The sequence below is a fragment of the Lolium perenne genome, chromosome 4 (assembly GCF_019359855.2).
Source record: "Lolium perenne isolate Kyuss_39 chromosome 4, Kyuss_2.0, whole genome shotgun sequence".
Classification (NCBI taxonomy): domain Eukaryota; kingdom Viridiplantae; phylum Streptophyta; class Magnoliopsida; order Poales; family Poaceae; genus Lolium; species Lolium perenne.
Genome location: NC_067247.2, coordinates 162304568 through 162375641, shown reverse-complemented (window position 1 = coordinate 162375641; position 71074 = coordinate 162304568). Strand labels below are relative to the sequence as shown.

At 45.9% G+C, this 71074-nt stretch overlaps 4 protein-coding genes across 6 annotated transcripts in view; all 4 read right to left on the bottom strand.

Moving 5' to 3' along the window:
• LOC127294368 (MACPF domain-containing protein CAD1) overlaps positions 1–5177 on the bottom strand; it is a 5386-nt gene extending 209 nt beyond the window's left edge. Inside the window, exons 1-7 of the mRNA XM_051324170.2 lie at positions 4412–5177; positions 3437–3675; positions 3181–3376; positions 3024–3101; positions 2153–2339; positions 1592–1755; positions 1–680 (exon numbers count right to left, since the gene is read on the bottom strand). The exon at positions 1–680 is cut by the window's left edge and continues 209 nt beyond it. Coding sequence (XP_051180130.1) covers positions 45–680; positions 1592–1755; positions 2153–2339; positions 3024–3101; positions 3181–3376; positions 3437–3675; positions 4412–4675 — 1764 coding nt within the window. The 5' untranslated portion in view covers positions 4676–5177 and the 3' untranslated portion in view covers positions 1–44. The remainder of the gene's footprint in view (positions 681–1591; positions 1756–2152; positions 2340–3023; positions 3102–3180; positions 3377–3436; positions 3676–4411) is intronic.
• A 25354-nt stretch (positions 5178–30531) lies between these two features.
• Positions 30532–33195, bottom strand: LOC139839187 (protein FAR1-RELATED SEQUENCE 5-like). Its single transcript, XM_071829234.1, has 4 exons — positions 32363–33195; positions 31471–32143; positions 30747–31331; positions 30532–30540 (listed from the first exon to the last, which is right to left on the bottom strand). Exons 1-4 carry the CDS (start codon positions 33193–33195, stop codon positions 30532–30534), a joined length of 2100 nt encoding a protein of 699 aa, XP_071685335.1.
• A 3235-nt stretch (positions 33196–36430) lies between these two features.
• On the bottom strand, positions 36431–38853 carry LOC127294367 (pentatricopeptide repeat-containing protein At4g18840-like). 2 transcript variants are annotated; one of them, XM_051324169.2, is made up of 3 exons: positions 37071–38853; positions 36661–36987; positions 36431–36577 (listed from the first exon to the last, which is right to left on the bottom strand). In XM_051324169.2, the coding sequence occupies exon 1, from the start codon at positions 38814–38816 to the stop codon at positions 37239–37241; it is 1578 nt and encodes a 525-aa protein (XP_051180129.1). In that variant the 5' UTR covers positions 38817–38853; the 3' UTR covers positions 36431–36577; positions 36661–36987; positions 37071–37238. The 2 variants fall into 2 exon arrangements, with proteins under 2 accessions (XP_051180129.1, XP_051180127.1); XM_051324167.2 differs by having other exon boundaries at positions 36431–36987.
• A 20399-nt stretch (positions 38854–59252) lies between these two features.
• Positions 59253–63435, bottom strand: LOC127294366 (pectin acetylesterase 5). 2 transcript variants are annotated; one of them, XM_051324165.2, is made up of 12 exons: positions 63175–63432; positions 62983–63065; positions 62718–62844; positions 62537–62616; positions 62357–62446; positions 62128–62252; positions 61956–62016; positions 61757–61810; positions 61586–61663; positions 61401–61506; positions 59729–59874; positions 59253–59591 (listed from the first exon to the last, which is right to left on the bottom strand). In XM_051324165.2, the coding sequence occupies exons 1-12, from the start codon at positions 63332–63334 to the stop codon at positions 59478–59480; spliced, it is 1224 nt and encodes a 407-aa protein (XP_051180125.1). In that variant the 5' UTR covers positions 63335–63432; the 3' UTR covers positions 59253–59477. The 2 variants fall into 2 exon arrangements, 1 of the variants encoding a protein (XP_051180125.1); XR_007846572.2 differs by lacking the exon at positions 59253–59591 and adding an exon at positions 60016–60153 and having other exon boundaries at positions 59741–59874; positions 63175–63435.
• Positions 63436–71074: the final 7639 nt, after the last annotated feature.

Sequence of the window (71074 nt, the reverse complement as noted above, 5' to 3'; positions counted from 1 at the left end):
AATATGCTGCACTACGAAGTTCTCGATAACAACAGCCACTGCTGTCAGTAATTCAGCAAGGAATACTTCACTCTCAGAACAATCCTGCCCTTCTCAACGCCAAGCTTCCCACCAGTCACCAGCCAGTGCCCTGGCATGTCATCGGGGCCTTTGCACAGCTCTGACCTGTCCACTATTTTCACGAGCTTCCCCGCATCGCTTGAGCCTGCACTCGAGTCCCCCAGATCAGGATAGGCGGTGTCAGAAGGGGTAACCATCGGATGGTTGCTGGTGGTGGCAGGGCTATGATCCCACAGCGATCTCCGGGTGGTGCAGCCGGGCACCCTTGAGTATAGAAGCTTCATGTACAGGACGTTCTTCGATCCAAAGTCCCACACCCCGAGCTGCGCCCCGGTGACAATATACGCGCCGGAGGCGTCACCGATGAGTGTCTCATGGTGTTCCACTGGAGATGTGCTGACGTGGGAAAAGTTCTTCCACTTCACTGCCTCGAACCAGCGGCTGTCCTGCTCCTCTGGCCCCTGCCATTTCAGCGCGCCGATGGTGATGTGTGCATCCCAGTAAGGCTTGAGAATCTTTGGAAGAGATGCTAGATGTTGCAGTTGGATGCATAGCCTATTCTGCTTAGCACCTTCCAAGCATAACCTTAGGCCAGTTATTGGCTTGCGACCAACTGATACCTGAAAAGGTATGACATGATATGATGCATAACCAAAGCCTAAAAGAGAACTGCAGGAGAAATCGTGCAGATAGTTTGAGATAAGTATCCACCGTTACAATCAAATGCATATACTAGTATTCAGCTGGTTGCTTGAAGATTAAATGTTTCATATTTGATGGATATGGATGACTCAACCACAACTTTGGGGCGTGTAAATGGGTTTTCAATAGAAGCGTAAGCTTGGTCAGCAACATTTTAAATCACTCATAAAACATAACGCCCTTCAGGTCCTGTAACAAGTCCAGGGAGAGAGCAGTGGATCGAGGCTGCAAGGATCCGAGAAGCTCGACAAGCTGATTAAAGGTTAGTCTAGTACTCCCTCCGTCCCGTGAAACATGTCGAAGATTTATCAAACTCTGAATGTATCTAGACACTAAATAGTAGTAATAGATACATCCAAATTTTAACAAATATTCGACATGTTTCAAGGGACAGAGGGAGTAATTCTGATTTCTCCGTTGCTGCTTGGTTTGTTCTCCATGTATGCTAGGCGCGAATTAAAACTGTAATATGTGATCGTCTCTAAAAATATACAATGTCCTTGGATGGAGTGCCAATATTTCATCCTTTTAATCAAATGATACACAACTCTCCTACTTTGAGAGAGAGAGAGGGACATATCCAAACATAGGGCAGTATCAGCTAAAACAACAACCAAGATAACATAGCATTTTTCTGTTAGTTTAATAGGGACAGGTACGACTACAAGTAAATTTGTTCAAGTATAAGTCAGGCTGACACCAAGGAAATACCGAAATGGATGGACAAACTGCATTCTAATACTAGCATATTTCTATCTCCACATGTTAATGTCGTCTATGAATTAAGCTTCTGATGAAATCAAATGACATAACCGCTATATCTAAGTACCTGTTCTTGGCTGATATACAGCTTTTTCCCCATCAAGCTGAACTGCAAGGATGGACACACTGGCTCCTTTCTTTGATAGCCAGGGTGCTCATCACGAACTGGCGCCCAAACTCTGGGAAGCTGGAACTCCAGGAAGTACCGCAGCTCCTCAATTGGAGGTTTATCTGAGGAAAGAAAGAAGATAAATGGTCAATAATCAAACCAAACAATTATTACTTTACAGGACAATTCAATAAACAGAATGCAAAACTAAGGTCCTGATTTTGCAAATATGATATAGCTTTGTTAGAACAGCATATTTCTTAGATAATATACCTGGTAGACCAGTCCAGAAATATGCAAAGTATATATGTAAAATGTAAACTGAGGGACCATCTTTTGTTATATATATTTGTTTTCCTTGAAGAAATAGTTCTATTATCTCCATATAATATCTATGGACAATTTTCTTTCAAGATTGACGATCTACGGACAATTCTTGGAAGCAAGCAGGATATCTATCTAAAGAATAATTTGTGGAGATGCTCATTCCAAAAATAAATATGTGAAGATAGTGCTTACATTCTAGATAAAGGTTGATCGCCCGGATGAGATGGTCTTTTCCAGGGATGGCTGCTTCGAACAGAGTTGTTATAGGAATAAAAGTCATATGTATAACATCAGGCGCTGAGTTAACAGTTCTTGCCCATTCCGCATGACTTTGAACTAAATCATCTCCTCCTCTCCTTCTGAAAATCACAGTGACATCCTGCAGGATAATCCGTCTCAAAGCTCCAATAGGTTGCACTAAGGTACATTACTTAAGTAACACAGCATTGGCGAACGAAAAGAAATGATAACCAAGATGGCAAGGTTGATTGGTTTGTTCACCAATTTACTACCTAGAGAGTTTGTTCTAGCAAATGGACACAAAAACGCAGTGTGCATCAACCAATTCAGTCATGCAGCATATTTCAGCATATGCTAACCACGCTCAGCACCCATGAGCCAACTTAGCCTAGAATAGTAAATTACTGTTGTTGTCAATCTCAGATGCAGGAGTTGTCAGTTGTGGCCATCTGCTGGCAGTTTCGGGCTTAATACCGATATTTTAGCAACATACCTAAACTGTTGGCACGAAAATATATCAAACAGAGAAAGGATAATCACGATTGCAACGGCTGGTCAGGAGGAATTTGATCAAACGGAAATGGAGAACCTAGAGGACACTGTCTGAATAGCCAAGTTGGGGATAAGTGCTAGCTCATACTCTGATATCAAATTTTTTTTTTTTTTGAACAAACTCTGATATCAATTAAACACCCCCTTAATATTTTATTAAGAGGAAACTAACAAAAGATTGTTTGCAAAATATATTAATTGCTGCTCAGAGTTATTCAAAACATAAAGAAAATGCAGCATGGCAAATTTAATTAGGTTAGCATGTCCTTGCCTCTTTTGCAGGAATATAAGGTGTAGTTGCCGGTTGTGGATATACTCCTTGGCTGTTGTACCCAAGGGCTTCTGTTTCCTGACCAAAAATCATAACTGAAGTACAATAAGATTACTTCACTTGTACTGTTGATGAGTGTAGCTAAAGAAAACCAAACCTTATTCATTGGTCTTATAGGGCCTGAGCCTGTAAGGGTTTCATTTTCGGAAAACCTCTGATATCCAAGATCATGTACATAATTTTTTATTTCCACCGCAGAAAGTGATGATGACGTATGCTGCTTGATGTAAATCACATCCTTCCCACCAATGGTGATGGAATTTATGACATGTGTTCCATAATTCTGAATGAACCTGCTGAAAACTGTTAGGGCCTAAACATCTTCTTAGAGCAATCTGCATGTGTTTGTTTACCTTGCTAGAGATGATGGTTCCCATGAGTGTGGAACTGCATGCTTAACTTCCTCTACCAGCGTTAAAGGCTGTCGCACAAGTTGGACCTTATATAAAGAAACAGTCTTCCCCTCCATCCCAAGACTTTTGGTAGCCATTGCATCAAATTTCTTGGATCCAGTGAAGCTATATGCTGAATTAAAGCTTCCAAGAGGTAAATTTCCTGCAAGCTGGGATTTTTTGTTGAAATGCCCAGCCATCTACAATCCCTCGCAAACAGGAAAGGAAAACAGAACACGTGAGACTGAAGACTACATGAAGCAAGATAGGAATTAACTAGGCAGTTGATGTTGGACCAAAAAACGATTTCTTAAGCCATGATTAATAGAGAGTTATATTTTATAATCAAGTGCCAATGAGGCAACAAAAACTAAAGATCTAACAAAAGTATTACTGAACTATCGCTATCGGTACTAGCCTGCAAGATACATTATGCAGATTCCATGATCGGTCGAAACCTAAAATCTTTTCTGGCAGGCCAGTACAGCATATTAATGAAAACCACAACAGAAAGAGGCATCAGAATTATCCCAGAATTAAGTCTGTATGTATCACGTGATAGAAAAAAAACACAACTTTCGATCCTGTGAACTCCGGATTCTCTATTCGAAAGCCTGTACTTCATTTTTACTGATACTACACAGATCCTGAATTACTCGGTTTTACAGTTCCGCTAGACAAGCAATGTGAAGCACCATGGTCCTCTTATCACCGATACACTAGCAATTCAAAGTTTCAGATAGACATGGCACGGTAAACCAAACCATAACTCCAACCAACTCAGAGCACGTGTATCCAGCTATATCATGACTCTACCAGGATACCAAGAACAGTACAGAAACTTAATAAATGATGATACAACAACTAGCGATGGTAGACGTAAAACCAACAACAAAGTTGAGATACAAAGAAAAGATTACTGCCAGTCATCAGCACCTCATAGAAGCCGCACGGGCCGGCGGTCTCCTGCCCAGCAGTCCCACTGTCAGCCGAGCAATCGACGTCCTTGGGCACACCGGGGACCGTGAGCCCGTCAGACACGACGAGATCCCTGGAGCTCAGCTCGCCGTCGTCGACCTCGACGAGGCGGGACCCCTTGCAGTAGAGCAGCCTGGTGTCGAGGTTGGCGTCGAACCCTCTCCCCAGCGCGTCGATGCAGCTCCGGATCACGCGCAGCGCCGCCGGGGCGGCCTCTTCCATTTCGGAAACTGGGAGTGGAGGATGTGGTCAAAGATTCAGCTCTGGAGGAATTCGGGGCGAGAGAGCAGCGTAATCCTCTCGCGAATCCGCGGAATTTTCTCCGGGATTAGGCACTGCTAGTACTCCCGCCACGTGGCAAACAAATCCGCAGCGACGAACTGGATGGATTGGACAGCAGAGGAACTGAGGAAGGGGTCAACAAGATTGAGAAGTGAGAACAGTAGGTGCAAGTAGAGCGGGACGGCGACGGCGAGGAGAATTTTTCGTCGGAGGCGGCGGCGTGCTTCGGCCTTCGTCGGAACGCGGGGGGAAAAGCAAGAAAGAGGATAAAGAGTGGTGGACTCGTAGTGACGAGGGGGGAGACTTCGCCGGGTCTTTCTTGCCATCTTTTCGTTAGCGGACACAAAAGTGACAGATACAGCTTCCTCTTGTTTTGAGCAAAAAATACAGCATTCAGTCGTGCTATACTTCATTTGCTGCCGTATCCTGCAATGCTGCACAGCTCGTCAATGTTCACATCAGATGTGGACAGTTAGTAGGAGCCAAAGATGCCCATGACCAGAAAACTGTATCATTTCGAACATGGTAATTGAATGTCAACAAATCAACAGAGTCCCCAAGCAGGCTTGATGGTGGATTTTTCATTTACATTGCTAGCGCTTAAAATTGTCAGACTCAGCAAGTCAGCAAGTTGAGTGCATAAAAATGACGCCTTTTCCGCCAAGATGGCCCGTTTTCATTTTGATTGTTTCAAAAGCCAAATGCTCTGTTTGGATGTATGTAATTGGGGGCTTGGAATTGAATTGGGTTCAATACCAAATCAACCAGCGTATTGAAATGGACTCTGATACTAATTCTGCTGTTTGGTTGTGCACAATATTTCTAGATGGAATCATAGGAGCAACAATTCCAAATTTATGTTTGGATGCTGACAAGTTGAATTCAGGCATCTTTTACTGTGCTGCTCAATCTTTCGCAACACATCACCCGTTGTTCCTTCGTGTACTCTTGATGTCCATCCAATAGAAATATAATCTAATTGCTTTGTACATACATTAATGGGAAAATCTAATGAGAGGCGCCGCACGTCGCGCGTTTTGTGCGGCGGCTCTTTAAGATGCGTGCGGCGCATCCTATAGGAGGCTCGCGCACGTCGCGCACGTCGTGCCGACCGACTTCGGTCGGTCTCGTAGTCGGTCTGTGGGTCTGTTTTTTGAATTTTGGGAGGCGTGCTCGTCGAAAATAATTCCAGGGGCTTTCCTGTCATAACCGTCTATTTTGGGCTATCCGTTCCTCCGTCTCTTGCGAAGGGCGATTCCGAGGGCGATTCCGAGGGAATCGTCGATTCTCGCCGGCGATTGGTCGATTTCTCGCCGGCGACAGCTAGATCCGTCGCACATCTGTATTCTGGTTAGTGTCCTCCGTCTACCACTGCTGTTAATCGCCGTTTTTTGCTTGATTTTTCGTGGTAGCTCGTGTGCGGCGATGTCGGATTTGCTCGGCCCGCACGGATTTGCTGCTAGATCCGCTCGGCCCGTCGGATTTGCTGCACCAGAGCGAGTTGACGAGGGAGATCGCGGTGACGAGGGGGGGAGTGCGGCTTTGATGTAGAGCGCGGCAACGAGCTAGCAGCGGGGCGTCGAGGGAGATTGCGGGGACGAGCTTGCAGCAGGGCTACGAGGCAGATCCTGGCGACTACCGATTTGTTCGTTTGACGTTGTAGCTACGCGGTTAGGAGGGAGCAGCGCCGTGACTAGGGAGTAGGGGGGAGCTGCGCCGTTGTGTTCGTATCCATGGCGTCTAGATGCAAGTTTTTGTTCTACGATTTGTTCTAGCATCATGCATTTTTGTCTGCATGTTGTAGTTTGTGCTGGATCAATTTGTTGTGCATTTTTGTTTTTATACTGTGAATCTGAGGAAGTTAATCTGTTAGATGTTTCTGAAGAACCTAGAAGTTGAGACAGAAAACTTTGGTTGCTAGTTATTTTGGAAAAAAGTGGCAGCTATCATGTTCTACGATTGTGGTTTGTTCATGATTACTGGTAGTATTTTTCTTGGTTGCTAGTTGCTACTTACTATTTTTGTTCATGATTACTGGCAGATAACCTGATAGTTTTGTTCATGATTACTGGCAGATAACCTGATAGTTTGTTTCATGATAGTTTGTTCATGCTAATAAGTTGGGACAGAAAACTTGGTTGCTAGTTGCTAGTTACTATTTTTCCGAATAACCTTATAGTTTGTTCATGATTACTGGCAGTAATTTTCTGGATAATTTGGCGCAGTTATTTGGAAAAAACTGGCAGCCATTGTAAATAACCTGATAGTTTGTGGTGTAACCATGCTTTTTTTGTGATAGCATTCATACACTTTTTAAACTTCCTAATTTAGTTACCTAATCTGATTATTGGTATTAATATTGTTTGGCAGCTAAGACTGTCGATGGCTAGGAGAAAGGGAAATCCAAATAATGCTGGTGCTGCTATGAAAAGGAAGGGAGTGCGCAAAAAGCATCATGTAAGTTAATAAATCTTGTTCATGTATTCACTGTGTTCTACTATAAACGTTGCCACTAGATATTTTCTTGTATAATCTGTTAGTTGCTTTAGGTTATTTTGGCATCTGTAATATATAATTTCAATGTGTTCCAATTACCATGTTATTTTTATATGGTCACTGCTGTTTTTTCTCAGTTTTTTTTTGAATCTGGCTTCATTGTTTTCTAAATTGTTTTTACAATCTCATTGAATTGTCCAGGTTTTTACCGGAGAACGTAATAGGGCTTCTCCATCACCCATAGTTAAGCTTTACAGTAGTTTGACAGAAGATCAGAAGCTTGCTATAGTTGACATGGGTCATGCCAGCTTTCTTGATATCAAGTGTGGACAGTTGCATAACCCGGTCATAAATTGGTTTACAAAGTGTTATCAGCCCAATAGGAGAGCATTTGTTGTCCCTTGTCGTGGAGTTATCCCATTAGACGAAGAATTTGTTCATATCATGACTGGATTTCCCAATGGACAACTTCAAGTCAAGTACTATTGTGATTACAAGTTGGAGGCTGAGATTTCTGAAAGGCTATTTCCTGGAAAAACTAGCAGGCCTAAGGTTTCAGAGATTGGAAAAATGCTCGAGGAGTGCCAAGAAGCTGATGATACTTTTAGGGAACTTTGGCTTTTGTTCTTGGTGTCAACAGCTGTTGCTCCAACAACAGATGTAAAGATGAGCAACAAATGTTATCCAATGCTGGTAATAGAACTTCGCAAACTACTTTATTTTATGTCCTTTTGTTCGTAATTTTTCATTTTGTTTGCATGTATACTAAAATCTTCCCCTCTTTTTTTCTGTGTATGTCATGGTGATAAATCTCTTAGCTTGACATTGCTAATGCAAAAGAGATGAACATGTGCAAATTTATTGTTGATGAGCTGCACAATAATCTGTCAAATGGGAAGTATAGCAGGGGATGTTTACTGTACTGCATGGTGAGTACATAGTTACTCTTTGTTTATAGTTACTTCTTTTTGTATTTTTTGGTCATTTGTAAATAGTTGTATTAATTGTTTGGAATGCATTTTAGTATTGTGAAGTTTTTCTTTTGCAAATATATTTTTGTATGTTTAGTGGAATTAATCTGGTGACTAAATTTTGCAATTCTGGTAGTTCAAATCATCAGTTTCATGTAAACCATCAGCAATAATTTGTGTGCTGTTGTTATTGCTTGAAGCTGCTATACTTTGATGCACTCAACACCAATCACTTGGAGCTTATGCTTGGAGATGAACGTTTTGCTATTAATGCTTGGTCTAGCTTACAAATTGATGCGGTTGGTGCAATGGATGCACAGGAGTACGATTCAACCATATTCGGTGTTCTGGAGGTTAGTCCTCTTATTTTTGGATGCATTGTTCGATTATTTCAACTAGTTTTGATGCACTCAACACTAAAAGCTGCTATGGGTTTTTAATTTTCTTTACTTGTTCGTGCAGCTGAAGGATGAGTATAAGGAGGACATTGCTAGGGAAATGGGTTTGTTTGGTGGTCCTAATGGTTTTGAAGCTTGGATGAATCTTAATACACATCCTTCTTGCAAACAGAAGGTATGATTTAAAACTTTCTGCATGTTAAGTCAGTCATTTGTAACATTTGATTTTTTTATGTAATTTTGCTGAATATCATCCGCACTAACTAATATTTTCGGTTTTTCTCATTTTTGGTTACAGCAACGGATCAAAGCCTACACCTTAATGCAATCTTTTGCATCAGGCCTCAATGGTCTGTTGAGCAATCTTGTGCAAGGCATGACTGAATCAGCTGATACCGATACTGAAAATGACGATGTTGTTGAGCAAGCTAGTGATGAAGAAAATGTTGACTTAAGTGCGTCTGAATCAGAGGAGAATGAAGAGATGTCTCCCACTGTTGTTACTGGACGTGGTAAACCATGAACCCGTCTTGCTGGTAAAGGAATTGTTGATGATGACACTGTAACACCAACAAAATTTCTTCAAGAAGGAAGCACAAGTTTATCTCCTCCTCCTATGCATTCTCAGATTGCGGTTCCAACATATAGTGATTTGGATCGGTCTGAAGCTGAAGGTAACATTGCTGATGTTTCCGGGTTCACACCTGATTCACCGTCAGAAAGTACAGAGCAAGCTGAAGAGAGGATTAGGGGCAGTGCAGCTGTTCTTGCATCAAGTCTTGGTTTGATGAAGAAGCCTAGGATTTCTGGATTGAATGAAGTTGTGAAGAATATTGTTGCAGAAGAGCTTGGAATTCGTGTTGACAAAGATGGAGAATATGAATATGTTGCCCTTAACAATGCAACAACTGGGCTGGTGAAACTATCTGAATCTGTTGCCGTAAACATTGGAACATCTGAGTTGGAGAAGGAATCTGAACCTGTTGACTTGAGCAATGCAACAAATCAGCAAGAGCATCATGGTTTTGAGACTAGAATAGAAAGGTATGTTTGTACTACACATTTTTTACTGTTTTCTAATATAGTCCTGGTCACTGTTGGGAGTAATACTTCTTTGTAGTAATCCTATGATACAACAGAGAAATATTGATTGTTGTTCTATTGTTTTAGTTTGGTTTTTACTCATGATTCTGTTAACTATTTAAATTATTCTGATAGCTGAATTGAAGTAACCTCATAGATGCAATGCTAATTATGGTTGCTGAACTGACCAAACTTTATAGTTGTGTTCTAATATAACTGGTAGATCCTTTTTATGAAGAAATCTGATAACTGCACTTAAGTAATTTGGTAGTTTGTTTTTTAAAAACATGATAACTTCAGGTAGATAATTTGGTAGCTGCATTTTAAAACATTTTGTAATTTTTTTTTGTTTATAAATCATGGTTTGTTCAAAACAGGGAAAGACTTCATCATCAATTGGACTCTAGTGCTATAAATGTTGCAGCAGGAAGCAAAGATGTACTTTCCTCGGAGAGTCTCATTTCAGAAAATGATTTTGTCCCCTTGAATCTTGTCGTTGCTGAAGACATATCTGTCCTCCCTAGTGGTGTTGTTCTTCACGATTTAACTGCTGATGAAAAGGTGGACAAGGATAATCGGTTAAAGAAAAGGTATGTGGATGATCACATTTGAACCTTTTGTTAATTACTTTTTCCCTATGTTTTGCACATGCATTTTTTACTTTAATTGATCACAGTTGACTCTTACTTTTGCATATGTAGGAAACGTCTTGCATTGCCGACAACTGTACCAGCAAGAAAATCTCCAAGGCTTGCACGATTGCGTGATGAAAGCATTCCTCAATGTTCAGATTCAAGTCTGAAAACCAAGAATGTTACAAAATCTTTAGTTTGTACTAAGTCTGCAAGCAAGCAAGATGGGAAAACAGTTGCCAGTGCCATTCCAATATCTCCTTCTGCTACAAAATTGCCGACAGTAAAAGATGGCAATTCAAAAGACAGTGCCATCCCTATCTCTCCAACTGTTGTTGATGCTCAAACTCCAAAACCTTCCGCTGCAACCAACACGTGCAGGTCCATTGTTGTTTCACCTGTACAACAGCAACATCATCATCTACCAAGTGATTTTTCTGGAAGCAAATGCAGAATCTCTCCTCTTGTGCATGCAAATCTTGGTGGTTATGGGTTAGAGAACCATCCCCCTATTAGAGTCTTAGAAGATATCATACATGCTGTCAGGAATCTTTCTGAATCTGTCAAGAAATCTGGGATACTTTCAAGATTTGTTGGATTGGATAGCATTACTGCTACTCGGCCTTTATGTAAAAGAAAACGGGTTGATAAAGGAACTTCATCACATGGTGAAAAGAAATATAGTCATCCTGGTATGTTCACACCACCAAGCTTTGATCTTGGTTTCAATTCCTAGGAAACTTCAACAAGTGGTTCTGAGTTGGATATTATTTGCTCAGATGAAGATGTTGTAGGATAACGTTGCATAGAAAACAAAAATTTTCCTACCGCGAACACGCAATCCAAGCCAAGATGCAATCTAGAAGACGGTAGCAACGAGGGGGTATCGAGTCTCACCCTTGAAGAGATTCCAAAGCCTACAAGAGGAGGCTCTTGTTGCTGCGGTAGACGATCACTTGCCGCTTGCAAAAGCGCGTAGAAGATCTTGATCACGATCGGTTCCGGCGCCACGAACGGGCAGCACCTCCGTACTCGGTCACACGTTCGGTTGTTGATGAAGACGACGTCCACCTCCCCGTTCCAGCGGGCAGCGGAAGTAGTAGCTCCTCTTGAATCCGATAGCACGACGGCGTGGTGTCGGTGGCGGTGTAGAAGTCCGGCGGAGCTTCGCTAAGCAATGCGGGCAATATGGAGTAGAGGAGCTTGGCTAGGGTTTGGGAGGGGGTGGCCGGCCACTCTATGGGGGGCGGCCAGCTTGTGGTCTTAGGGTGGCCGGCCCCCTCCCTTGTCCCCTCATTATATAGGTGGATCCCAAGTGTTGGTGTCCAAGTCTTCGAATAAGACCCGAACCCAAAAACTTCCATAAGAGGGGGAAACCTAGCCCAACTAGGACTCCCACCCAAAGGTGGGATTTCCACCTCCCATGTGGGGGGTGGCCGGCCCCCTATGGTGGAGTCCACTTGGGACTCCACCCCATCTAGGGCTGGCCGGCCATGGTGGTGGAGTCCCATGTGGACTCCACCTTCCTTGGTGGTTTCTTCCGGACTTTTCTAGAACCTTCTAGAACCTTCCATAGAACCTTCCGCGACATTTTATTTCACATAAAATGACATCCTATATATGAATCTTATTCTCCGGACCATTCCGGAACTCCTCGTGATGTCCGGGATCTCATCCGGGACTCCGAACAAATATTCGAACTCCATTCCATATTTCAAGTGCTACCATTTCAACATCCAACTTTAAGTGTGTCACCCTACGGTTCGAGAACTATGCGGACATGGTTGAGTACTCACTCCGACCAATAACCAATAGCGGGATCTGGAGATCCATAATGGCTCCCACATATTCAACGATGACTTTAGTGATCGAATGAACCATTTACATATATTACCAATTCCCTTTGTCTCGCGATATTTTACTTGTCCGAGGTTTGATCTTCGGTATCACTCTATACCTTGTTCAACCTCGTCTCCTGACAAGTACTCTTTACTCGTACCGTGGTATGTGGTCTCTTATGAACTCATTCATATGCTTGCAAGACATTAGACGACATTCCACCGAGAGGGCCCAGAGTATATCTATCCGTCATCGGGATGGACAAATCCCACTGTTGATCCATATGCCTCAACTCATACTTTCTGGATACTTAATCCCACCTTTATAGCCACCCATTTACGCAGTGGTGTTTGGTGTAATCAAAGTACCTTTCCGGTATAAGTGATTTACATGATCTCATGGTCATAAGGATTAGGTAACTATGTATCGAAAGCTTATAGCAAATAACTTAATGACGAGATCTTATGCTACGCTTAATTGGGTGTGTCCATTACATCATTCACACAATGACATAACCTTGTTATTAATAACATCCAATGTTCATGATTATGAAACTAATCATCCATTAATCAATAAGCTAGTTTAAGAGGCATACTAGGGACTTTTTGTTTGTCTACATATCACACATGTACTAATGTTTCGGTTAATACAATTCTAGCATGATATATAAACATTTATCATAAACTTAAAGATATAAATAATAACCACTTTATTATTGCCTCTAGGGCATATCTCCTTCAGTCTCCCACTTGCACTAGAGTCAATAATCTAGATTACATTGTAATATACCTAACACCCATGGCATTCTGGTGTTGGTCATGCTTTGCCCTAGGGAGAGCTTTAGTCAACGGATCTGCTACATTCAGATCAGTGTGTACTTTGCAAATCTTTACTTCTCCATCTTCGATATACTCGCGAATCGAGTGGTAACGCAGCTTGATATGCTTCAGCCTCTTGTGTGACCTTGGCTCTTGTGCATTGGCGATGGCACCCATGTTATCACAGTAAATGATTAATGGGTCCAATGCACTAGGAACCACACCGAGCTCTACAATGAACCTCTTCATCCATACCGCTTCTGATGAAGCCTCTGAAGCCGCTATGTACTCTGATTCTGTTGAAGACTTCGCCACCGTGCACTGCTTCGAGCTTGCCCAGCCATCGCAGCACCATTCAATATAAACACGTACCCAGATTGTGACTTAGAGTCATCGGGATCGGTGTTCCAACTTGCATCGGTGTAACCGTTTACAACGAGCTCTTGGTCACCTCCATAACAAAGAAACATATCCTTAGTTCTTTTCAAGTACTTCAGATATTCTTGACCACTGTCCGATGTTCCATTCCTGGATCACTTTGATATCTGCTAGTCAAACTAACGGCATGTGCTATATCCGGTCTAGTACATAGCATGGCATACATGATAGATCCTATCTGCCGAGGCATAGGGATGTTACTCATCCTTTCTCTTTCTTCTGCTAGCTGTCCTTGAGTTTTACTCAATACCTTGCACAGTAACATAGGTAAGAACCCTTTCTTACTTTCGTCCATTCTAAACTTCTTTAGAATCTTGTCCAGATATGTACTCTGTGATAGCCCTATTAGGCGTCTTGATCTATCTCTATAAATCTTGATGCCTAATATATACGATGCTTCACCAAGGTCTTTCATTGAAAAACTATTATTCAAATAACCCTTAACACTGCTTAATAGTTCTATATCATTCCCGATCAATAATATGTCATCTACATATAATATCAGGAATGCTACAGAGCTCCCACTCACTTTCTTGTAAATACAGGCCTCTCCATGACATCGTATAAACCCGAAGTCTTTGATCACCTTATCAAAGCGTCGGTTCCAACTTCTTGATGCTTGCTTCAGTCCATAGATTGAACGCTGAAGTTTGCATACTTTGTCAGCATTTTTAGGATCGACAAAACCTTTGGGTTGTACCATATACAACTCTTCCTCAATGTCTCCATTAAGGAACGCTGTTTTGACATCCATCTGCCAAATCTCATAATCGAAAAATGCAGCTATTGCTAACAAAATCCTCAGATTTTAGCTTCGCTACAGGTGAGAAAGTCTCATCGTAGTCAACTCCTTGAATTTGTCGAAAACCCTTTGCGACAAGTCGAGCTTTATAGACAGTAATATTACCATCAGCATCTGTTTTTCTCTTGAAGATCCATTTATTCTCGACAGCCTTTCGGCTATCAGGTAAGTCTACCAAAGTCCATACTTTGTTATCATACATGGATCCCATTTCGGATTTCATGGCTTCTTGCCATTTGTTGGAATCTGGGCTCATCATCGCTTCTTCATACGTCGCAGGTCCTCATCTTTTTTATCAACAATCATGTCATTTAGACAAGGATCATACCAATCAGGAGTGGCACGTTCCATTGTAGATCTGAGAGGTTGAGTAGTTTCCTCGTTCGAAGTTTCATGATCATTATCATTATCTTCCTCTGTTGCCGGTGTAGGCGTACAGTACAACTTCCGGCATCGCTCTACTCGATCAACGAGTATAGATTCATCAATCTCATCGAGTTCTACTTTTCTTCCAAGTCACTTCTTTAGTGAGAAATTCTTTCTCAAGAAAGGTTCCGTTCTTAGCAACAAAGATTTTGCCTTCGGATCTGTGATAGAAAGTGTACCCTATAGTTTCCTTAGGGTATCCTATGAAGACGCATTTCTCCGCTTTGGGTTCTAGCTTGTCCGGTTGTAACTTCTTTACATAGGCTTCGCAACCCCAAACTTTCAGAACGATGACTTAGGTTTCTTATTAAACCATAATTCATACGGTGTCATTTCTACGGATTTTGATGGTGCTCTATTTAAAGTGAATGCGGCTGTCTCTAATGCATAACTCCAAAATGATAAAGGCAAATCAGTAAGAGACATCATAGAACGAACCATATCTAAGAGAGTTCGATTACGACGTTCGGACACACCGTTACGTTGAGGTGTTCCCGGCGGTGTCAATTGTGAAAGTATTCCGCATTTCTTTAAATGCATGCCAAACTCATAACTCAGATATTCACCTCCACGATCAGATCGTAGAAATTTGATCTTCTTGTTACGTTGATTTTCTACTTCACTTTGAAATTCCTTAAACTTCTCGAAAGTTTCGGATTTATGTTTCATGAAATAGATATACCCATATCTACTCAGATCATCTGTGAAGGTTAGAACATAACGATAACCACCGCGCGATACTACGCTCATTGGTCCACATACATCGGTATGTATGATTTCCAATAAGTCGATGCTCGCTCCATCATACCAGAAAATGGAGTCTTTGTCATTTTTCCCATTAGACATGCTTCGCATCTATCAAGTGACTCAAAGTCAAGTGATTCAAGTAATCCATCAAGATGGAGTTTCTTCATGCGTTTCACTCCAATATGACCAAGACGACAGTGCCACATATAAGTAGAATTATCATTAAGTTTAATTCGCTTAGCATCAATGTTATGTATATGTGTATCACTACTATCGAGATCTAATAGAAATAAGCCATTCTTTTGTGGTGCTCGACCATAAAAGATATTATTCATAAAAATAGAACAACCATTATTCTCAGACTTGAATGAATAACCGTCTTGCATTAAACAAGATCCAGATATAATGTTCATGCTCAACGCAGTACATAATAGCAATTATTTAGGCTTAAAACTAATCCCGAAGGTAGATGTAGAGGAAGTGTGCCGATCGCGATCACATTGACCTTGGATCCGTTTCCAACGTGCATCGTCACTTCATCTTTCAAATAGCTTGTCGTTTATTCTTTAGTTCTGTTTCGAGTTACAAATATGAGCAACCGAACCGGTATCAAATACCCAGGTACTAGAACGAGAACCGTTGAAATGAACATCTATAACATGTATATCAAATATACCTTCTTTCTTCTTCTTGACAAGGCCGCTCTTCGGATCAGCCGGATACTTGGAGCAATTACGCTTCCAAGTGTCCCTTCTCCTTGCGAAAGAATAGCACTCAGCATCGTGCTTAGGGCCGTTCTTAGGTTTCATAGGAGGCGTGGCAGCTTTCTTGCCACCCTTCTTGAATTTTCCCTTAGACTTGCCCCTGTTTCTTGAAACTGGTGGTCTTGTTGACCATCAACACTTGGTGCTCTTTCTTGATCTCAATCTCAAGCAGCTTTTAGCATGCCAAAGAGTTCGTGTAACTCCTTGTTCATGTTCTGCATATTGTAGTTCATCACAAAGTTCTTGTAACTTGGTGGCGGTGATTGAAGGACACGATTAATCCCCGATCTGTTAGGAATCACTATTCCCAAGTCATCGAGTTTCTTCGCATGCCCGGTCATGGCGAGCATGTGCTCACTAACGGAGCTGCCTTCTTCCATCATACAAGTGAAGAAATGTTTCGATGCTTCATAGCATTCCATCGCCGCATGAGTCTCGAATATAGCTTTCAGCTCATTCATCAACTCATGAGGATCATGGTGCTCAAAACGTTTTTGATGATCGGATTCCATCGCACAGGATGGCACACCGAACTTGAGAGTACCGAGTTTTCCGAGTCGCGTAAACAGCTTTTACTTCATCGGATTCATCTTCTGCAGGAGGGTCACCTAGCGGTGCATCAAGCACAAATTGCAGATTTCCGCCAGAGAGGAAGATCCTCACATGACGGAACCAGTCGGTGAAGTTGCTACCGTTGCTCTTAAGTTTCTCTTTCTCTAGGAACTGATTAAAATTGATTGGGGACGCCATCTCTACAACATATATTTGCAATAGTTTAGACTAAGTTTATGACAAATTGAGTTCAAATTTTAATTCAACATAATTAAAAACATAAGTGAACTCCCACTCAAAACAATATCCCTCGCATTGTCTTAGTGATCACACGAACCAAATCCACCGCACCTAAACCCGATCATCACGAGAAAAGGTGTGATTTCAATGGCGAACACTCAAAGTGTTCATCATATCAACCATATGATTCATGCTCTACCTTTCGGTATCACGTGTTCCGAGACCATGTCTGTACATGCTAGGCTCGTCAAGGCCACCTTAGTATCCGCATGTGCAAAACTGTCTTGCACCCATCATATGTACTTATTGAATCTATCACACCCGATCATCACGAGGTGCTTCGAAACGACAAGACTTGGTAACAGTGCTACTAAGGATGAACACTTTATTATCTTGAGATTTTAGTGAGGGATCATCTTATAATGCTACCGTCGCGATCTAAGCAAAATAAGATGCATAAAAAGGATTAACATCACATGCAGTTCATATGTGATATGATATGGCCCTTTTGTTCTTGCGCCTTTGATCTTCATCTCCAAAGCACGGATATGATCTCCATCATCTTCGGGCATGATCTCCATCATCGTCGGCGTAGCGTCAAGGTCAATGGCGCCGTCTTCATGATTGTCCTCCATGTAGCAACTATTACAACTACTTTGAAATACTACTCAACATGAAATTTAAAGACAACCATAAGGCTCCTGCCGGTTGCCACAATACAATAATGATCATCTCATACATATTCATCATCATATTATGGCCATATCACATCACCAAACCCTGCAAAAACAAGTTAGACGTCTCTAATTTGGTTTGCATATTTTACGTGGTTTAGGGTTTTCGAGAGAGATCTAATCTACCTACGAACATGAACCACAACGTTGATACTAATGTTTTCAATAGAAGAGTAAATTGAATCTTCACTATAGTAGGAGAGACAGACACCCGCAAAGCCTCTTATGCAATACAAGTTGCATGTCGAACGAGGAACAAGTCTCATGAACGCGGTCATGTAAAGTTAGTCCGAGCCGCTTCATCCCACTATGCCACAAAGATGCAAAGTACTCAAACTAAAGATAACAAGAGCATCAACGCCCACAAACCATTGTGTTCTACTCGTGCAACCATCTATGCATAGACACGGCTCTGATACCACTGTAGGATAACGTTGCATAGAAAACAAAAATTTTCCTACCGCGAACACGCAATCCAAGCCAAGATGCAATCTAGAAGACGGTAGCAACGAGGGGGTATCGAGTCTCACCCTTGAAGAGATTCCAAAGCCTACAAGAGGAGGCTCTTGTTGCTGCGGTAGACGATCACTTGCCGCTTGCAAAAGCGCGTAGAAGATCTTGATCACGATCGGTTCCGGCGCCACGAACGGGCAGCACCTCCGTACTCGGTCACACGTTCGGTTGTTGATGAAGACGACGTCCACCTCCCCGTTCCAGTGGGCAGCGGAAGTAGTAGCTCCTCTTGAATCCGACAGCACGACGGCGTGGTGTCGGTGGCGGTGTAGAAGTCCGGCGGAGCTTCGCTAAGCAATGCGGGCAATATGGAGTAGAGGAGCTTGGCTAGGGTTTGGGAGGGGGTGGCCGGCCACTCTATGGGGGGCGGCCAGCTTGTGGTCTTAGGGTGGCCGGCCCCCTCCCTTGTCCCCTCATTATATAGGTGGATCCCAAGTGTTGGTGTCCAAGTCTTCGAATAAGACCCGAACCCAAAAACTTCCATAAGAGGGGGAAACCTAGCCCAACTAGGACTCCCACCCAAAGGTGGGATTTCCACCTCCCATGTGGGGGGTGGCCGGCCCCCTATGGTGGAGTCCACTTGGGACTCCACCCCATCTAGGGCTGGCCGGCCATGGTGGTGGAGTCCCATGTGGACTCCACCTTCCTTGGTGGTTTCTTCCGGACTTTTCTAGAACCTTCTAGAACCTTCCATAGAACCTTCCGCGACATTTTATTTCACATAAAATGACATCCTATATATGAATCTTATTCTCCGGACCATTCCGGAACTCCTCGTGATGTCCGGGATCTCATCCGGGACTCCGAACAAATATTCGAACTCCATTCCATATTTCAAGTGCTACCATTTCAACATCCAACTTTAAGTGTGTCACCCTACGGTTCGAGAACTATGCGGACATGGTTGAGTACTCACTCCGACCAATAACCAATAGCGGGATCTGGAGATCCATAATGGCTCCCACATATTCAACGATGACTTTAGTGATCGAATGAACCATTTACATATATTACCAATTCCCTTTGTCTCGCGATATTTTACTTGTCCGAGGTTTGATCTTCGGTATCACTCTATACCTTGTTCAACCTCGTCTCCTGACAAGTACTCTTTACTCGTACCGTGGTATGTGGTCTCTTATGAACTCATTCATATGCTTGCAAGACATTAGACGACATTCCACCGAGAGGGCCCAGAGTATATCTATCCGTCATCGGGATGGACAAATCCCACTGTTGATCCATATGCCTCAACTCATACTTTCTGGATACTTAATCCCACCTTTATAGCCACCCATTTACGCAGTGGTGTTTGGTGTAATCAAAGTACATTTCCGGTATAAGTGATTTACATGATCTCATGGTCATAAGGATTAGGTAACTATGTATCGAAAGCTTATAGCAAATAACTTAATGACGAGATCTTATGCTACGCTTAATTGGGTGTGTCCATTACATCATTCACACAATGACATAACCTTGTTATTAATAACATCCAATGTTCATGATTATGAAACTAATCATCCATTAATCAACAAGCTAGTTTAAGAGGCATACTAGGGACTTTTTGTTTGTCTACATATCACACATGTACTAATGTTTCGGTTAATACAATTCTAGCATGATATATAAACATTTATCATAAACTTAAAGATATAAATAATAACCACTTTATTATTGCCTCTAGGGCATATCTCCTTCAGATGTAGCTGCTGATTTTGCGTTGAATGTTGCTCCTCTATCTTGGTCAAATCCTGAAGGTATGCTTATGCACTAATGTCTAGCTTGCACAAATATCTTTTACTTTTTGTACACACTAACATAACATTTTTGCTAAGTGCTTTTTTGTCATGTACAATCCCTTTTCTTTTTCAGTGTTTTTTTTATTTTATTTCTTTGCTTTTTGGATGTAGCTGAAACTGCTGGAAACACATCAAGCGATGTTGATTTTGAAGAATTCACCTTATCTGAGGAGGTTCAACAAGTAATGGCAGGAAACATTTCTCAGCTAAGTGAAAAGGGAGTTAAAGAGCTTGCAAAGTATGAGAAGGCATCTAAAGCCTTCTTAGAAAGGCAGCGAGCATTAAAATCAGCTGTTGAACCTACTGTTACACAACATGGAAATTTCATCCAAAGCGTAACACCAAAGGTTCAGCCACATAAAGTGAGAGTCAAGAAGTCGTCACACTTCATGCAGTCACCTTTTGACAGTGCAATTAAAGTGACAGCTGAACAAGAAGAAATTTACCAGCTTATCATGATGAGCAACAAGCATCAAAGGCCAGTGAAATCAAATATCAGAAAGTAAGTTCTTTCCTTTTTCTTTTTTGTGCAATAGTGTAGCTTTTTATCTTACACTTTTATTTTCTGAAAGTTTTTAGCGAATCATGTTTTCATTCTTCTTGCTAAGACAACCTGTTAAGTGCAATGTGAAATGTCGTAGTGACCTGCTTTTCTCAAGTATGTACACTAGTTGTTTTTGTTACACTACCTGATAAGTATGTACATAAACTTGGTAGTTGTGTTTCAATTAATATGAAGTTGTATTTAGTAATTATGGCAGTTTTGTGTCTCCAGAAATATGTTATATTTTGATACAGAAGCCAATAACTGTACTTATATTTTGCAGATAGTTATCTAGTAGTTATTATGCTATCATAGCTTATTATTTCCATCTTTTAATCATGTTGTCTTCAAAAAAAATATAGGTACCAAATCATCAAATACCAAGATAGCTGGGCTCACACAAGTGATTTAGACGATTCTATACATGGTAGAGGTGAATTGTCTAATCATTGTATGGAAGTTGGCATTGAGTACCTGCGGCGCACTAACACTGTTGAAGGGAAGGTGATAGTCCCATTTCAAACATCCCTTTTCCTGATGAATGGTGAATTTGAGAAGAAAGCTGTTGTGTCTCTGTTCAAAAGAACCTCGGATTATTCACTTAGTGTGATGAAGCAGGTAGTTTCTGGTTTGTTCTTTATTTTCTTTTTCAATTTCCCAAGCCTGTATAATTTTATTTTGCTACCTTGTGTAAACTTTAAACTGTTTTGTTTTTACTAGGTTTCATGTGTTTTTTGCCATACAGGTTACTTTCGTTGTTTTTGAAGAAATATCAAGAGGAAATAAAGAAGGAAATCACTGGTATTCTTTGTCTCTCAATATCCAAGCTGGAAGGTTTGAAGTGTTGGACTCAATGCGAGGAGAATCAAGTGAATCTTTGATGAATCATGCAAGCAATCTTGTTAGCAGGATCAAGTCTATATGGAAGGTGCACTATAGTACATACAAGATTCAAATTGAGAACTGGGAAATAAAAGTTATTGATGTTCCCATGCAGGAAACAAAGTACGTCACGCATGTACCATTTTTCTTTCTGTTTGTGATGTTCCTTTTTCTAATATATAATTTTTCGATAATGGCTTTTTCCTCTTCTTCATTGTAAGCTTTGATTGCGGTTTCCATGCTCTGTACAATGTTGAGAAGTGGGATGGACAGAATATTCCATTGCTTGGCAAGGGGGTGAAGGAGATATGCCCAAGAGGCAATAATAAAAGTGGTTATTATATATCTTTATGTTTATGATAAATGTTTATATACCATGCTATAATTGTATTAACCGAAACATTGATACATGTGTGATATGTAAACAAAAAAGAGTCCCTAGTATGCCTCTTATCTAGCTTGTTGATTAATGGATGATTAGTTTCATAATCATAAACATTGGATGTTATTAATAACAAGGTTATATCATTGTATGAATGATGTAATGGACACACCCAATTAAGCGTAGCATAAGATCACGTCATTAAGTTATTTGCTATAAGCTTTCGATACATAGTTACCTAGTCCTTATGACCATGAGATCATATAAATCACTTATACCGGAAAGGTACTTTGATTACATCAAACACCACTGCGTAAATGGGTGGTTATAAAGGTGGGATTAAGTATCCGGAAAGTATGAGTTGAGGCATATGGATCAAAAGTGGGATTTGTCCATCCCGATGACGGATAGATATACTCTGGGCCCTCTCGGTGGAATGTCGTCTAATGTCTTGCAAGCATATGAATGAGTTCATAAGAGACCACATACCACGGTACGAGTAAAGAGTACTTGTCAGGAGACGAGGTTGAACAAGGTATAGAGTGATACCGATGATCAAACCTCGGACAAGTAAAATATCGCGTGACAAAGGGAATTGGTATCGTATGTGAATGGTTCATTCGATCACTAAAGTCTTCGTTGAATATGTGGGAGCCATTATGGATCTCCAGATCCCGCTATTGGTTATTGGTAGGAGTGAGTACTCAACCATGTCCGCATAGTTCGCGAACCGTAGGGTGACACACTTAAAGTTGGATGTTGAAATGGTAGAACTTGAATATGGAATGGAGTTCGAATATTTGTTCGGAGTCCCGGATGAGATCCCGGACATCACGAGGAGTTACGGAATGGTCCGGAGAATAAGATTCATATATAGGAAGTCATTTTATGAGATTTAAAATGATCCAGAAGGTTCTATGGAAGGTTCTAGAAGGTTATAGAAAAGTCCGGAAGAAACCACTATGGAAGGCGGAGTCCCAAAGGGACTCCACCTCCATGGCCGGCCAACCCTAGAGGGGGAGGAGTCCCAAGTGGACTCCCCCAAAGGGGGCCGGCCACCCCCCCACATGGAAGGGGGGAATCCCACCCCAAGTGGGATTCCCACCTTGGGTAGGTTTCCCTATCACATGGAAGGTTTTGGGTTCGGGTCTTATTCGGAGACTTGTAGTCCAACACTTGGGGCTTCCACCTATATAATGAGGGCCAAGGGGAGGGGGCCGGCCACCCCAACAAGTACAAGGTGGCCGCACCACCTCAAGTGGCCAGTGCCCCCCTCTCCCCAAACCCTAGCCGTCCCGCTCCTCCTCTTCCCGCACGCTTAGCGAAGCTCCGCCGGGTTTCTCCACCACCACCGACACCACGCCGTCGTGCTGTCGGATTCAAGAGGAGCTACTACTTCCGCTGCCCGCTGGAACGGGGAGGTGGACGTCGTCTTCATCAACAACCGAACGTGTGACCGAGTACGGAGGTGCTGCCCGTTCGTGGCGCCGTGATCAAGATCTTCTACGCGTTTTTGCAAGCGGCAAGTGAACGTCTACCGCAGCAACAAGAGCCTCATCTTGTAGGCTTTGGAATCTCTTCAAGGGTGAGACTCGATAATCCCCTCGTTGCTACCGTCTTCTAGATTGCATCTTGGCTTGGATTGCGTGTTCGCGGTAGGAAAATTTTTGTTTTCTATGCAACGAATCCCTACAGTGGTATCAGAGCCGTGTCTATGCATAGATGGTTGCACGAGTAGAACACAATGGTTTTGTGGGCGTTGATGCTCTCGTTGTCTTCTTTGTGGCATAGTGGGATGAAGCGGCTCGGACTAACTTTACATGACCGCGTTCATGAGACTTGTTCCTCGTTCGACATGCAACTTGTATTGCATAAGAGGCTTTGCGGGTGTCTGTCTCTCCTACTATAGTGAAGATTCAATTTACTCTTCTATTGACAACATTAGTATCAACGTTGTGGTTCATGTTCGTAGGTAGATTAGATCTCTCTTGAAAACCCTAAACCACGTAAAATATGCAAACCAAATTAGAGACGTCTAACTTGTTTTTGCAGGGTTTGGTGATGTGATATGGCCATAATGTGATGATGAATATGTATGAGATGATCATTGTTGTATTGTGGCAACCGGCAGGAGCCTTATGGTTGTCTTTAAATTTCATGTTGAGTAGTATTTCAAAGTAGTTGTAATAGTTGCTACATGGAGGACAATCATGAAGACGGCGCCATTGACCTTGATGCTATGCCAACGATGATGGAGATCATGCCCGAAGATGATGGAGATCATGTCCGTGCTTTGGAGATGAAGATCAAAGGCGCAAAGACAAAAGGGCCATATCATATCACATATGAACTGCATGTGATGTTAATCCTTTTATGCATCTTATTTTGCTTAGATCGCGACGGTAGCATTATAAGATGACCCCTCACTAAAATCTCAAGATAATAAAGTGTTCATCCTTAGTAGCACCGTTGCCAAGACTTGTCGTTTCGAAGCATCTCATGATGATCGGGTGTGATAGAATCAACAAGTGTATACAACGGGTGCAAGCTAGTTTTGCACATGCGGATACTAAGGTGGCCTTGACGAGCCTAGCATGTACAGACATGGTCTCGGAACACGTGATACCGAAAGGTAGAGCATGAATCATATGGTTGATATGATGAACACTTTGAGTGTTCGCCATTGAAATCACACCTTGTCTCGTGATGATCGGACTTAGGTGCGGTGGATTTGGTTCGTGTGATCACTAAGACAATGCGAGGGATATTGTTTTGAGTGGGAGTTCACCTAGATTTTTAATTATGTTGAATTAAAATTTGAACTCAATTTGTCATAAACTTAGTGTAAACTTTTGCAAATATATGTTGTAGAGATGGCGTCCCCAATCAATTTTAACCAGTTCCTAGAGAAAGAAAAACTTAAGAGAAACGGTAGCAACTTCACCGACTGGTTCCGTCATGTGAGGATCTTCCTCTCTGGCGGAAATCTGCAATTTGTGCTTGATGCACCGCTAGGTGACCCTCCTGCAGAAACTGAAACCGATGAAGTAAAAGCTGTTTACGCGACTCGGAAAACTCAGTACTCTCAAGTTTAGTGTGCCATCCTGTGCAGTCTGGAATCCGATCTTCAAAAACGTTTTGAGCACCACGATCCTCATGAGTTGATGAATGAGCTGAAAGCTATATTTGAGACTCATGCGGCCGTGGAATGCTATGAAGCATCGAAACATTTCTTCAGCTGTATGATGGAAGAAGGCAACTCCGTTAGTGAGCACATGCTCGCCATGACCGGGCATGCGAAGAAACTCGATGACTTGGGAATAGTGATTCCTAACAGACTGGGGATTAATCGTGTCCTTCAATCACTGCCACCAAGTTACAAGAACTTTGTGATGAACTACAATATGCAGAACATGAACAAGGAGTTACCTGAACTCTCTGGCATGCTAAAAGCTGCTGAGATTGAGATCAAGAAAGAGCACCAAGTGTTGATGGTCAACAAGACCACCAGTTTCAAGAAACAGGGCAAGTCTAAGGGAAAATTCAAGAAGGGTGGCAAGAAAGCTTCCACGCCTCCTATGAAACCTAAGAACGGCCCTAAGCCCGATGCCGAGTGCTATTATCGCAAGGATAAGGGACACCGGAAGCGTAATTGCTCCAAGTATCCGGCTGATCTGAAGAGCGGCCTTGTCAAGAAAAAGAAAGAAGGTATATCTGATATACATGTTATAGATGTTTATCTCACTGGTTCTCGTTCTAGTACCTGGGTATTTGATACTGGTTCGGTTGCTCATATTTGTAACTCGAAACAGGAACTAAAGAATAAACGAAGACTACTGAAAGATGAAGTGACCATGCGCGTTGGAAACGGATCCAAAGTCGATGTGATCGCTGTCGGCACACTTCCTCTACATCTACCTTCGGGATTAGTTTTAAGCCTAAATAATTGTTATTTTGTACCCGCGTTGAGCATGAACATTATATCTGGATCTTGTTTAATGCAAGACGGTTATTCATTCAAGTCTGAGAATAATGGTTGTTCTATTTTTATGAATAATATCTTTTATGGTCAAGCACCTGAAAAGAATGGCTTATTTCTGTTAGATCTCGATAGTAGTGATACGCATATACATAACATTGATGCTAAGCAAATTAAATTGAATGATAATTCTACTTATATGTGGCACTGTCGTCTTGGTCATATTGGAGTGAAACGCATGAAGAAACTCCATACCGATGGATTACTTGAATCACTTGACTTTGAGTCACTTGATAGATGCGAAGCATGTCTAATGGGAAAAATGACTAAGACTCCATTTTCTGGTATGATGGAGCGAGCTACTGACTTATTAGAAATCATACATACCGATGTGTGCGGACCAATGAGCGTAGCATCGCGCGGTGGTTATCGTTATGTCCTAACCTTCACAGATGATCTGAGTAGATATGGGTATATCTATTTCATGAAACATAAATCCGAAACTTTCGAGAAGTTTAAGGAATTCCAAAGTGAAGTAGAAAATCAACGTAACAAGAAGATTAAATTTCTACGATCTGATCGTGAAGGTGAATATCTGAGTTATGAGTTTGGCATGCATTTAAAGAAATGCGGAATACTTTCACAATTGACACCGCCGGGAACACCACAACGAAACGGTGTGTCCGAACGTCGTAATCGAACTCTCCTAGATATGGTTCGTTCTATGATGTCTCTTACTGATTTGCCATTATCATTTTGGAGTTATGCATTAGAGATAGCCGCGTTCACTTTAAATAGAGCACCATCAAAATCCATAGAAACGACACCGTATGAATTATGGTTTAATAAGAAACCTAAGCTGTCGTTCCTTAAAGTTTGGGGTTGCGAAGTCTATGTAAAGAAGTTACAACCGGACAAGCTAGAACCAAAGCAGAGAAATGCGTCTTCATAGGATACCGGTACACTTTCTATCACAGATCCGAAGGCAAAATCTTTGTTGCTAAGAACGGAACCTTTCTTGAGAAAGAATTTCTCACTAAAGAAGTGACTGGAAGAAAAGTAGAACTCGATGAGATTGATGAATCTATACTCGTTGATCAGAGTAGCGCGATCGGAAGTTGTACCTGTACCGCCTACACCGGCAACAGAGGAAGCTAATGATAATGATCATGAAACTTCGAACGAGGAAACTACTGAACCTCGCAGATCGACAAGGGAACGTACCACTCCTGATTGGTATGATCCTTGTCTAAATGTCATGATTGTGGACAACAATGATGAGGACCCTGCGACGTATGAAGAAGCGATGATGAGCCCAGATTCCAACAAATGGCAAGAAGCCATGAAATCCGAAATGGGATCCATGTATGATAACAAAGTGTGGACTTTGGTTGACTTACCTGATAGCCGCAAGGCTGTCGAGAATAAATGGATCTTCAAGAGAAAAACAGATGTTGATGGTAATATTACTGTCTATAAAGCTCGACTTGTCGCAAAGGATTTCCGACAAATTCAAGGAGTTGACTACGATGAGACTTTCTCACCTGTAGTGAAGCTAAAATCTGTGAGGATTTTGTTAGCAATAGCTGCATTTTTCGATTATGAGATTTGGCAAATGGATGTCAAAACGGCGTTCCTTAATGGAGACATTGAGGAAGAGTTGTATATGGTACAACCCAAAGGTTTTGTCGATCCTAAAAATGCTGACAAAGTATGCAAACTTCAGCGTTCAATCTATGGACTGAAGCAAGCATCAAGAAGTTGGAACCGACGCTTTGATAAGGTGATCAAAGACTTCGGGTTTATACAGTGCCATGGAGAGGCCTGTATTTACAAGAAAGTGAGTGGGAGCTCTGTAGCATTCCTGATATTATATGTAGATGACATATTATTGATTGGGAATGATATAGAACTATTAAGCAGTGTAAAAGGTTATTTGAATAATAGTTTTTCAATGAAAGACCTTGGTGAAGCATCGTATATATTAGGCATCAAGATTTATAGAGATAGATCAAGACGCCTAATAGGGCTATCACAGAGTACATACCTGGACAAGATTCTAAAGAAGTTTAGAATGGACGAAAGTAAGAAAGGGTTCTTACCTATGTTACCAGGCAAGGTCATGAGTAAGACTCAAGGACCGGCTACGGCAGAAGAAAGAGAAAGGATGAGTAATATCCCCTATGCCTCGGCAGTAGGATCTATCATGTATGCCATGCTATGTACTAGATCGGATATAGCACATGCTGTTAGTTTGACTAGCAGATATCAAAGTGATCCAGGAATGGAACACTGGACAGCGGTCAAGAATATCCTGAAGTACTTGAAAAGAACTAAGGATATGTTTCTTTGTTATGGAGGTGACCAAGAGCTCGTTGTAAGCGGTTACACCGATGCAAGTTGGAACACTGATCCTGATGACTCTAAGTCACGATCTGGTACGTGTTTATATTGAATGGTGCTGCGATGGCTGGGCAAGCTCGAAGCAGTGCACGGTGGCGAAGTCTTCAACAGAATCAGAGTACATAGCGGCTTCAGAGGCTTCATCAGAAGCGGTATGGATGAAGAGGTTCATTATAGAGCTCGGTGTGGTTCCTAGTGCATTGGACCCATTAGTCATCTACTGTGACAACATGGGTGCCATCGCCAATGCAGAAGAACCAAGGTCACACAAGAGGCTGAAGCATATCAAGCTGCGTTACCACTCGATTCGCGAATACATCGAAGATGGAGAAGTAAAGATTTGCAAAGTACACACTGATCTGAATGTAGCAGATCCGTTGACTAAAGCTCTCCCTAGGGCAAAGCATGACCAACACCAGAATGCCATGGGTGTTAGGTACCTTACAATGTAATCTAGATTATTGACTCTAGTGCAAGTGGGAGACTGAAGGAGATAAGCCCAAGAGGCAATAATAAAAGTGGTTATTATATATCTTTATGTTTATGATAAATGTTTATATACCATGCTATAATTGTATTAACCGAAACATTGATACATGTGTGATATGTAAACAACAAAGAGTCCCTAGTATGCCTCTTATCTAGCTTGTTGATTAATGGATGATTAGTTTCATAATCATAAACATTGGATGTTATTAATAACAAGGTTATATCATTGTATGAATGATGTAATGGACACACCCAATTAAGCGTAGCATAAGATCACGTCATTAAGTTATTTGCTATAAGCTTTCGATACATAGTTACCTAGTCCTTATGACCATGAGATCATATAAATCACTTATACCGGAAAGGTACTTTGATTACATCAAACGCCACTGCGTAAATGGGTGGTTATAAAGGTGGGATTAAGTATCCGGAAAGTATGAGTTGAGGCATATGGATCAACAGTGGGATTTGTCCATCCCGATGACGGATAGATATACTCTGGGCCCTCTCGGTGGAATGTCGTCTAATGTCTTGCAAGCATATGAATGAGTTCATAAGAGACCACATACCACGGTACGAGTAAAGAGTACTTGTCAGGAGACGAGGTTGAACAAGGTATAGAGTGATACCGATGATCAAACCTCGGACAAGTAAAATATCGCGTGACAAAGGGAATTGGTATCGTATGTGAATGGTTCATTCGATCACTAAAGTCTTCGTTGAATATGTGGGAGCCATTATGGATCTCCAGATCCCGCTATTGGTTATTGGTCGGAGTGAGTACTCAACCATGTCCGCATAGTTCGCGAACCGTAGGGTGACACACTTAAAGTTGGATGTTGAAATGGTAGAACTTGAATATGGAATGGAGTTCGAATATTTGTTCGAAGTCCCGGATGAGATCCCGGACATCACGAGGAGTTCCGGAATGGTCCGGAGAATAAGATTCATATATAGGAAGTCATTTTAAGAGATTTAAAATGATCCGGAAGGTTCTATGGAAGGTTCTAGAAGGTTCTAGAAAAGTCCGGAAGAAACCACTATGGAAGGCGGAGTCCCAAAGGGACTCCACCTCCATGGCCGGCCAACCCTAGAGGGGGAGGAGTCCCAAGTGGACTCCCCCAAAGGGGGCCGGCCAACCCCCCACATGGAAGGGGGGAATCCCACCCCAAGTGGGATTCCCACCTTGGGTAGGTTTCCCTATCACATGGAAGGTTTTGGGTTTGGGTCTTATTCGGAGACTTGTAGTCCAACACTTGGGGCTTCCACCTATATAATGAGGGCCAAGGGGAGGGGGCCGGCCACCCCAACAAGTACAAGGTGGCCGCACCACCTCAAGTGGCCGGCGCCCCCCTCTCCCCAAACCCTAGCCGCCCCTCTCCTCCTCTTCCCGCACACTTAGCGAAGCTCCGCCGGGTTTCTCCACCACCACCAACACCACGCCGTCGTGCTGTCGGATTCAAGAGGAGCTACTACTTCCGCTGCCCGCTGGAACGGGGAGGTGGACGTCGTCTTCATCAACAACCGAACGTGTGACCGAGTACGGAGGTGCTGCCCGTTCGTGGCGCCGTGATCAAGATCTTCTACGCGTTTTTGCAAGCGGCAAGTGAACATCTACCGCAGCAACAAGAGCCTCATCTTGTAGGCTTTGGAATCTCTTCAAGGGTGAGACTCGATAATCCCCTCGTTGCTACCGTCTTCTAGATTGCATCTTGGCTTGGATTGCATGTTCGCGGTAGGAAATTTTTTGTTTTCTATGCAACGAATCCCTACAGGGGACGTCAGCAAGCTAAGAAGAGTGATACCTTATAGGTGGCTCACAGCTGACTTCAATGAAGAGAAAGATAACTGGAGATCAAATTTAGTCAATAATTCTATAAGGTAACACACAAACGACAGTCAAATACAGTATAGAATGCATTTGTAATACATCTTGTCTGGTCACATCTCTGAATTGTGGAACAACTTAAACAAAATAAGACAGCAAACTGCTTAATTTTTAGTTATTCAGATCAAACAATCCCCCCCTCTGTGTGCATGTCCTTGAATCATGCATTGTGGAGCCACATTGTTTGCATACACGGATTTCCTTCCTCCCTATGTCCAATGGCTTCTGAAATTCTTTCTTTCGCTTCCTTCCTTTTGTGTTTGATACACGTGGATCCCGGATGTCAGGAACTTGTGTTTCTGAAGTTTCTGGCATTGCAGATGGAGCTGCTGTTTCATTAGTTGTAGTTGTTGAAGTTGACGCAGATGCTTGTTTCTGTTTCTTCTGACGTGCTTTTGGACCAGAGTTTGCTTGCTGCAAAGGCACTTGATCCCTTGCAGATTCTTGCTCAGTTTGGTTTGCAGTTGCTTCTGTTGGATTGTGGTTGACTCGCTTAGCTCTCTTAGCAGTCTCCCTATTAAGTGCAGCCAAGTCTTTCTTCAATGCTTTCATGTGCATACGGACTAATTTTCTGCCATCTTCTGTCTCATTTGCACCAATTGCTAGCCCTTTGAACTCATTACAATTGACATGCAGCCACATCTTCTTTCTTGATTCCTCTGGCATTACGGCTCGCTCCCCTGGTTTTTCTACTACCAAATCTTCTTTAGCACTCCATGTCCACCTGCGGAGAATATACCTTACCGGTATCTCGCAAACTCCAAGCTGTAACATGGCCTACATGTTTAAATCATTGGAAACAGTAATCAGCATACATGTGTTTTTAAACTGGCAATAATGGATACTTTTATAGGTAACCTAACTCAGAGAATATGGTTTTTTTGATGTCAACTATACTTTTTTTTTGCTTTTTTACCTTTAAGATGTGGCAGCAAAGAATACCATCCCTTTCAAACTTGCAGAAAGCACATCTGTATTCTCCATTTTCAGGGTTTGCATAAACTTCATAGGACCTGTTGTAGTAGTTTGGTACAAATTTGGTTATGCAGTACACCTGGTATGTATATTGAGCAATCTCTTTTATGTTGTAGCACATGCTCGATTGCAATTCAGCCTGGAAGCGAGTGTGTATGTTTTTCGTGTAAAGCTGTGCCATTTGAGTTTCTAGTGGGTTCCAACTCCAATTTCTTGCTGTTAAAAGTGCTGAGTCTGACTCCTCCTTGTTTTGTGCTTTTATCATCTTAGATTGGATATCAGCATACTGTCTAACAAACTCGATGACAGAATTAGTAGGCGTTACATATTTCTTCAGTACTGCATTGAACCCCTCACTTCTCTGTGTAGTCTGGAGGAAAGGATAGAAGTTATGCATAAAGTATGCAGGAACCCAGTAGCTTCTTTTGTTGTACAGAGCTGTTATTTTTTCATGGTCTCGCAGTCTATGCTTGTACACCATCAAGTTCCATTTCATTTCAAAGTCTTCTGGTGTTAAGCTGCAGTTGATGCAGTCATTCATTTCTTCACGCAAGCCTTTTATTTTTGCAACTAATGGGCCAATCTCTTCTGTTACCTTTTCTACTATGTGCCATCTGCAATTCCGATGTGTTGCATTTGGAAACATTGCTAGTATTGCAGATCGCATTGCACCATCTTGATCTGTTATTAGGTTTAGTGGTGCTAGGCCATCCATAGCTGGCAAGAATGACTCAAAAAGCCATATGTAACTCTCAGTTAGCTCATTCCTCAAGAAACCACAACCTAGTTGGATAGATTGTCCATGGTTGTTAATCCCAATGAATGGTGCAAACGGCATCTTGTATTTGTTTGTCAAGTATGTTGCATCAAATGATATGCCGTCATTGTAGTTTTTGTATGCTTTTCTAGATGCACCATCCACCCAAAACAAGTATTGCACCCTATCTTCATCATCAAGTTTACACCTATAGTAGAAATCATTGTCTTGCAGTTTCATTTGTTCGAAGTAATCCATTGTATCTTGCATATATGTGAACTTGTTTTGAGCACGAAGTGTCGATCTGAAGTTGACCATATCTTTAGGTGTGTATGGAACACCTTCCACTGACTCATACAGTTGTGCCATCACCTGCATCATTCTACTAGTTTCCATATTTACTGTGTGTAGCACCTTGATGAAATCCTTGTCTTCCTCTGGTATATGTCTGTGTGAGCGGAGAAAAGAAGTGAGCGACCACTTCTTAAAAATTGGGTGATTGTGTTCATCATTAAACTCAGTGACCACCCACTCTTTGTCTCGTAGTTTAACTAGCATTCTTGCATGGCATTCTGTCCTAGCATTTGTACTTTTGTTCCTTTCTGCCACTACTGGTTTGGGTTTCTGTATATCCTCTTTTTCCTTTGCTTGGTGACCTGCTTTGTGGCAAACCATTGCTGCCCTTATTATTTCTCCAGTCACTTCAGACTTCTTCCTGTAGTTGTACCTAATGCCAAAGCCTCTTTTATATGAAAAACTCAAGTAATGCCTGTGTGCATCCTCAAGTGTATCGAATGTCATGTTTGGAAAAGGTGCCTGTGGAGTCAAAACTGCTTCGGCATTCCTTGCATTTCTGTTGCTAGGCCCTGCCGGAGGTGTGTTAGCTGTACTTGACTGTGGTAACGTCATCTCGGTGCATTCTAACTCAGCTCACAGTGCCCTGGAGGTTGTGTTAGCTGTAATTGAATGTGGAAACATCATCTCGGTGCATCTAGCTCAGCTGATAGTGCCATGGAGTTTGTTTCTTCAGTTTGTTTGCTCAAAGTCATATCTGTTCATTTTTGCAAATAGAAAACATTAGTACAAATGCAAATTCATAAGTATTCAGTTAAGGTAGCTATTGCATAATACTTTGTGGTAGTTCATTAGGTAATTCTTTGGTAATTTGATTCAACAATTCTGGTAACTCTATTCAGTAAACATGAAAAGTCTTTTTCCATCTTTTTTCAGTAAACATGAGAACCTTTTTGACTTGTAAAAATATTGTATAAGCATTATGGTAACTCTTTTTCAGTAAAGAAGTCAAATTAACTTTACTATTTTGTATTTTCATTTAAGCATTCTGGTAACTCTTTTAAATAATTATGGAAACTTGAATTTGTAAAAATGATGTGTAATATTCACCTTGTTTGTTTGTAGCTGCTTGCACTTCACCTTGTGTTTTTGTATCTGGTTCCAATGATACAGTTTGGTTATGCACATCCATCCACATGTGTTTGTCAGTATCCATATCTGCAACATGTAAGAAAGAGCTTTTTGTAAGAATCTGGTAATTGCTAATTTCGTTTCATGTTTTTGTATCCAGCAAGAAGGTGTTGTCCAAGGGAAATTGATCAAGATAGGTTTTCCAAGCAAAGCTGATCAAGGGTGGGAGCATTCAAGCAATCTTTTTGTAGCAATGATGGAGTTAGGTTTCTGGGAAGATGATCAAATTCAAGATTCATGCTATGCATCTGGAACATGTGTCCACTCTTTTCTATTATGATCAAGTTATCAGAATCTGCTAGAGTAGTTTCCATATCAGAATCTATGTTGTGGAACATGCTGTTTATGGCTACCAGAAACAGTAAGTTTTTGTTTGGTTGATTCATGTTCCTATGTGTGGCTAGCAGAATTATACTATGACTACCAGATTCAGATTTCTTACTGGGAGATATGCAAGTTGTGTTTTCCAGATGAGTTCTGTGTGCATACCTCTAATCTTCTCTTTTGAGATCTTGGTTTTCCTGTTCTTGCTCCCGTTCTTCTTTTTTCTGCTCCTTCTTCTCTCCTTCAACCACTGCAGAAGATGGTCTCGATCGAGATCTGTTTTGCTGTCTTGAGGAAGAAGAAGGTCGGCTGTTAAAAGGGTGGCATGGCGCGTGAGATCTTTGTCTTGTAGTTTACTAGGTGGTCTCCACTCGGGGCAGAGATATTTTGCTTGTCGATAATTTTTTTTGGCCCAATCCTGTTACGTGGGCTTTTTTCGTTACTGTGCCGTATTTTTGGACGACGTGGACAGTTTTTGGACGGGAAGAGCACGTGCTGCGCTAACCGACAAGGACGCGGGACCACGCGTGCTGGTCAAGGACATGGTCGACGTGCGCGGGTCCATAGGCTGGCAGCCGCCGCACGAATCTAGCTTTGTGCGGCGCTGCCGGGTAGCAAAGTTCTACATTAATTTATTTCACCAAAAAAAGAACGAACTTGCCCAGAAAAGATTTTCTATGCGAAAATGAAGTTGACCACGCCGAATCCAAGCGATCAAAATTCAAGTGCAGTTCATCAAACACCAAATAGAACCTGGCTACCTAAGCGCGGCATGCCAAAGGAGAGATGGCCGGGTATGTAGAGGTGGGAGTCAGGGTGCAAACGGACGTGGGCTGTCTGCGGCGGCCCACAGCCCGCTCCTCAAATAACCGTGCGCGGACGCCCGCAGTAGATACGATTAATTAAGTTGGATTAAGCGGCGAGTCAAAAGGCCCACTTACGAGCCCGCATGTCCTGCAGATGTGGTGGAGCTACCAACCCCTTCCCAGCCATGGCGCTCTCTGTGGAGAAGACCTCGTCGGGGCGGGAGTACAAGGTCAAGCATCTCTCCCAGGACGACTTCGGCCGCCCCGAGATGCCCGGCCTCATGGCCTGCCACGCCGAGTTCGGCCCCGCGCAGCCCTTCAAGGGCTCCCCGCTCCCGGATCTCGGGCTCCCTCCACATGACCATCCAGACCGCCGTCCTCATCGAGGCCCTCACCGCGCTCGGCGCCGAGGTTCCGGTGCAGAAGCGGGATTTCGTCGAACACCCTGTGGGCGCTCTCGAACAGGCCGCACGCGCCGTAGAGGTGGACGAGGGAGTTCTTGACGAAGACGAGCGCCGCGAGGCCGTTCTTGGCGGCCTCGGCGTGGAGGCTCTCCCCGTAGCGGAGGGAGAGGAGGCGCGCGCAGGCCTGGAGCAGCGGCGGGTAGGTGTGCGTGTCGGGCGGCGCGAGGCGGCGGCGGTGGAGCTCGAGCGCGACGCGGGGGCGGGACGCGGCGATGCGGAGCACGATGTTGAGGGAGAAGGGGTCGGGTTCCGGGAGGAGGCGGGTGAGGATGGCGACGGCGTAGCGGAGCGGGGCGGCGCCGGCGCCGGCGCGGAGGGAGGCGAGGTGGAAGAGGAGGTGCTTGGCGAGGAGAGGGTGGGAGAGGGGCACGCCGGCCGCACGGAGCGCGGCAGCGCGCGCACGTGGTTCTGCTTGGCGACGGCGATGGAGGGGGCTGCGAGGTGGAGGCGGAGGAGCGCGATGCAATGGCGCGGCGCTAGGCGGGGGCCCACTTTAATGCGTTCAGTGTTTGCAGGCTGTTGCGGCATCCTGTTTACCAATTGCGGGCCCATGCGGCACATATGCGGGCCCCCGCTTGTTGTCCCACTTGCACCCTGAGGTGGGAGTGGATCGATCTGGCAGATGTAACCATGGATCCACGTTCTACACCTTCCTGACTCCCAGTCCGTGACGAGGACCTCCACGCACTTGACCACTCCAAGTGATTCAACCATGACGGGAAGAAGCTTTGCGGGCAGTTCAGCCGGTAGCCTAGATCTGCAGCTAGCGCCGCCGGCTACCGGCGGGGACCGGCCCCGGCAGATGGGAGAACGAGGAGAATAAAACGCTGAGTTTTGTGCGAACGAAGCGTTAAGCGATTCCAGCGAATACGGAGGCCCTTAGCTCGGAATCGTTTCGGGGGTGTGCTAGTTGTGCCGAATACCACGCGGAAACGGTAGGCGTTTCCATGCAATAATTCCTACACCATCCAAACGCTGGTATTCGGGGGAGACGATTCCAATTCCGAATTCCACATTTAATTCTCTACATCCAAACGGAGCAAAAGTGAATTCTTTAAAACTGCAACAACTCCACTACGAAATATTTCCAATTCCTCAAAACATACAACTCGATTAGGTAACCGTTTCCAAGGGTTTCAGGGCTCCATCTTGAAACAAGCAAATATTTTTCAGGTTAACAGGGCCATCTCATGTCTCATGCGACCTGGCTACCTATAAAATTACATCCACCAGCCATTAAAGATGTGAATATTATCACAACATACATAACAGTGAAATGAGGAATGCTAAGTCACCTGCCCAAGCTGCTACCTGGCTGTACTCAAATTGCCAAATCAGACTCCCAGAAATGAAGTCTGTCATTTTCTGGTATCCACACATTCGATTTAAAATAGCTGACCACATATACCACGTGGTAACTGAAGTTGGTCATTGTAAGCTCCAGTTTCTGGCAGAAAATATTGGCTACGTTACATAATGCTTCCAAGATGACACCGTCTTGAAACAGGCAATATTTTTCAGGTTAACAGGGCCATCTCATGTCTGCAGTGTAAACAGATTAACCAAAAAGGCCCCCAGTCTTCACTTGGAACTTAGAAAGAGTCGAAGCAGCAACCTGTGGCCTACAAAATTATATCCAACAGCCATTTAAGATATGAACATTATCACAATATACAGAACAGTGAAATGGGGAATGGTAAGTCACCTAGTGAAACTGTGGCCTGGCTGTACTCAAATTGCCAAATCAGACTCCTGAACTGAAGTCAGTCATTTTCTCGTATCGACATATTCTATTTGAAATAGCTAACCACATATGCCACATGGTAATTCAACTTGGTCACTGTAGAGGCTCCATTTCTGGCAGAAAAATTGGCTAAGTTACATTAACTTGACTGTGAGCAGCATGCTTCGAAGCCCTGGGTTCGATCACCTTCGTTCTCAGATGCTCAACATCGTCCCACCTCTTTGATTCTGCGTAAACATTTGATATAGTGATCACATCCCCATCATCGACTGGCATCAGCTCACGCAGTTTGTGGAAAACCTTGTCAGCGACGTCCATGTGCACGTGCACTCGGCATGCAGCCAACACCATCTTCCACAGCATAGAGTTTGCCTTGATGGGCATATCGTTGATCATTTGATAAGCTTCTGAAACTTTCCCACAGCGGCATAGCATGTCTATCATGCAGCCATAATGCTTCACATCCGGCACAATTTTGTAGCGTGCAGTCATGCTATCAAAATATGCCCTCCCCTCGCTCACTAGGCCACCATGGCTGCAGGCAGTCAAGACACCGAGAAATGTGATACGATCAGGTTCAAGTTTCATCGAATCAAAGAGCTCCAGGGCCTCGCGTGAGTACCCATGGACTGACAACCCAACGATCATCGCATTCCAGCAAGTAATGTCCTTGGTTGACATGCTTTCAAAGACCTGCCTGGCAAGCTCCACTCTGCCACATTTTGCATACATATCCACGAGCGCATTACCAACATACCCATCAGCTGCAATGCCTGCGCTGTCAAGGTAACTGTGGACAACCTTCCCGAGTTCCAGCTCGCCAATCTCTGCACACGCGCCAAGAACAGACACAAGTGTTAGCTCAGTCGGTTTGATGCCATTGCCCTGCATCTCCTGGAAGATCTCCAGTGCTCGCCTATACCTCCTAAGCTTCGCATAGCCACCGATCAAGGAGTTCCACGACACGGCATCCCTATCAGGCATCTCTCTGAAGACCCTCGCCGCCTTCTCCATATCCCCGACCCTCGCATTCCGCACGATCTCGGTATTCCACCATGAAATGTTCTTGTCTGGCGTATCCTTAGACACTCTCGCTGCACCCTGCGAGTCCCCCACCGCACCGTGTGCCCCCACCAGCGCGTTCCAAGAGACAGCATTCCTGACTGGCATTTCGTCGAACACCATCCTCGCGTCCCTGAGGCGGCCGAGCTTGCCATACATGGACACGAGCGCGTTCTGCACGTACTGATCCGTGCCGTAGCCGAGCTTCAGAACGCGGCAATGCAGCTCCATGCCCTTGGACGTGAAGGCCGCGGCGGACTTGCTGGCTCGGGAGCACAGCTTGAAAGCGCGGGCGCAGGATTTGAGGAGGGCGGGGAAGGCGGGGAGCGGGGTGGGGAGGGAGAAGGAGGAGACGTGATTGAAGATGACGAGCGAGGAGTACGGTACCGGGGAAGAGGAGAAGGCGGCAATGGCCGGGCAGAAGATGGACGGGGAGAGGACGCCGGGCGGGGCGGAGAGTAGGAGGGAGAGGGCCGACGGTGAGGCGGGCAAGCGGGAGAGGAGGGCGCGGAGGAAGGGCGGGTGGTGGAGGAGGCCATGCTTGGTGAGGAGCGCGTGGAGCTGGTGGCCGGCAGCAGCGCTCCGGGGAGAGAGGCTACGCACGGCGGCGGCCGGCGTGTTTGGGCCGGGAGCCGTCGACTGCATGAAGCCACCAGGTCCACGACCACCACTAGTGAGTAGTGGCCCTGACGTGTGGTAACTTGGCTCTGACGGGTGGGCCTGGCAATTCATCCTGATGCGCCATACTTCGCTTTTGGCGCATCTTTCAGTGGCCCGACGCATTCCAGTGATAAAATAGCCGCATGTGTTTGTTTATATCGAGTCGTCTACGTGGAAATGGTCTTCGAATTATGATTGTCGGTTCGCGTCTAGAGTTCCCGCTGTATTTTCTCCGCCCATGCTAAAATGTTTTAGGCATTTCACGAATGCATCACAAATAGATTAATTCTAGCCACAGTTAGGCAATTTTAACCGCGAGTAATGCTAAAATATAATCCAATTCATGATGGGCATAGTACAATACAAATTTAAGTTCCAAAAGGGGGCACAAGAGGGTCATGGAGGCCATAGTGCTGATCAGGCGTCTCGTTGGCGGATCTTGGCTCGGTTCTTCTCGAATCACGAGTGTTGGTCGTCATCCATGTTGCTCAAAGTCGGCAAGCATGATCTTGGTGTCCTCCATCCAACACTTGGCCTTGGTGTCAAGCCTTTTGGCCTCAGCATCAAGTGTCATTCAAAATGATATCATTATTAAGTGTTTGTATTTCATAATATCTTATAAATATTAATATTTATCATCAATATCACAATAAGAATAACTCATCGAAAATTGTGAACACAAAGACTCTACTCATAATAGGAACAACGGACTTGTCTCTATTACATATGAGTAACTTGTCTCGCGAGATGCAAGACACACTAAAAAGTTCACTTATAACGATTATAAATTTATTCAAATCGATAACTAAGAATGTCGATGATAATGTAGAGGCACCTCTCCCCACGGCAGCTCCTCAATTGGAAGCTCCTATTTTCATGTTGTTATCACCAGAATTTGACCGAGTCAGAGGTGGGCCGCGATCAAGATGGACTTGAAGAATATACATGGAAGAAATACGTGAATCGGCCTGTTACGCAAAGTTTGGGCTAGTTTGCCCGTGTATCTGTAATATATTAGGATACGTGTCGGTTAGTTAGAGTTTATCTCGTGCACGGTTGGGATTATTCCCACGTTAGAAAGTCTACGGACTATAAATATGTATCTAGGGTTTATGAAATAAACAACAATCACGTTCACCACAAATCAATCTAGGCGCATCGCCAACTCCCTTGTCTCGAGGGTTTCTTCCGGGTAAGCATCATGCTGCCTATCTTGCGATCTAGGCAGTACAAGTTTATTCGTCGTTCATGCGTTGCTCGTACTGAAGCCTTTTTGATGGCGAGCAACGTAGTTATCTTAGATGTGTTAGGGTTAGCATTGTTCTTCGTATCATATGTTGTCGTAGTGCAACCCTTAGACATCTAGCCGCCCTTACACCTATTTTAGGTGTAGGGGCGGCACCCCGCTTAATCATTATTTAGTAGATCCGATCCATTATGGTTGCTCCTTGTTCTTCAAAGATTAGTTTAATATCTGCATAGTTAGGCCTTACAAAGGGTTGGAGGATCCAGCGGCGCGTAGGGTGTAATTTGCTAGCCCTAGACAGGATGTTCCGAGGATCAACCTCGTGTTGGTTTTTAGGCCCTGTCTAGGATCGGCTTACGATCACCGTGCGCGGCCGCGAGGCCCAATCGTGAGTAGGACGTTCCGATTATGCGGTGAAAACCCTAAATCGTCGTGGATCGTTTTAGCTTTATCTTGATCAAGCAGGACCACCATATATTCGTACACCTCGTATGAATCATGGGTGGATCGGCTCCTTGAGCCGATTCACAGGACAACCTGAGAGCCGATCGAGGCTCGTATTTAATGTTTACGTGTATGCCATGCAGGAAACTAAGCGAGGCATCTCCATCACCTTCCTGACCAGGTATAGGTCAGGTGGCACGCTCTTGCACCAGCATCGGACGTGCGTGCCGGAGTCTTTGCGGGCCGTCGCTCGGAGGGACCAGGGCCAGCCGCAGCCCTAAGTTGCTCCCGGCTCTCCTGTGTTGCCCGTCGCTGCTCGCCGGTGGGTTTCTGACCGCAACACATTCTGGCACGCCCGGTGGGACAATCTTCGACATCAACCACATCGCCATCTACATCTGAGATGGCGGACGGCACTCCAGTCACGTACGAGGATCTGACCGAGGAGCTCAAGAAGAAGTATGACGAGGTCAAAGCGATCCTCGAAGCCGACCTCATCGGCTCTTTTCACAGAACCCGTTCACATGGCATCAGGTGGAAAGGGTTCTCGTCTGATGGTGCGCTCGATGGAATAGACCTGTCCGCCCCGTGAGAAGAACGCACCAGGTCCCTGCGTCAGGAGATTAACTACCTGGTGACTCACTCGCTGCACCGCCACTCTGAGAACTTGGTGAACACTTTGGAGCGTGTCGCTCTTCGGGTGATCCAGGAGATCATGAGGCACCAGTACTCTCCGTCAGGACCGGCTCTCGGGACATACCCAGGAGAGATGCCACTCCAGTCCCGTCCACCGCTGCCATTCGCGTTGGCAGCACTAGAAGTGCCGAATTCACCGGCATTCGTCGTCTACAAGATCGGTGGTGACCCTAGTGACTGCCAGTTCTTGCATGAGGCGCCTAAGGAGATCCCTCACGGGTACACGTGCACATACGTGCTAGACTGCGGTAACTGGGCGCTCACAAACCAGGCCGCAACAGCAGGGACTTCTGGAACAACAGGAGGAACTTCGGGAACAGATCTTGAGAAGCAGACGTGGCTAGCTAAGTATGCCATTCCGACAAACCTCCAGAGCTCGGCCTCGCAGCTTGGCTCGTAGCTGGAAAAGCAAGCATGGCTGGCTAAGTATGCCACTCCGGCGAATCTTCAGAGTTCGACTCCTGCAGCCAGCACCGCGGATCAAATCAGTACGATCCTGAGAGACCAGTTCGGCATGGTGCCGAAAAGGAGGACAATCGGCTATTCCAAGCCGTACCCCAACGAGTACGAGTTGGTCTCGCTACCACCCAAATATCGGCTCCCTGATTTCTCCAAATTCAATGGATCAGATGGTTCCAGCTCCATCGAGCATGTGAGCCGATATTTGGCACAGCTAGGAACGGCCTCAGCGTCGGATCCACTACGCGTGAGGTTCTTCGCACAGTCCCTCACGGGATCGGCTTTCGGGTGGTATACTTCGTTACCACCGGACTCGATCCGGACTTGGAAGCAGTTGGAGGAACAGTTCCACATGCAGTTTCACTCAGAAGCTTCCGAGGCCGGCATTGCCGATCTAGCTCAAACACGTCAGAAGCGTGGAGAAACCGTGGCAGAGTACGTCCAGCGCTTCAGAAATCTAAGGAACCGATATTATTCGGCTCGTGTGACTGAAAAAGAAGCAGTCGAGTTGGCAGTGGTGGGCCTTGCGTCACCAATCAAGGACATGGCCTTCCAAGCAGACTACCCTTCACTGGCGCACATGGTTCAGAAACTGTCGGCATATGAACAGCGTCACCCGGACTTGTACCAGGACAAATTCAAGCGTGCGGTAGTCCTGGTTGAGGCAGATGAAGACGAAGGTTCTGCGGGAGATCAAGAGGTAGCAGTGGCTGAATGGACTCGGGGGGCAACCCCCGTGTCCTGCAAATGGGTTAAGCCACCAGGTCCGCCCAGAGGGTTTGATTTTGACGTGACTAAAACTGAGCAAATCTTCGACCTCTTACTCAAGGAGAAGCAGTTGAAGATACCCGAAGGCCTCAAAATCCCCACGGTACAGGAGCTGAACGGAAAGCCATACTGCAAATGGCATAACTCGTTCTCCCATGCCACCAACGACCCAGGTGTGGCGTCAGCAGATCCAAATGGCGATAGAACAAGGACGTCTGATTTTCAACCAGTACGCCATGAAGGTCGACACCCACCCCTTCCCCGCCGTTAACATGGTGGAGTGCACTTACCCTGAAGGTTGCCGGCCAGGATTCTCGTTCAGCATCAACATGGTAGGACCTGGGCACCACTCTGGCAAAGATGGAGATGAGGGCAGCTGCTCTCGTAGCAAGGACACAGAGGAGGCCGCTCCACGTGATCGGCTCCGACACGACGGCAAGCGCTACATCACAGAGGGAGAAGTGAGGAATGTAAGATATCAGCGACCTCTCTCTGATCACCTCCTCAACAAGTACGTGAGTCAATATAGCCAACGCCGACGATCCAGCGATGATGATGATAGAGACCGTCTGGCTAGGGACGCCAGGAGACATCGTCGGCATGATCGCGATGAGGAGGAGTACGAGCGCCGTGCCAAGGAAAAATCGAGGGAGCAAGACGACGAGGATAGGCACTGGGACTGCCCCTTCTTCAGACACTGCTGGGATTCAGGAATGAGCCGATTGCCTACAATCGGCAACTGCCCAGAATGTAAACAAAAGAGGAAGGATGCAGCTAACGTGTCCGTATTCAAACATCTAGGGCCTCTCCCACTTCGGAACAAGCACGCTGAGTCCCCTCGGGTGGAAGATCTCGAGGATTCGGAAGACGATGAAGAAGAAGAAGAAGACAGGTACCACCGGCCAAGGTGGTGCCCTGATGGACTCAGTCGTTCCCAAAAGCGTAGGGTTCAGCGATTGCGCGGCTTGGAGGAAGCCGAAAGGTTATATCTGCACACGCTAAGGAAAGCGCGGCCTGATCTGGCCGCGAAGGTCCAGCGAACCCTGGATGAAGAGGGTCGACCACGAAAAATGGAGTGGCGCCCCAAGCAAAGGAAAGCCGATGATGAAACATCGGCTGGCACAAACATGGTGTTCATCCTTCCTTCGGAGTTCAGTGCTCCGGGATTAGACGAGGCACCTGTGGCACAACTTGACTGCGGCCCACGGCCGGTTATCTTTGAGAAGCCACGAGAAAGAAGCTACAGACATCTGAAGGCCCTGTACTTGCGAGGTTATATCGATGGGAGGCCTGTCAATAAGATGCTGGTGGACACCGGAGCGGCAGTCAACATTATGCCATACTCTATGCTACGTCGGTTGGGACGCTCTAGCTCGGATCTGATCAAGACCAACGTGACATTGAGCGATTTCAACGGCCAAGCGTCTGACGCACAAGGTGTTCTGAACGTGGATCTGACCGTAGGAAGGAAAACTATCCCTACGATGTTCTTCATCGTCGATAGCAAGAGCACCTATGCTGTTCTGCTAGGAAGAGATTGGATCCACGCCAACTATTGCATTCCCTCCACGATGCACCAATGCGTAATACAGTGGGATGGATATGAGGTAGAGGTCGTCCAGGCCGATGACTCAGCCGAGATTTCAACGGCTGGCATGAACGCTTGGGAAACAGCAGGCCAAGAGCCACTCTCAGGTATCAATTTGGACGACTGCGAGCGCATCGACGTGACGAAGGGCAGGGTTAGGCTGGTCTTATCCACTGTTCTGACCGTGTAGCAAGAACAAACCGATGAGCAAACGTGGCGAGGCCGATCCTTGGGATCGGCCCCAAAGATCTATGAAGGAACATTACAAAACCTTCATTGAGCGCTTCGATCAATATGGAGGCCGATTCCAGCAATCGGCCAAAATTATCCTCACCACATGTTCTGCTTGTGTTCAACATCGATCTATTGGGCAGCGGTTTTGCGTCGGCTGACGAGTTAGGGAAAATCAACATTGGTCCTACCGGAGCCGACGTGCAAATACATGTGCCTTGATTAATTACAGAGCCGATATCTGTAGTTACCTGACAGATTCGGCTCGGGGGGCATCTAATCAGATGAACGGGTGCAGATGAACATGTGTGCAGTGAAATGTTGGGGGCCGATAGAAAAATCGGCCAGTAAAAAAAAATTCATGATATACAGCCGATGCGTAGCCATCGACTCTAGTACAATTACACAAGACCTACCGGCTATGGGCTCAAGACTCAGATTTTCGCCAAGATGGTTTTCAGTTCAGCTTCAAGAGCTTCTGTTTCCTTGAAGGGAATGTACAATGAGAGCAGCCTCGGCTGCAATGAGCCGATTGTGGTGCCCAAACTTCCTCTTCAAGGACTTCCAACCCTTTGCGCCAGTTCAGCAGTAACATCAGTTTGGCATGCAAGGCAACCTCTTTCTCATTAAGCTGTTGGTGTTTCATCTACAACATCGGCGTTCAGTGGAAGAAAGCTGATCAATGGGGGCAAGTTTGGCTGACTCTTCATGGTGGCTGTCTCAGATTACCAGATTACCTGAGGTCAAAGCCCTTTTGTTTGATCTGTGCATCCTCACCGTTGTTCTCGCCTTGACTAAGGCTCGGGGGGCAACTAATTTGGTAGATGCTCTGTTTTTAAAAGCCGATTGGAGTGTCGTCGGCTGACCCTGCATCATAACCTTCTTCGAAAGCGGTGAGTTGTTGCAGTAGAAGACTACTAGAGCTGCTGAAAAGGAAGCTGCCATCATTTACTGAGTTGGAACCGTCTCTGTTGCTGCGAAAAGATAGAACAAAGCGCTATGTTCGGACAGTAAAGAGCGGTTAAGGGTCACCTTCAGGCTGGGAACCGTAGCGTAGGCTTTGGATGGTGCTGCCCATGGATTCGTTGCAGTTGCGAACCTGCGCAATTGACATTTGAGGTTCGTATGGCCGTGGTTTGGATCTGTTCAAATGGCGTTTTGGGGAATTGGGGTTTTGCCCTTACGGACAGGCCACAAATTACCATTTGGACGAACAATAGAGTTGGCTCTGCTCGTGTTTTCATGGCAAGGACCGGTGCGCTGCCGTCGGCTCGTAATTTGGCGACTTATTTTAGCAATCGGTAAATTTGATGAAAGGACAGAATCAGCTGAAAAGTTCTTCTTCATAATAAGAGGGATTTTTACAAAAGAAGAGCCGATTGCTCAAGAAGGGGAAGACAAAAGAGGAGCCGATTGCTCAGGGGCAACTAGTCCTACTCTACTAGTCCTCGATGGCCTCGTCGTCGACATCGCTGCCGTCGGCGCTGCTTCCAGGGAGTTCCTCGTCGTTGCTGCCCCAGCCCTCGGCCGGAGCTTCTTCTTCCTCGTCATCATCATCATCCTTGCTGTCCGCCCAAGAGCGGAAGCGCTTTGCCGGCGGATATCCGGCGGAGGAGGAGGATTCATCCTCCTCCTTTTCCTCTTCCTCCTCGTCATCATCATCGTCCTCGCTGTCAGCCCAAGCGCGGAATCGCTTTGCCGGCGGATGCTTAGCGGAGGAGGAGGAATCATCCTCCTCCTTTTCCTCTTCTTCCTCTACTTCTTCTTCTTCCTTCTTCCCGTCGGAGGAGGTGGGTTTCACCCAGGGATGGAGGTCGTCTTCCCCATCGGTCAGAGGCAGGTCGCCATCTGACCCGACGAGTGCTTTGGGTGGGCCATCTGGCGCATGATCGAAGTTCCACTCCGGCTCACTCGAGGAGGAAGACTGGAGGGAGAGGCCGGAGGAGACGGAGGAAGAGGAAGACATTGCTACAGGGGAAGAGGGTTTTTTGGTGCCGATAGCTAGAACAGAGGAAGTGGATGAAGAGGGCTAATCAATCGGCACGGTTAAATAAGGAGGAGCCTAGTGGAGATTTAATGTCATTGCAGTTTTCGAGGAAGTGATGCTAAAGCAATCAAATTTTGCAGAGAAGTGGAGAAGACAAGGCATCATGATGAAGGATACTGCGACGGTTCTGCTCTGCCACGACATGACGCGACGAAGAAAAAGCAGAGTGATTTTGGAATTATCAATTCCAAAACCAGGGGGCATGTGTTATCACCAGAATTTGACCGAGTCAGAGGTGGGCCGCGATCAAGATGGACTTGAAGAATATACATGGAAGAAATACGTGAATCGGCCTGTTACGCAAAGTTTGGGCTAGTTTGCCCGTGTATCTGTAATATATTAGGATACGTGTCGGTTAGTTAGAGTTTATCTCGTGCACGGTTGGGATTATTCCCACGTTAGAAAGTCTACGGACTATAAATATGTATCTAGGGTTTATGAAATAAACAACAATCACGTTCACCACAAATCAATCTAGGCGCATCGCCAACTCCCTTGTCTCGAGGGTTTCTTCCGGGTAAGCATCATGCTGCCTAGATCGCATCTTGCGATCTAGGCAGTACAAGTTTATTCGTCGTTCATGCGTTGCTCGTACTGAAGCCTTTTTGATGGCGAGCAACGTAGTTATCTTAGATGTGTTAGGGTTAGCATTGTTCTTCGTATCATATGCTGTCGTAGTGCAACCCTTATACATCTAGCCGCCCTTACACCTATTTTAGGTGTAGGGGCGGCACCCCGCTTAATCATTATTTAGTTGATCCGATCCGTTATGGTTGCTCCTTGTTCTTCAAGGATTAGTTTAATATCTGCATAGTTAGGCCTTACAAAGGGTTGGAGGATCCAGCGGCGCGTAGGGTGTAGTTTGCTAGCCCTAGACAGGATGTTCCGAGGATCAACCTCGTGTTGGTTTTTAGGCCCTGTCTAGGATCGGCTTACGATCACCGTGCGCGGCCGCGAGGCCCAATCGTGAGTAGGACGTTCCGATTATGCGGTGAAAACCCTAAATCGTCGTGGATCGTTTTAGCTTTATCTTGATCAAGCAGGACCACCATATATTCGTACACCTCGTATGAATCATGGGTGGATCGGCTCCTTGAGCCGATTCACAGGACAACCTGAGAGCCGATCGAGGCTCGTATTTAATGTTTACTTGTATGCCATGCAGGAAACTAAGCGAGGCATCTCCATCACCTTCCTGACCAGGTATAGGTCAGGTGGCACGCCCTTGCACCAGCATCGGACGTGCGTGCCGGAGTCTTTGCGGGCCGTCGCTCGGAGGGACCAGGGCCAGCCGCAGCCCTAAGTTGCTCCCGGCTCTCCTGTGTTGCCCGTCGCTGCTCGCCGGTGGGTTTCTGACCGCAACACATGCAAAACAGCACAAGTATCAAATTTACTAAACTACAATAAGCGTTGGTAAGGAAAAACATTTATAATGCGTATATCAAATATTTACCTTCTCCATCGATGATATATGCTGACATTGGTGCTACTTCCAAAGTTAATAACTCATCCATAATTTCATGGAAGGTGAACCATTCTCCCCGCATGAAATATATTCCATGACATGATTTTCATAGCTAGGGGAGAGCAAGCTCAACACCCCGGCTATCACAAGATCATCGGTCAAGTAGTAGTCCCAAATGTCTACAAGGTTTTAATGAGCATTACGGAATATCTCCATGGCTCCCCAAGCAGGTGTTCTCTTCCATCTTAATAGAACAAAATCCATTCAAGCATTTGTACTCAGGATCCATGTTACAACGCATAGTACTTTCAACTTTGGTGAACATGTCAAGGCGCATTTGATAAGATAATTTATCAACTTCACTCGTGGAGTTCTCATGTTGAGCATACTCCTTAGACAAGGTACCAATCTACGAAGTTCGATCCATTATTTCTAAGGTTGTACATCCCACGGAAAATGTTTGTCATCAAGATAAACCTCTGGGTAGTCCATAATCTACAAGGACAGTTTGCAAAAGCATTAAGACTAAATTCATAATTAAAGTGAGTTCAAATTTTAATATTAAATGAGCTCCCACTAGAAATATCGTTGCTAAGAATGTTTAAGTGATTACACGATCCCAATTTACTATACCACCACCAATCGTCACGACTGGCGGCACAGTTGAAAAGTGGGCACTAAGTGTTGATCACATCATTCATGCAACTCCTGCCCGATCTTTCAATCTCCCATGTTCCGAGGCCATATCTGCATATGCTAGCCTCGTCAGTTTAGCCCGGCCTAGTGCATTTCCAGTGCAACTGGCTTACACCCACTATATGCGAGCGCCAATATATCTGACACCTGATCGTCACAGCCTGCTTCATAAAGGAGGACTTTCTTGATGGTGCACACTAAAAGGAAGAGCACTTATATTGGTATTTAGTCCAGGGATCATCTTATTTAAAGCTATAGTTTGGTTAACTTAGCACTAGCTACTAAACAAGATGCCTTGAGGTATCTACAAAATGTACTAGGTGACATGATATGGGTGATTTATTTACGCAACTAGATCTCCATCGTGTGCTCTAGCTTTGTGCCCACTTCGTGTCGCCTCCAGTTGATCGATCGACTATCATGGCAATGGGCCATCACTACAACTTAGCAACAACTAGTAGAAAAAAACACTTTACACCATGACCATAACATGTTACAGAGCCCTTTGCAACACAAAGCTAGATGCATCTACTTTATCTCTTGCAAATTTTATGTGGTTGTTGTCTTGCAAATTTTACGTGGCTGTTAGAGCTTTCGTGAAAATAATCGTTCTTACCTACGAACATACAACCACGACACTGATTAGATAAGTGTCTCTATTACACCGCTTGCAGGACCCTCCGTTGCAAATATCATGTCGCTAAAGTAAGAGAGACATACACCTCCCCCAGGAAAATATATGGTAAAGCCATATGTCAAGTACGGAACCGTGCAAGCGTACACATAAGGTCGGTCGGGGCCGCTTCATCGAACATTGCTGCAATATAGACAAATACACGTGAGAGGGTAATAATTATAGAATGGATACCCACATATTACATGTGTTCTAACCGTACAAGCATAACTACGCATAGATCGGCTCTGATACCACTATATAGGTTTCGTAGTAGGAAACAAAACAAAAATCTAACTAGTGCTCTTCGATTGCCCATGATCTATCTAAGAGTAATGTTGTAACGGATATAGTTTCAGTGACGTACCCTTTTAGACCGAAAGAGGTAACGTTCCGCTAGAACATGGTTGATGTAGTCGTACTCGTCGCTGACCTCGGGGTCATGTTCAGTCTTCTCGTCCAACGTTGAGTGCCTCAAGTGTCGCACCTCGTAGGTATTGCACACGTACGGTGCCCAGCGACTCTCTCACCTCCGATCCAACAGAGTTGCGGAAGTAGATCTTCTAGATCCAGATCCCAGCAGCGCTCCTGCGTACTGGGTGGGGTTGTCTCCCTCCCGACTCAGCTCTTCAAGGAACCGCGCGGAGAAGAAAACTAGATAAAGAGATAATTCTCTAATTAATTATGTATTTTCCTCACTCCATCTGTCTAGTATATATATGGGGATAAGGAGTACTTGCCCACATGGCTTGGCAAGGTGGGACAAAAGGAGTGGAGAGAGAGGTGGTGCGGTCGACCAGCCCGTCCTGGGCCGCCTCCCCCACCTAGCCCGGCCGGGGGCCCTTAGCCCATTGGGTGGCTGGCCACTTCCCACTTCTGTTATCACCAGAATTTGACCGAGTCAAAGGTGGGCCGCGATCAAGATGGATTTGAAGAATATACATGGAAGGAATATGTGAATCGGCCTGTTATGCAAAGTTTGGGCTAGTTGGCCCGTGTATCTGTAATATAGTTGGATACGTGTCGGTTAGAGTTTGTCTCGTGCACGGTGGGGATTATTCCTACGTTAGAAAGTCCCCTGGACTATAAATATGTATCTAGGGTTTATGAAATAAACAACAACCATCGTTCAACACAAATCAATCTAGGCGCATCGCCAACTCCTTCGTCTCGAGGGTTTCTTCCGGGTAAGCATCATGCTGCCTAGATCGCATCTTGCGATCTAGGCAGTACAAGTTTATTCGTTACCATGCGTTGCTCGTACTGAAGCCTTTTTGATGGCGAGCAACGTAGTTATCTTAGATGTGTTAGGGTTAGCATTGTTCTTCGTAAAATATGCTGTCGTAGTGCAACCCTTATACATCTAGCCGCCCTTACACCTATCTTAGGTGTAGGGGCGGCACCCCGCTTGATCATTATTTAGTAGATCCGATCCGTTACGGTTGCTCCTTGTTCTTCAAGGATTAGTTTAATATCTGCAATAGTTAGGCCTTACAAAGGGTTGGAGGATCCAGCGACGCGTAGGGTGTCGTTTGCTAGCCCTAGAAAAGATGTTCCGAGGATCAACCTCGTGTTGGTTTTTAGGCCTTGTCTAGGATCGGTTTACGATCACCGTACGTGAACGCGAGGCCCAATCGTGAGTAGGATGATCCGATTATGCGGTGAAAACCCTAAATCGTCGTAGATCGCTTTAGCTTTATCTTGATCAAGCAGGACCACCATATATTCGTGCACCTCGTACGAATCATGGGTGGATCGGCTCTTTGAGCCGATTCACAGGATAACCTGAGAGCCGATCGAGGCTCGTATTTAATGTTTACGTGTATGCCATGTAGGAAACTAAGCGAGGCATCTCCATCACCTTCCTGACCAGGTATAGGTCAGGTGGCACGCCCTTGCACCAGCATCGGACGTGCGTACCAGAGGCTTTGCGGGCCGTCGCTCGGAGGGACCAGGGCCAGCCGCAGCCCTAAGTTGTTTCCGGCTCTACTGTGTTGCCCGTCGCTGCTCGCCGGTGGGTTTCTGACCGCAACACATTCTGGCACGCCCGGTGGGACAAGCTTCGACATCAACCACATCGCCATCTACATCTGAGATGGCGGACGGCACTCCAGTCACGTACGAGGATCTGACCGACGAGCTCAAGAAGAAGTATGACGAGGTCAAAGCAATCCTCGAGGCCGACCTCATCGGCTCTTTTCACAGAACCCGTTCACATGGCATCAGGTGGAAGGGGTTCTCGCCTGATGGTGCGCTTGATGGAATAGACCTGTCTGCCCCGTCAGAAGAGCGCACCAGGTCCCTGCGTCAGGAGATTAACTACATGGTGGCTCACTCGCTGCACTGCCACTCTGAGAACCTGGTGAACACTTTGGAGCGTGTCGCTCTTCGGGTGATCCAGGAGATCATGAGGCACCAGTACTCTCCGTCAGGACCAGCTCTCAGGACACACCAAGGAGAGATGCCACTCCAGTCCCGTCCACCGATGCCATTTGCGTTGGCAGCACCAGAAGTGCCGAATTCACCGGCATTCATCGTCTACAAGATCGGTGGTAACCCTAGTGACTGCCAGTTCTTGCATGAGGCGCCTAAGGAGATCCCTCACGGGTAAATGTGCACATACGTGCCAGACTGCGGTAACTGGGCGCTCACAAACCAGGCCGCGACAGCAGGGACTTCTGGGAAAGCAGGAGGAACGTCAGCGACAGATCTTGAGAAGCAGACGTGGCTAGCTAAATATGCCACCCCGACGAACCTCAGAAGCTCAGCTCCTGCAGTTGGCTCAGAGCTGGAAAAGCAAGCATGGCTGGCTAAGTACGCCACCCCGGCGAATCTTCAGAGTTCGACTCCTGCAGCCAGCACCGTGGATCAGATCAGCACGATCCTGAGGGACCAGTTCGGCATGGTGCCGAAAAGGAGGACAATCGGCTATTCCAAGCCGTACCCCGATGAATACGAGTTGGTCCCGCTACCACCCAAGTATCGGCTCCCTGACTTCTCCAAGTTCAGTGGATCAGATGGTTCCAGCTCCATCGAGCATGTGAGCCGATATTTGGCACAGCTAGGAACGGCCTCAGCGTCGGATCCACTACGCGTGAGGTTCTTCGCACAGTCCCTCACGGGATCGGCTTTCGGGTGGTACACTTCGTTGCCACCGGACTCGATCTGGACTTGGAAGCAGTTGGAAGAACAGTTCCACATGCAGTTTCACTCAGAAGCTTCCGAGGCCGGCATTGCCGATCTAGCTCAAATACGTCAGAAGCATGGAGAAACCGTGGCAGAATACAACCAGCGCTTCAGAAATCTGAGGAACCGATGTTATTCGGCTCGTGTGACTGAAAAAGAAGCAGTCGAGTTGGCAGTGGTGGGCCTTGCCTCACAAATCAAGGATATGGCTTCCCAAGCAGACTACCCTTCACTGGCGTACATGGTTCAGAAACTGTCAGCATATGAACAGCGCCACCCGGACTTGTACCAGGACAAATTCAAGCGTGCGGTAGTCCTGGTTGAAGCGGATGAAGATGAAGGCTCTGCGGGAGATCAAGAGGTAGCAGTGGCTGAATGGACTCGGGGGGCAACCCCCGTGTCCTGCAAATGGGTTAAGCCACCAGGTCCGCCCAGAGGATTTGATTTTGACGTGACCAAAACTGAGCAAATCTTCGACCTCTTACTCAAGGAGAAGCAGTTGAAGATACCCGAAGGCCTCAAAATCCCCACGGTGCAGGAGCTGAACGGAAAGCCATACTGCAAATGGCATAACTCGGTCTCCCATGCCACCAACGACTGCAGGGTGTGGCGTCAGCAGATCCAAATGGCGATAGAACAAGGGCGTCTGATTTTCAACCAGTACGCCATGAAGGTCGACACCCACCCCTTCCCTGCCGTTAACATGGTGGAGTGCACTTACCCTGAAGGTTGCCAGCCAGGATCCTCGTTCAGTATCAACATGGTAGGACCTGGGCACCACTCTGGCAAGGATGGAGACGAGGGCAGCTGCTCTCGTAGCAAGGACACAGAGGAGGCCGCTCCACGCGATCGGCTCCGTCACGATGGCAAGCGCTACGTCACAGAGGGAGAAGTGAAGAACATAAGATATCAGCGACCTCTCTCTGATCACCTCCTCAACAAGTATGTGAGTCAATATAGCCAACGGCGACGATCCAGCGACGATGATGATAGAGACCGTCTGGCTAGGGACGCCAGGAGACATCGTCGGCATGATCGCGATGAGGAGGAGTACGAGCGCCGTGCCAAGGAAGAATCGAGGGAGAAAGACGACGAAGATAGGCACTGGGACTGTCCCTTCTTCAGACACTGCTGGGATTCAGGAATGAGCCGATTGCCCACAATCGGCAACTGCCCAGAATGTAGACAGAAGAGGAAGGATGCAGCTAACGTGTCCGTGTTCAAACGTCTAGGGCCTCTCCCACCACAAAGCAAACGCGCTGAGTCCCCTCGGATGGAAGATCTCGAGGATTTGGAAGACGAGGGAGAAGAAGAAGAAGAAGACAAGTACCACCGACCAAGGTGGTGCCCTGATGGACTCAGCCGTTCCCAAAAGCGTAGGGTTCAGCGATTGCGCGGCTTGGAGGAAGCTGAAAGGTTATACCTGCACACGCTAAGAAAGGCGCGGCCTGATCTGGCCGCGAAAATTCAGCGAACCCTGGATGAAGAGGGTCGACCACGGAAAATGGAGTGGCGCCCCAAGCAAAGGAAAGCCGATGATGAAACATCGGCTGGCACAAACATGGTGTTCATCCTTCCTTCGGAGTTCAGTGCTCCAGGATTAGACGAGACACCTGTGGCACAACTTGACTGCGGCCCACGGCCGGTTATCTTTGAGAAGCCACGAGAAAGAAGCTACAGACATCTGAAGGCCCTGTACTTGCGAGGTTATATCGATGGGAGGCCTGTCAATAAGATGCTGGTGGACACCGGAGCGGCAGTCAACATTATGCCATACTCTATGCTACATCGGTTGGGACGCTCTAGCTCGGATCTAATCAAGACCAACGTGACATTGAGCGATTTCAACGGCCAAGCGTCTGACGCACAAGGTGTTCTGAACGTGGATCTGACCGAAGGAAGGAAAACTATCCCTACGACGTTCTTCACCATCGATAGCAAGAGCACCTATGCTGTTCTGCTAGGAAGAGATTGGATCCACGCCAACTGTTGCATTCCCTCCATGATGCACCAATGCGTAATACAGTGGGATGGAGATGAGGTAGAGGTCGTCCAGGCCGATGACTCAGCCGAAATTTCAACGGCTGGCATGAACGCTTGGGAAGCAGCAGGCCAAGAGCCACTCTCAGGTATCAGTTTGGACGACTGCGAGCGCATCGACGTGACGAAGGGCAGGGTTAGGCTGGTCTTATCCACTGGCCTGACCGTGTAGCAAGAGCAAACCGATGAGCAAATGTGGCGAGGCCGATCCTTGGGATCGGCCCCCAAAGATATATGAAGGAAAAGTACAACACCTTCATTGAGCGCTTCGATCAATATGGAGGCCGATTCCAGCAATCGGCCAAAATTATCCTCACCACATGTTCTGCTTGTATGCAACGTCGATCTACTGGGCAGCGGTTTACGTCGGCTGATGAGTCAGGGAAAATCAACATTGGTCCTACCGAAGCCGACGTGCAAATACGGTGCCTTGGCTAAACTACAGAGCCGATATCTGCAGTTACCTGACAGATTCGGCTCGGGGGGCACCTAATCAGATGAACATGTGCAGATGAATATGTGTGCAGTGAAACATTGGGGCCGATTAGAAAAAATCGGCCAGTAAAAAAAAATCATGATACACAGCCGATGCGTAGCCATCGACTCTAGTTCAATTACACAGGATCTACCGGATCTCGGCCAAGTCCAGTTCATGGTTGATATACAGCCGATGCATAGCCATCGACTCTAGTACAATTACATACCGGCTATGTGCTCAAGGCTCAGATTTTCGCCAAGATAGTTTTCAGTTCGGCTTCAAGAGTTTCTGTTTCCTTGAAGGGGATGTACAATGAGAGCAGCCTCGGCTGCAATGAGCCGACAACCCTTTGCGCTAGTTCAGCGGTAACATCAGTTTGGCATGCAGGGCAGCCTCTTTCTCATTAAGCTGTTGGTGTTTCATCTACAACATCGGCGGTCAATGGAGGAAAACTGATCAACGGGGCCAAGTTTGGCTGACTCTTCATGGTGGCTGTCTCGGATTACCAGATTACCTGAGGTTAAAGCCTTTTTGTTTGACCTGTGCATCCTCGCCGGTATTCTCGCCTTGATTAAGGCTCGGGGGGCAACTAACTTGTAGGTGCTCTGTTTTTTGGGAGCCGGTTGAAGGTGCATCGGCTGACCCTGTATCGTAACCTTCTCCGAAAGCGGTGAGTTGTTGCAGAAGAAGACTGCTAAAGCTACGGAGAGGAGCCGAAAAGGGGAGCCGTCGTCTCTTACAGGGTTTGGACCGTCCTGTTGCTGCAAGAAAAGGAAAGAGACTGGATTCTCAAAATAGCCGATGAATAGTCATCGGCTATAGGATTGCGAAATATTATGGTCAGGTATCAAATCGCAGTCTGAATTTGGGAAGTGCTTGACTGACGGTCTAATCGATATCTGAGTCCGGCTTCATGGGCGTCTAAGGGAAAAAATCCGATACGTTGCTATCGGTCTTGGTGTGGCAAGCGGAAGGATTGAAATTGGATTAATTGAAAGATAAATTGGAAGAACAATTCTCATTAATTCAAAGGAGCGGCTTTACAGGAAAGAGCCGATGGCTCTCAAAAAGGGGATCTGGTGCCTAGTGCACTGCAACTACTAGTCCTACTCTACTAGTTGTCGCTGTCCTCATCGTCGCCGTCGTCGATGCCGTCGGCACTGCTCCCAGGAAGTTCCTCATCGCTGCTGCCCCAGCCCTCGGCCGGTGCTTCTTCTTCCTCGTCATCATCATCATCCTCGCTGTCCGCCCAAGAGCGGAAGCGCTTTGTCGGCGGGTATCCGATGGAGGAGGAGGATTCATCCTCCTCCTCTTCCTCCTCGTCATCATCATCGTCTTCGCTGTCCGCCCAAGCGCGGAATCGCTTTGCCGGCGGATGCTTAGCGGGGGAGGAGGAATCATCCTCCTCCTTTTCCTCTTCTTCCTCTACTTCTTCTTCTTCCTCCTTCCCGTCGGAGGAAGTGGGTTTCACCCAGGGATGGAGGTCGTCTTCGCTTTCGCTTATCAGCTCCCCTTCGATGAGGAACTTGAGGTCGTCTTCCCCATCGGTCAGAGGCAGGTCGCCATCTGATCCGACGAATGCTTCGGGTGGACCGTCTGGCACATGGTCGAAGTTCCACTCCGGCTCGCTTGAGGAGAAAGACTGGAGGGAGAGGCCGGAGGAGACGGAAGAAGAGGAAGACATTGCTACAGGGAAAGAGGGTTTTTTGGTGCCGACAGCTAGAACAGAGGAAGGGGATGAAGAGGGCTAATCAGTCGGCACGGTTATAATGAGGAGCCTAGTGGAGATTTAATGCCATTGCAGTTTCCGAGGAAGTGATGCTAAAGCTACCAAATTTTGCAGAGAAGTTGAGAAGACAAGTTGTCATGATGAAGGATACTGCAACGGTTTTGCTCTGCCACGACATGACCCGACAAAGGAAAAGCAGAGTGATTTTGGAATTATCAATTCCAAAACCAGGGGGGCATGTGTTATCACCAGAATTTGACCGAGTCAAAGGTGGGCCGCGATCAAGATGGATTTGAAGAATATACATGGAAGGAATACGTGAATCGGCCTGTTATGCAAAGTTTGGGCTAGTTGGCCCATGTATCTGTAATATAGTAGGATACGTGTCGGTTAGAGTTTGTCTCGTGCACGGTGGGGATTATTCCCACGTTAGAAAGTCCCCTAGACTATAAATATGTATCTAGGGTTTATGAAATAAACAACAACCATCGTTCAACACAAATCAATCTAGGCGCATCGCCAACTCCTTCGTCTCGAGGGTTTCTTCCGGGTAAGCATCATGCTGCCTAGATCGCATCTTGCGATCTAGGCAGTACAAGTTTATTCGTTACCATGCATTACTCGTACTGAAGCCTTTTTGATGGCGAGCAACGTAGTTATCTTAGATGTGTTAGGGTTAGCATTGTTCTTCGTATCATATGCTGTCGTAGTGCAACCCTTATACATCTAGCCGCCCTTACACCTATCTTAGGTGAAGTGCACCCCGCTTGATCATTATTTAGTAGATCCGATCCGTTACGGTTGCTCCTTGTTCTTCAAGGATTAGTTTAATATCTGCAATAGTTAGGCCTTACAAAGGGTTGGAGGATCCAGCGACGCGTAGGGTGTCGTTTGCTAGCCCTAGACAAGATTTTCTGAGGATCAACCTCGTGTTGGTTTTTAGGCCTTGTCTAGGATCGGTTTACGATCACCGTACGTGACCGCGAGGCCCAATCGTGAGTAGGATGATCCGATTATGCGGTGAAAACCCTAAATCGTCGTAGATCGCTTTAGCTTTATCTTGATCAAGCAGGACCACCATATATTCATGAACCTCGTACGAATCATGGGTGGATCGGCTCTTTGAGCCGATTCACAGGATAACCTGAGAGCCGATCGAGGCTCGTATTTAATGTTTACGTGTATGCCATGCAGGAAACTAAGCGAGGCATCTCCATCACCTTCCTGACCAGGTATAGGTCAGGTGGCACGCCCTTGCACCAGCATCGGACGTGCGTACCAGAGGCTTTGCGGGCCGTCGCTCGGAGGGACCAGGGCCAGCCGCAGCCCTAAGTTGTTCCCGGCTCTACTGTGTTGCCCGTCGCTGCTCGCCGGTGGGTTTCTGACCGCAACATCTTCATGGGCCTCCCTTTCGGGTATAGCTGGGCATGTGTCGGGCCGGGCCGGGCCTCGGGCCGGCCCGAGGTAAGCCCGATGCAGAAAAATCAGGCCCAAGCCCGGCCCGACCCGGCCAAATACCCACCAAGCCCGTCGGGCCATGGGCCGGGCCGTAGTGTTAATTGGCTTTTTCGGGCTACCCAGGCCCGGCCCGGCCCGGGTGTCGGGCCAACATTTCTCGGCCCAGGCCCGAGTTTTTCGGGCCGGGCTTCGGGCCGGGCCTCGGACCGGGCTGCCCATGGCCAGGTATGCTTTCGGGTGAGGCCATTTAGGGTGTACAACCCTTTATTATTAAATAAATTATTATACTTAATAATAATTGAATTAATTAATATATAATAAAAATTATTTAATTGACATTGATCAAAGACACCTCCCGAACCGAACACCCTTCGGACACCCCCAAAACCCTTTTCGTCATTCTCTCTCTATTTTTGATGAATCCAAAGTTATTTTAAGTTTCATTGAATCCTTAAGTGTGTTACCCTGCAGTTCGAGAACAACACAGACATAATCGAGACGATTCTCCAATCAATGATCATTAGGGGGTCTGGAGAACCATAGTGATCCCTATCTATTCTAGGAAGATATGATCGTCGTTTGAACCATTACGTTGAGTCATGTTCCTTTGTTACTTCTATACCTGCACTTGTTCTAGATATGATCGTCGGTATCATCATAGCTAGTTTGATCTTGTTATCGACAAGACTATTCAACTCGTTCCATGTTATTCCATCCCCATGACCTAGTCATATGTTGCGCAGTTTTATGGATGTAATCTCACCGAGTGAGCTCAGTGTATCTCTTTGTCATGTGAATGAACAAATCACGATGTTGATACATATGCCTCAACTCATGTATTCGGAATACCCAACTACACCTTTATGACCACCTTGTTATGGTGTGATGGTTGACGCAATCAAAGCAGTCTCTGGTATGATCTCACGGTCTAAGGATTGGGTCACTATGCTTTCCTAAGCATCGTAACGTTGAACTTTGTGACTTGATCGCGCCACAATGCTTATATATTTGATATGTCCATCCAATGATATGATCCCATTATCAATGGTGTGTTGTCCATGGCCGGAAAATCTCGATCAACGAATGACCAAAATGAGCTAGTTCGCACACATGTGCTTACTAGGAACCATTGTTTGTTTATATTACCACACATGTATCAATTTTTTCGCTTAATACAGTTATAGCATGGCATAAAACTATTGTGAACAATTAAAATATAATAATAAATATTTCTTATTATTTACTTATAGAGTACTATCTCCAACAGTCACAAACCAGTGTGCTTTGGGTAACGTCAGGCAAACGATTTTTTATTATTAGTATTACCTCTGACGCTGCATTTCGTAATGCAGATGCATATGAGAGGTGGCTACTGTGATATCTAAAGCATCTATGTTTGATTCGTTTCTGATTTGCAATAGCGGACAACAGAACTCCGCTTATTACAGGTCAAGCTGACTGCTACATGTGGGGTTGACGCACGGATACGCGCAGTCAATCTCCTTCACTCCATGGTCTTTACCGACATACCAATCCGCAACAGCTTCAGCGATCGTCTGTAAAACAAAAGAGGAAGAGTGGGAATTGAAACTAAACTACGTATATCAATCCAGTTAAAAGAACGAACATAAAAAAGACGACAAAAGACTAGCTGCGTTTATGCAGCTTACGGTAAAGTGACTCTGAACCTCACCTTGTTACCGAGTCTTAGGGAGATCGGCGAATGCCATGAGATTCTGAATGGCGTTTGGCAGTGGTTGAAGCATGAGTCGATGAAGAGTCCCCAACCACTCTTGTGTTGAGCAATCTTCAAATCCTCAATAATTTTCTTCCGGAATCCTGAAGTGTGGAGAAAGAAATTTCACATCTCTGGTTACTTAAAGTGCCCCCAAAAATCCACTTCTTTCTCTGATTACTTTTTCATAACAAGTTGCTCACTAGAGATAATTTGGTTAAAAGACAAAATGTTGATGATTTAACCTGTGTGTTTTGTAATGAGGAGGAGTCCTGTCAACATCTCTTCTTTGATTGTGTGGTGGCATCAAATCTCTGGAGAGAGATTGTTATGGCTTTGGGTCTTAATCTTAAAATTTCAAGTATGCATGATATTTCTTCTCTCTGGGTTGACAAAAACAAAAATATCAACATTAATATGATCTTTGCTGCTGTATTGAGAACGATCTGGATTACCATAAATGATTTTGTCTTCAAACGTTCTCAATGGTTTGGCATGCAGGGGGTGTGGAAAACCTTGGTCTATAGCTGTGCTCAATGGAGAATCCTATTGAAGGAAGAAGGAAGAGGAGCGCTGATGGAGCTATTGAACAAGTTGGAGGATTCAACTCGGCTGCCACCGCTGGTGTTGTGGCCGAAGCCTGGTTAACTCCTCGGAAGAAAGCTAGGTCAACTTTGGAGGTATGTGATTTGAACAGCACGAGAGGATTTGGCCCGTTGCTTTAAGGAGGACGCTGGAGGCGAATGATCTAATCCTGGTGGGTGACGGCGCTGGTTTCCAGGTCCTAAATCACCCTTGAGCCTGGAGTTGTCTAGTCGGTGGCTCAGTGCTGGTTTGTAATAACTAGGAGTTGCCTCCCTGTAGGTTGGATATGCATGACATTTCTTCTCTCTGGGTTGACAAAAAGAAAATATCAACATTAATATGATTTTTGCTGCTGTATTGAGAACTATCTGGATTACCAGAAATGATTTTGTCTTCAAACGTTCTTAATGGTCTGGCATGCAGGGGGTGTGGAAAACCTTGGTCTATAGCTGTGCTCAATGGAGAATCCTATTGAAGGAAGAAGGAAGAGGAGCGCTGATGGAGCTGTTGAACAAGTTGGAGGATTCAGCTCGGCTGCCACCGCTGCTGTTGTGGCCGAAGCCTGGTTAACTCCTCGGAAGAAAGCTAGGTCAACTTTGGAGATATGTGATTTGAACATCACGAGAGGATTTGGCCCGTTGCTGATCGCTGAGGATTTGAGGAGGACGCTGGAGGCGAATGATCTAATCCTGGTGGGTGACGGCGCTGGTTTCCAGGTCCTAAATCGCCCTTGAGCCTGGAGTTGTCGGTGGCTCAGTGCTGGTTTGTAATAACTAGGAGTTGCCTCCCTGTAGGTTGGATAGTTTTCATCTGTTATTGGTGTCTTAAAACTCCTGGGGTTTGGGCGTGTTTTGTAAGATATGGTGGGTGTGTGGCGTGGAGATCGTTTCGTACCGAATCCTGTTTGTGTTTTTGTGTCTGGTTTCAATATATTGGAGCCGGGGCTATGCCCTTTTTCTCTAAAAAAAGAAATTTCACATGTAGTATGATACTAGTCACCAGATGAGGGTAGACAACACACAAGAGATTGTGAAACTAAGCTAACCATTAAGTGCCTCAATTTGAGTGGAAGTACAGTTTCCAATATCAGCTTTGCACCTTGCCCATGATTGTCCCGGATCAGATCCGCCTGGCGCCACCACATTTCCTACCTAGAGAGCAGTTCGCCAGCTCGTATTTTAGCCATGAAATATACAAGTTGAAGGGAAAACAAAGATTGTAAATGATCACCTGATACGAATCATAACCAGAGTTCCGAATAAATGTTGGGGTGCTAATGCTCTTGGTAAGCTCAGGTGGAAAAAAACACTGCAGCAAAGAATTTTTAAAAAAATGAAGCTTGGCAGCTTAATACTATATCAAGGTAAACTGAAATTCCCTAGACAATGAGCGATTAACAACCTCTGTCGGATCCTTGTTTGCAAGACAGTCCTTGGGCAAAACTTTTCTCACATTCTAGAAAAAAAGATTGAGAAAAGCTAATTCAACATTGATTGTTACCGAGCTGCATATACGAAACACTCTTTTTGTTGCAATGCATCCAAAACAAGGAAAAAAAAGAGCCAGAACTTGAGGAAATCGGCAAATTAATCAAGCTAACCTGAAGGTGAACAACTCCCCTGAAGATGGAGCGCATGAACCTTTCGCCTGATGAATCCTTTCTGTGGTAGAAGAGAGCTGGTACTTAACAATTCTACTAGGGATACTAGTTTCTGAAGTTTTTATTTTAATTATAAGAAATAACTTTCGACCAAGGATGCCCAGAGCCATACACATCAAGAAAGAATCCAGCATCTGAAAGGCACTTTACTGGAACCTCCGGAGGGAAACGTGCACGAAATTTGTCGCAGTGCAGCAGTGCAGCAAGACCACCAGCAGAACAACCTGCAAGCAAGGCCTGAAAATTTGGACATGGCTATGCTCAGATGCCGTTGTCAGATTATCATGACAGCGACGATATGCAGCATATGTATACAAAAATCAATATATAGCTGAATTAACCTGTTTAGCATTATCCATTCCTTTTCCCATGAGTTGGTCGACGACCGCTTCCCAGATACGCAATCCTCTGTAGAAAAGTTTGGTTCCATTCTACATCAACGGCACCACATCATCATCAGTTGAGGAATGAAGATAGGCAGGCAAATGGCCCAAATCAGAAGTGCCAGAATAATCACTCACCCGATCTTGGCCCTCCGCATCCCCGGCAAACGATCCCCCGTCACAGTACCTTATGTCAACTATATTCCAGTTGTAGAAATCTGATCACACACATGCATGCACCAATAATTGAAGTTTCAGAGTCAATCTCAACCTAAAGCGTTAAAGATTGGTTGGGGATCAAACAAGCTTATTTACGTACAGGGATTTTCCGAGCGATTGTTGCTGAGCATTCCTTCAAACTCTATTGGTTTCATGAACTTGGACGAACCAAGGTCAGTCAGTCTGCGGCTGGAGCAATCTTCGGTGGTGTTGCACCATGCTCCTCCCTGAATTTATTCAATTCATAGAGAATCAACACTGACAGAGAGTGAATGTATCTTATGTTTGTTCGTTGCAGTTTCCAGATTTACATTCGGCACATGCACACAGAAAGAAAAAGAAAAATATGGATCGATCAGCATCACCTCAAGATTGAGGAGCCAGCTTCGTGTTCCGGAGCCAAAGCCTCTCCGGAGTTGGTAAGCCGGCGGGCTGCCATCCAAGCAGACTGTAAGGAGCAAGACGGAGCAAGCATATGCAATCACCAATCATGAGGCAGCCCCAGGACAGAGAGACGATAGTGCAAATGAACGCAAGCAAGGTTAGCTGCTGAGTACCCGCGCCCTTCTCCTGAGCGTTTGCGAGGAGGGTCAGCTCGACGAGCTCCGCTGCCGCCGCCGGCACCGATAATCGGGACAATAAGGCTGACACGGCCAGGAGCGTCATCGTGATGACCTGTGGCGCCGCCGCGAAGCCTGGCCGAGGCGCGGTCGCCATGGCCTTTGCGCCCAAGACCCAAACAACGCCCGGCCGCCCGGGGTGGCTGTGGCGTCGGGGAAAGTGCAAACTTTTGTCAAACAGCGGAATGGGGAGAGAGTATGATCCTGATTACTATTATAATCCCATTTACGATCAAGACCGTGGAACTAGACACAAAGAAAAAGTGATCCTGATTACTACTCAAAAAGTTTCACGCAATTTCCTGAAGGGACGTTTGTCAAGCACGACGGCTTTCGTTGGAGCAGGAGAAGAGCTTTTGAGCTGTGCCGCGTGTACAATTCGAGATTACGACGAATATGATTGATTGGTGGTGCCATGCCATGACTTGGTCAGTTCACCAGTTCGACTTGGAGCGCTCAAAAGCAGGGAAGGCCATCATAGCGAGTACAATAAAATCTAATCACATGACTATAAAAAATAAAATATTATATTATTTAGTTGGAGGAGAGAGAAGGTAATGGACTCTCGTGCAGTGGCGGAGTTGGAAAAATATGCACAACTTAAACATCGATCTTGAATATGAGACCTGATGCACCAATACTTGTCGGACCTGGTGCATTGGTTGACTCACTAGCTAATTGCTAGTAAAAAAAAGCATTTTGACCCTGATGCCCCTTTGCATCAGGGTAGCACCAAGCAGCTTCGCCCCCACTCTCATGCAAAAACTAACTTTACAACGTGTTTCTAGACACTTTGTGAAAGTGAAGATGGACCTTATATTATAAAAATAATATATTTTTTATAGCCAACTATTACACATTCTAGCTATAAGCTTTTAAATGAATCATACCCATTCCTCCTAAAGAAATCAAGAAATCAAGACATAATCTAACATTTCATAGTGTAAGAATCACCTCACGTCTTTGTTGCCTGCCAAAACTCACCGGCGAGCAGTGGTTAAGCAACACGAAGAGCCGGGAGGCTCCCACGACCGCTTAGTGGGCCCTGGCGCCTCGCGTCGTCCCGCAAAGTCCTAGCACACGTCCAGGCGGCTGCAAGGGCGTGCCACCTGACCTAGACCTGGTCAGGAAGGTGTTGGATTGCTTCGACTAGTCTCCTGCATGGTAGACACGTAAACATTAAATACGAGCCCGATCGGCTCTCAGGTTGCCCTGTGAATCGGCTCAAAGAGCCAATCGCCCCATGGTTCATGTTGGATTTACGATGACATGGGGATCCTGCTTGATCAAAACAAAGCTAAACCAATCTACGACAGTTTAGGGTTTTCACCGCATAACCGGAACATCCTACGCGTAGCTGGGCCTAACAGATACGAAAGATGATGGAAACTACTTCTAAAAGAGGCCTAAAAACCAACATTAAGTCAATTCCCGGAACATCCCTTGTAGGAACGGTAAAACAACACCTAACGCACTACCGGATCATCCAACCCCAGCATAAGGCCTAATCATGCAGATATTAAACTAATCCTTGAAGAACAAGGAGCAACTATAACAGATCGGATCTACTAAGTAACGAACAAGCAAGGTGCTACCCTTACACCTGGATAGGTGCAAGGACAGCTAGATATCGAAGGACAGCATTGCTAAGCAAATATGTGTAAGAAAAGCATCAATGCAAGCCCCAAAACATCTACGATAAATAGTGCTACTTGCCATCAACAATGCTTCAGCACGAGTAACACAAGGTAATCGAATAAACGTGTACTGCCTAGATCGCAAGATGCGATCTAGGCAGCATGATGCTTACCCGGAAGAAACCCTCGAAATAAGGGGTGGCGATGCGCCTGGTTTGTGTTTGTTGTGAACGTGATTGTCCTCCTTTCTCAATAACCCTAGATACATATTTATAGTCCGTAGACTGTCTAACGTGGGCATAAACCCAACCGTGTACGAGCTAGACTCTGTCTTCCAATTCTAAATACGATCTAATAATATACAGATACACGGGCAATTTAGCCCAAACTCTCGTGCGAGGCCGCTTCAGATATTCTCCATGTGCATCTTCTTCAAGCCCATCTCGATTACGGCCCATCTCCTGATTTGGCCAAAATCTGGTGATAACACATGCCCCCCTGGTTTTGGTAATGATAATTTCAAAACCACTCTGTTCCTCCTTCGTAGGGTCATGTTGTGGCAGAGCAGAACCGCTTCAGTATCTTTCCATCATGATACCCGGTCTTCTCAACTTCTGCATGATTGACAGTTTTGGCACCGCATCCTCGAAAACTGCTCAAGCATTAAATCTCCACTATATCCCCTTTATTTACCGCATCGAGCAGTTCATCTCTTCAATCCCCTGCTCCGTACTAGCCATCGGCAAAAAACCCATCTCGGCCGCCATGGATTCCTCCTCCTCCTCTGCTGCATCGGCTCTCTCCTTCCAATCTTCCTCTTCAGATGAGCCGATGCCAGGGCCCGGCCAATGGTATGAGCCGGAGTGGGACTTCGACTATGTGCCAGATGGCCCACCCGAGGCCCTCGTCGGGTCAGATGGCGACTTGCCCCTGACCGATGGGGAGGACGACCTCTGGTTCCTCATCGACGGGGAACTGGTGGCGGAGAGCGAGGATGACCTCATCTCCTGGGGTAGCTTCACCCCCTCCGACGAAGAGGAAGAAGAGGAGGATGAGGAGGACGACGTCTCCTCCAACGAGGAAGAAGAGGAGGGCGACACCTCCTCCGACGAGCCGCCGGCGAAGCGCTTCCGCGACTGGGCCTGGTCGGATGACGACGAAGACGACGATGATGAGGAGGAAGAAGCCCCCATTGAGGGCTACGGCAGTAGCGACGAGGAGCCCGCCAGCAGCAGCACCGGCGGCGGGTACAGCGGTGACGACGAGGACAGCGACGGTCCTTAGAGTAGGGACCTTTTAGCATAGGACTAGTGGTAGCAATATGTCCTCCTTTTGTTCTTCCTCCCTTGAGCAATCGGCTTCCTCTTTGTAAGAAATCCCTTTTTGAATCAATGAAAATGTTCTTCCAAGATGAATTTTTCAACTGTCCAATTTCAAATCTTCCGATTGTCAAATAAGTCAACGCACCAAGAACCGATAGCAACGTATCGGTTTTTCACCATCAAACGCCAATAAGGCCAAACTCAATGACTTCTAAAGTCGATGGCTGTGCATCGGCTGTTCTGCTCTTAAGTCGATGTCTGTGCATCGGCTGTACTTAGCATCCTGTTGCGTCGTACATATACTTCTTTTTACCGGCCGATTTCATACATCGGCCCCCATATTCCACTGTTCATCATCCCCATATTTGGGAAGAGAAAAAAAAATTTTACTGGCCGATTTCGTGCATCGGCCTCCATATTTTACTGTCCATCATCCCACATACTTGGGAAATACTTCTTGAGATGCTGGCCATTGACAGCCACTGGGAACTTCACACCATCCAACTGTTCAAGCATGTAGGCATTGCCCTTCAAAACCTGGATGACTTTGTAAGGACCGTGCCAATTTGGAGACCATTTACCATACACTTTGTCCTTAGTCCCCAACGGCAATACAGCTTCCCATACCAGATCACCAACCTGGAACTCCTTTGGCTTCACCTTCTTATTATATGCGCGAGCCACCTTAGCCTTATTCTCCTTGATCTTCTCAAGTGACCATAGTCTGAGTTCCGTTGCATCCTCAATGCTGTCGCTCATTAGGGCTGCATATTCTTCAGGAGTTAAATCATTCTGAAATGTAATCCGTCTCGACCCAGCCTTGATTTCCCAAGGTAACACAGCTTCTTGTCCATAGACCAGCTGGTATGGCGAGGTTTTTATTGCTCCATGACACGACATGCGGTAAGCCCACAAAGCCTCCGACAACACCTCATGCCATCGTCTAGGGTGCTCGTCGATTTTCCTCTTAATCAGCTTGATCAAGCTCTTGTTGGACGCTTCAGCCTGCCCGTTTGCTTGAGCATAATATGGAGACGATCGGATCAACTTGATCCCCATGTCATCGCAGAACTTCTTCATCTCCTTCGACACGAAGATCGAACCTCCATCGGTCGTGATAGTCCGGGGAATCCCGAATCTATGAATGACATGTTCCAACACGAAATTGATAACATCTTTTGATGCTACTGACTTCATAGGGATGGCCTCCACCCATTTAGTGAAGTAATCTGTAATGGCCAGAACCCATTCATGGCCTTTGCTCGATGCAGGATGAATTTTGCCGATCATATCCATGCCCCAACCTCGGAATGGCCAAGGTTTGATAATAGGATTCATTGCTGATGCGGGTACCATCTGAATGCTCCCAAACTTCTGACATGCTTGACACCCTTTATAATACTGGAAACAATCTTCAAGCATGGTAGGCCAATAAAATCCCGATCGCCTGATCAGCCACTTCATCTTATGAGCCGATTGGTGAGTTCCACAGGCACCTTCATGCACCTCATGCAAGAGCCGATTGGACTCGGCTGGTCCCAAACATTTGAGAAGTAATCCTTCCAATGTCATGTAGAACATGTCATCGCCAATCAGTACGTACTTCATGGCCCTATATCTTATCCGTTTAGGTGCCCCCCGAGCCGATTTTTTCAAAGGAATTGAAGATATCGGCTCTTCAGGCATCCTTTCTTAGATCAATGCTGAACACAGGCAAAATGCATGTTGAGGATAATTTTGGCCGATTGCTAGAATCGGCCTCCTTTTTCATTGCTATGCTTGATGAGGGTTTACAACTTCTTGGCGCTTCACTATGGCTACGTGACATGCTCGAGAGGAGATTCTGGCTTTTTATTTTTTGGGGCCGATCGCAGGGATCGGCCTTGCCACGTACACCTAGTGCCTTAGATCTTGCTACTCTGTCAGGCCGGTGGATAAGACCAGCCTCACCCCGTTTTTTGACGCTTCGATGCGCTCACAGCCGTCCAAACTGATTCCAGAGAGCGGCTCTTGGTCGTTTGCATCCCAAATATTCATGGCAGCTAGTGAGATCTCGATTGAGTCATCTGCCTGAACTACCTCCTCGTCATCTCCATCCCACTGTATGATGCATTGGTGCATTGTTGATGGAATGCAACAGTTAGCGTGAATCCAATCCCTTCCAAGCAGGACAGCGTAATTGCTCTTGCTGTCGACGATGAAGAACGAGGTGGGTATGGTTTTTCGGCCTACGGTCAGATCTACATTCAGAACACCTTTTGCTTCTGATGCTTGGCCGTTTAAATCGCTTAACGTGACATTGGTCTTGATCAGATCGTCATTGGAGTGTCCCAAACGTCGTAGCATGGAATACGGCATTATGTTGACTGCCGCTCCCGTATCAACCAACATCTTGCTGACAGGCTGCCCATCGATATAACCTTTTAGGTATAGAGCTTTCAAATGCCTGTAGCTCCTTTCTCGTGGCTTCTCAAAGATCACTGGCCGTGGACCGCAGTCGAGTTGAGCCACCGATACTTCCTCGTCGTTTGGAGCACAAAACTCTGACGGGAGTATGAACACCATGTTTGTATCAGCCGATGCCTCTGCATCGGCTTTTGTCTGTTTAGGGCGCCACACTTTCTTTAGCGGGCGCATCTCTGACTCCAACGTTTGCTGAATTTTCACGGCCAGATCGGGCCGTGCCTTCCTCAACGTGTACAGGTACTGAGCCTCGGCTTCCTCCAGGTTTCGTAGCCGTTGCACCCTACGCTTCTGAGAATGGCTGAGTCCATCAGGGCACCACCTTGGCCGGTGGTACCTATCTTCTTCTTCATCTGACTCCTCAAAGTTTTCATCTTGAGATGACTCAGCTCGTTTGTCCTGAGGTGGGAGAGGCCCTAGACGCTTGAACACTGAAACTTCATTTGTTCCCTTCCTCTGCTGTCTACATTCTGGGCAGTTCTCGATTGTAGGCAATCGGCTCATTCCTGAGTCCCAGCAGTGTTTAAAGAAAGGACAGTTCCAATGCTTATCCAAGTCTTCTTGCTCTCTTGATTTCCCTCTAGCGTGACGCTCGTACCCTTCATCGTCTCTATCATATCGACGATACCTCCTGTCATCTGCATCAGACCAATGATATCTTTCGTCATCCACGTCGTAGCGCCGACGTCGGTCATACTGCTGCTCATATTTGTTAAGGAGATGCGCGGAGAGTGGTCGTTGATACCGCACGCTTCTCACTTCTTCTTCTGTCAGGTACCGTCTGTTATCATGTTGGGGCCGGTCGCGTGGATCGGCCTCCTCTTTCTTCTTGCCACGGGAGTGACTGCTTTCTGCTTTATCGTCGCCATGGCGGGTCCCAAGCCCTGCCATGTTGACACCAAAAGAGAAACCTGGCTCGCGTCTTAGGGAGTGACTGAGATCCACCATGTTGACGCCAGGAAACGGTTGTGTGTCTACTTTCATGGCAAATTGTCCGAAGATTAATCGGCCTGACTCTATCGCCATTTGAATCTGGGCGCGCAACACTTTGCAGTCGTTGGTGGCGTGGGTGAACGTGTGATGCCATTTGCAGTATGGCCTACCGTTCATCTCTTGTGACGTAGGAATCTTGTGGCCTTCGGGTAACTTTAGCTGTTTCTCCTTCAGCAGCAAATCAAAAATTTGCTCAGTTTTGCTTAAATCGAAGTCAAACCCTTTTGGAGGCCCTGGTTGTTTCACCCATTTGCAGGACACGGGAACTGCCGTCCGAGTCCATTCAGCCACAGCGACTTCCTGATCTTCCGCAGGGTCTTCATCCTCCTCAGCGTCGACCAGGCCTATCGCGCGCTTGAACTTGTCTTGGTATAATTCCGGGTGGCGCTGTTCATACGAAGTTAGTCTCTGGACCATGTGCGCTAACGAATTGTACTCCACTTGGAACGTCAGATCCTTGAGTGGCGCTGCGAGGCCTGCCACGGCCAGTTCAACTGCTTCTTTCTCAGATAAATGAACCGAATAACATCGGTTCTTGACAGTTCTGAAACGTTGAATGTATTCAGACACCGTCTCTCCTCGCCTTTGCCGAACCTGCGTCAGATCGGCAATGCCCGCTTCGGTAGCTTCTGAATGATATTGTATGTGAAACTGCTCCTCCAGCTGCTTCCATGTCCGAACTGAATTTGGGGGTAGCGAGGTGTACCACCCAAAGGCTGGACCCGTGAGAGATTGGGCAAAGAACCTCACACGTAGCGGTTCTGATGCTGAAACCATGCCCAACTGTGCCAAGTATCGGCTCACGTGCTCGATGGAGCTAGATCCTTCTGATCCACTGAATTTTGTGAAGTCAGGGAGCCGATACTTAGGTGGCAGCGGGATTAGGTCATACTCATTGGGGTACGGCTTGGAATAACCGATGGTTCTCTTGTTTGGCAGGATACCGAACTGGTCTCTCAAGATTGCGCTGATCTGATCCACAGTAGGGGCTGTAGGGGTTGAGCTTTCATGACTCGTTGCGGTGGCATATTTAGTTAGCCACGCTTGCTTCTCAGCATCTGTTCCAGAACTCCCCGCTGCTCCAGCAATCCCTCTTGTCGTAACAATAGCTCCTACTCCGGCAATTCCTCCTGCCGAAGTTTGGATCGCGTGCGTCCAGTTGTTGCAGTCCGGCACGCATGTGCACACGTATCCATGTGGGATCTCCTTGGGCGGCTCATACAAGAATTGGTAGTCGCCAGGATCACCCCCAACCTTGTAGACAACGTATGCCGGTGAACCTTGTTGCTGTGGAGCTGCCATCGCGAATGGCAGTGGTGGCCCGGTGTGGAATGATATCTCTCCCTGATGAGTCCCTAAAGCGGGTCCTGACGGAGAATACTGATGTTTCATGATTTCTTGCACCACACGAAGCGCAACTTG

Excerpts from the sequence above, each read along its gene's own strand:
- LOC127294367 (XM_051324167.2), bottom strand. The coding sequence starts at position 38,816 with ATGCAGTCGACGGCTCCCGGCCCAAACACGCCGGCCGCCGCCGTGCGT.
- LOC139839187 (XM_071829234.1), bottom strand. The coding sequence starts at position 33,195 with ATGACGTTACCACAGTCAAGTACAGCTAACACACCTCCGGCAGGGCCT. Across the intron at positions 32,144-32,362 it reads ACAAACAAATACAAGATGCC|ATGGCACATAGTAGAAAAGG; the intron begins GTTTGCACCATT and ends TCGGAATTGCAG. Across the intron at positions 31,332-31,470 it reads TTTGCTGCCACATCTTAAAG|GCCATGTTACAGCTTGGAGT; the intron begins GTAAAAAAGCAA and ends TTAAACATGTAG.
- LOC127294366 (XM_051324165.2), bottom strand. The coding sequence starts at position 63,334 with ATGGCGACCGCGCCTCGGCCAGGCTTCGCGGCGGCGCCACAGGTCATC. Across the intron at positions 61,507-61,585 it reads CTGGTTATGATTCGTATCAG|GTAGGAAATGTGGTGGCGCC; the intron begins GTGATCATTTAC and ends ACTGCTCTCTAG. Across the intron at positions 59,592-59,728 it reads CCCTAAGACTCGGTAACAAG|ACGATCGCTGAAGCTGTTGC; the intron begins GTGAGGTTCAGA and ends TTTGTTTTACAG.